This window comes from Gossypium arboreum, chromosome 4 (assembly GCF_025698485.1).
Source record: "Gossypium arboreum isolate Shixiya-1 chromosome 4, ASM2569848v2, whole genome shotgun sequence".
Taxonomy (NCBI): Eukaryota; Viridiplantae; Streptophyta; class Magnoliopsida; order Malvales; family Malvaceae; genus Gossypium; species Gossypium arboreum.
The window spans coordinates 109,050,865-109,122,953 of record NC_069073.1 but is presented as its reverse complement, the minus strand read 5'-3'; the positions used below and the strand labels follow the sequence as shown (position 1 = coordinate 109,122,953).

Sequence of the window (72,089 nt, the reverse complement as noted above, 5' to 3'; positions counted from 1 at the left end):
AATTTAAAATAAATTGATTGATTATATTATTGAAAATATTGAATGAAATAAGAAAGTTGATTTATTTATTGAATTTGAGTTTGAAAATGAAAGGCATGAACTTAATGTTCATGCGTTGATTGAAATTGTACATGTGATATGTGATGGAAATTGAAGAATAGCTAAAAATTGTATTGTTATTGTTAATTAATGAAAGTTTAAGAATAAATTGATATTTGAGAAATTGGATAGTTACATGCATGGTAATTATAATTCTTTATTGCTATTATAATTTGAATTATAGTAATACCACTCAGTAAGGAATACTCAGCGTACGGTTATTTCTGTGCGCAGGTTGATAGGAGTCCAGTGTCCCGGTCCAGCATCCGAATGATCTCGACTCCAGCATCAAGATTTTGGTGATGTTTTCTTCCTTTAAGTGAAAGTGGCATGTACATAGGTATTATAATGATTATTTTGGTATGTTATATAATTATATTATATAATCTGGTGTTTTGATGTTTTAAACTAGTGAAATGGTAGAAAATTGTTTATGGTATTAGTATGAATTAAAATGGTTTGAATAATTTTATGAATTAATTACAAATGGTAATTAAGTTATCAAATCAATATGTTAAGTATAATTTAGGTATATTTGAGTATGTAAATGCATTGGTTGAATTATTGGAATTGGTATTGGCTACTGTTTGAAAATTTACAGGGAAGGTTAAATATTTATAAAGGGGGTTATATTGAATTTAAAAAAAATTATTATGAACTTATGATTATATTATAATATGTTTGTTATTTATTTAAGAATTATTTGTAAATTATCTGATAGGTCCGGTAATGCCTCGTAACCCTGTTTCGATGACAGTTTAGGGTTAAGGGGTGTTACAGTCTGGGACATAGCATCGGCATGGATATGTGAGAGCTAGAGTAAGACCATGTTTGGGACATGGCGTCGGCCTCAATTTTGATAGTCAGTGTAAGACCATGTTTGGGACATGGCATCGACATTATACCCTATGTTTGAGGCTTAGTGAATATCCGATAGCATTCTAAATAGTTCAACAGTGAGAGTTACAGTTTAAGTTAAACGAGAAAAGTATAACCATGTTGTGAGTGGTACAGGTACCTATTTGAAATGCATGAGATGTGAGCTTAATATGTGCTATGTGAATTGTATTGGATAGTGATGACTAAGTTGTGCTTATGCCTACTTTTGTATTATGAGCATGATGATGAATGGTAAAGTTGTTGTTATATTTATTTGCATGCAACTTACTAAGCTTTATGCTTACTCCCTCTCCTTTCCATTTTCTCATAGTGCCGCCTAATTAGCTCGAGGATCATCGGACGTCGGAGGCATCGATCAAACTATCAACCGAAGCATTTGGTATAGTTGGTTTTATTATTTTGAATATGGCATGTAGAGGACTTGAGTTTTGTGTCAATGTTAATTTGGCCAAATGTGTTGGCTTCAGATGAATCCCTTAATTTTGTATAAAGCCTTGGATAATGGCTAATGTTCGTTATTGATATATGCAAATGATGATATTTTCATAGATGAGTAAATTGTATGAATGAAATAATGCCTTCTGTGGATTTGTCATGCTAGATGTTATGTAGGTTATTACAAATAAGGATGGCAAAAAGGCCTGGTAAATAGCCTTATTTTGTCCACACGAGTAGGCACACGAGCATGTGTCTAGGCCGTGTGTCAGCCCCATGGGCGTGTTGTCCGGACGTATGTCCCCTGCACGTTAAATTTTGCAAGTCAGTATGTGTGATAGTAAACACACGGGCCTAGACACGGCCGTGTGTGTCAGCCGTGTGAAGGGTACGACCTAGTACACAGGTGTGTGCCTTGGCCGTGTGACCCTTAAAGATTGCTAACGTCAGAAACAGAATGTCAAGGTTTTTGAACACGGGCTGAGACACGGGCGTGTCGAGGCCGTGTGAGGGACAAGGGCGTGTGCCAGGCCGTGTGAAAACCCCTGTAAGTTCGAATTGAAAAATAAATCCACATGAGTTTAAGATACGGGCGTGTCCCTAGGTTCTTAGGCCGTGTATGCCACACAGGCCATCAGCATGATCATGTTCAAGTTTCCACACGGGCGTGTTGCCCCTCCACATGGGCGTGTGCCCTGTTTCAAATGTCATTTTCCTAGTGTTGGTTAAAAGACCCGAGTTGGTCCAGAGTGGTTTCTGAGAGATGTTTTGGGCCTTGTAGGCCCATGATAAGAAGTTTTAGACAAAGTTCGAAAAGGTTTTAATTTTTAACGGGCCCGTATTATCTGACTTGTATGTGTGTAAGCGATTTGTGAACGGTAATGCCTCGTACCCGTATCGGCGTCGAACTCAGGTTAGAGGCGTTACAGGCCATGTGGTCACACACACCCATGTGGCTTGGGACACGCCCATATTCTCATCCCGTGTAACTCTCTGACTATGACATCAACATACAATTAGGTTCACATGGCCAAGTCACACGCCCGTGTGCTTAGGCCGTGTGGCGAATTAAATTCTCGAAATTCAGTGCAGACTTAACACGGCCTTGGCACACGCCCATATCCTGAGGCCGTGTCCTTCATACGGCTGAGACACACGGCCATGTCTCTGCCCTTGTGTTTACTACTAGGCATTTTGTGTTGCATTAATTAGGGTGCAAGGGACACATGGCCGGACCACACGCCCATGGGCAGACCGTGTGTCAGACACCGCCTAGACACATGCCGTGTGTCTAACTGTATGGACAATTTCTAGGCTATTTTCCAAGCCATTTGCTACCCTTAAGCACTCGTACACTTAAACCCACTTCATGGCATACAACATGGCATTTTTATCATATGAAGCATAGACATTTATGTTTTTAATAAGTCAACGTATAATATATTCAAGTTAGTAAGTTTACCCAAGGTACTCCACACCAATTTCATGAATAATCATCTTTGCTATCCTACTTCCAAGTTATACATTTGTACCACATTTATTGTCCTACACATTAATCATATTACATCCATTAAACATACATGCCATCCATCATACTCATTATAATAAACAATCACTAGCCACATCAAACATCCATCAAGCAGGCACAACAAGCATAAACACATTTGCATGCATGCATAATTGATTAAGATTACAACCCAAATAATCAATATGAGCCACCTCTCATGGCCATATACAAAATGAATCATAACATCATATTAGCCAACACATTTGGCTAATCAATATAACACATAACAAAAAGACCAAGTCCCTTATATGCCATATTCAAAATGTTGAGACTAACTATACCAAATTTTCAAATGGATAGTGTGATCGAAAACTCTGACATCCTCCGATCCCCGAGCTAGCTTGGCGACACTATAAGAAAAGGGAAAGGAAAGAGGGTAAGCTTTAAAGCTTAGTAAGTTCACATGCAAATAGAATGCAATTTAAACAAGCATTAATCATACATTTAACTTAATGAACATAAACTTGCATTTTATAATCAAATCGCTTAAACTTATTTGTCATATATATATATATATATATATTCTTACCACAAGTTCATCACATCCCATGATGTTCTCATGAGTTCGATATAAATACCTGTGCCCACTTGCACATAACAACTTAGTTTCTTGTCTTTGACGTGTTCATCAAGATTACGCATTCAACTTCTCTTTGGACTACCCGTTGAACACTTGGAATACCATTGGATACATCAGAATCTCGCACCTAAGTGCCCCATATGTAGCCAACGCTACCTCATATCACATATCACATGTTGCTCGCTTTCAAGCTACTCACGGGTCTGCTCATACAAGCTGTCAGTCAGGATGTAACTACATGGGCTACTCACACAAGCTGTCAAGTATACGCAACACATGCCAGACTACCCAGCCACAGGTAGAACACACAAGACCAATAACCGGAACCCCACAACATGTGTCACATATATCATGAACTCAGATCACATAGTTCCTAGTGACATGTCACTTATATCCTAAAGTATTCCTAAAGTTCAAACGAGATTTTCATACTTATCGCATCACTTTCGGACTCGCTTGAAATATCGACCTCAATGTACATAGTTAATTTTAGTTAATTTTTGTTCCATAAGGAAAAGGGGGTGAAATTATGAAATAGGACCTATGTGAAAATGTTTGAAAATGCTATAGGCTAAATTGAAGTGGCCAAATAAATAGGAGTGCAAAATAGGAGGATTTGCATGACAAACACCCCATTTTACATGAAGTGGCCGGCCATCATGTTGTTGTAGACAAAATGTGCACTTGATATCCATAATTTATGATACAAATTGATACAAATTGATAATGGGTTAGGTAAATGTTCCATGATAATGGGTTAGGTAAATGTTCCATAATGGGAATTTCATGTCTTTTGTATTAAAGAATTAAATGGATGAAATATGAAATTTTATTAAAAAAAAGGGGTGAAAAGAACAAAGTTTTGTCCATCTTTGTTCATCATAGCCTAAAGTTAGAGAAGAGAAAGGAGAGGAGAAAGCTCTTGAATGTTCGGTCACTTGGGGAAGAAAATTGAAGGTAAGTTCATGGTAGTTTGCTTCTATCTTGATGTTCATGAGTTCTTCTTAATTCTACCTTAACTCTTGAAGCATATTTTGGTTTTTGGTTGTGTTGTGAGCATTTGGTCATGAATTAAAATGAAGGAAATGGTTGTTGTTTCATGTTCTTTTGATGAAAAATGGAAGATATGTGAAGTTGAGCCAAACAAATGAGCATGCATGTGCTTAGATGCTAAGGGGAAAAATCGGCTAATATGTTGTGATTAAAATGATGAAATAGAGATTATACTTAAGTAAAACATAGATATGTGATGATTGATTGGTGATATACATGTTTAAAAAAAACATGCATGCAAGTTATGTGTGAAAGAGTGATTTGGTAATAAATCTGCTTGGGACAGCAGCAGTAATGTGAATTTGGAAAATCACCATAAATTGTGGGAGATGAGTTAGAAGCTGAATAAATTATGTAATTAAAGCTTAATGAGTCTATTTTCAAATGAAATAAATGAGAACATATTTTGAATTCTGTAAAATGAGAAATTTGATTCGTAATGAAGAGTGGTCAGATTAGTCAAACAGTAAAACATGGGAAACTTTAAGAAAAATATGGTATTGATTGGCTAAACCAAAAATTCTGAAAATTTTATGGATATAAGATATATGAGTCTATTTTCAGGTAAAATTAATGGCACTTGATTTGGAGTTTCGTAGCTCCAGTTATAAATGATTTAGTGACTATTATTTAGGTAGACAGCTTGCAGTGAGATTATGATTATGTGGTAAACATTAACAAAACTTTGTTAATGAGTTGCTTATTGATTTCTTATAAGCTTACTATGATCTGTAGGTGTGGTTGGCCAAATATTGTAAGGGGTTAATACGTAGTTCGTATTTGAATAGTTAGATTAATGTGTTAGTAATCCAATAGTAGGCAGTTCGTGTGTGGATCTCGTCAGCATATCGTCGCTAACAGGTGTGTAACTAACACCCTATTTCTTAGTCTGGATCGCAAAAGTCGAAAAGCCGAAATGTCGAAAACCGGTATTTTATAGATTTGCGAGTGTACGAATGCTCCGAGGTAAATCGATTAATGTTTTGGTAAGCTGCAAAATTTGGACGCAAAGTGCATGATTTACGTGCCCTCGATATTTTTGGGCTTAATGGGCCAAAATTGGAATGATGGGCCAACGGGCCCAATTCGTAAGAATCCTCGATGCGTGATTACATTAGTACGTGAAAAGTAGGAATATGCATGAAAAACCCTAAAATAGATAAATTCTTGAAATACCTTTAAAAGTGGAAAATTTACGCTTTTACCCTAGTAGATAAATTACCAAATATCCCTAGGGTTAAATTGACCTAAATGCATGTTTGATTGTTGTTATTTACTGCATGTCATGTTGTTATTATCGATGTATGGGATTGGGATATTGACGGAAGAAATCTGAAAGTGGCTTGTCCACGTCTTGGAGGCTTTGCCTTAATTCTATCGTTAATCGAAGCGGAAGGTGCAAGCGTGGAGTGTTAAATTTGGGTGGGTTGAGCTATTCCCACATGGAGTGTAGGGCTGGTACGGGTGGAGTGTAGTGGTTGGTGGGTTGAGTAGTCTCCCAAATGGGCTTGCATATGTTATTGATGTTGCATGTATTTCCAAATGGGCCTATGGGCCATATTGTTATCTGAATAAGGGCTAAGGCCCGGTTTATTATGTCTGAAAAGGGCTCGGTCCAAGACCACTTTATTACTGAATGGGCTTAGGCCCAATAGGCTTGAGTGACTTGGGCTTTAAATGGGTTTTCCTTACACTTGAGTTTCCCAAACTCACCCTTTTATTTTCATCTACGCAGAAATCCCCAACCATAGTGGGCTTGGAGTCGTGAGGGAATTGAGTCGCCACCGTTCGAAAGTTTGGTTTGGGTTTTTAAATGTAATAAGGCCACTTAATTATTTTTTATGGTTTTAATATGTATTACTAAAATAGGTATTACTTATTTTAACTGTTGAAATTGGATAGCTTTAGGGCGCGTTTTCAAAAAAAAAAACAATTGATTTCAAAATAACACGACAATAAGCAAAGCTTCCGCAATGAAAGTATTTTCCAAAATTAATCACTTTTCCTAAAAATGACTTAATCAAATCGGTTTCCTAGAAATATACATGATGTTAAGGTGTGGCAATGGCGGTGTGAATGTCTAGGATTGGATCCGAAGGGAGCTTGGTACTTAAGTAGTCCGATAGACTCACCTCCTCTTTTAGGTTTCCTACGGTGCACGACTTCCATTCACTTTAACCTATAATGAAATTATCTTTTAAAACACTAAGTAGGTTTTCTGGATCAACAATATAAAATGTTTTGAACGCTTCGATGTGGCATGTCGGATCCAGCCATAACGTTTAGGCCGGGTTTGGGGTGCTACATTTAGTGGTATCAGAGCCTAAGTTGCAACAACTCGGCTGTGGATCGGGTCCAAAAAGGGTTTTCAAAACTTTATGCCAAAAAAAATAGCGTATTTTTGTGAAAAAAAAACCTGACTTTTGAAAATAAATTTCCTGTTTAAAGGAGATAATCTCCGAACTTGTTTTTTTAACACAAATGTTTGGAAAATGGATTTCAAAAGCCTAAATCTTTTGAGTTTATCTGAAATCGATGAGGTGGCACATGAATCCCGGCACCAAGGTAAAGTACTATTACATTTTATATCTTGAATCTTCAGTAGTTAGTACTAAACCTTAGAGATAGTACTATAGATAATGTAGCGTAAAGGCTACAAACTGAGACTGTAGGGTAAACTAAGCCCTAGGAAACTGAGACAGTAACTAAACCGTGGTTACGCGAGAACAACTCAAACCTTATCTGTTCATAAGATATTCGTAATAAGCAATGGAAACGATAAACTAAGCGCATAAAATTCGTGTCGATAAATCGATATGAGTACGAGAGCTACTCGGGGAAGAGGCCGTGGTCGAGGCCGAGGTAGTACTCAAGCTAGATCTTCGTCTTCTGAACACATACTTCCTGGAGTAGCACGACCACCACCGATGGATGAGAATGGGTCGTATGATCGGGCCGCGGGGGATGACGCTCTGTCCTAGGCCATGTTAAGAGTTTTAGAAAGGGTGGTCGGAGCTAATATCAGGCCTATAAATAGGGGGTCCATTTCTGAGGGACTCCGGGCCAACGGAGCGGAAGTTTTTAGGGGTGTATCTGGAGTAGCCCCAAATGTGGCTGAGTACTGGCTGGAAGCCACGGAGCGGATTATGGATGACTTGGACTACTCAGTGGAGCAAAAGTTAAAAGGAGCAGTATCCTTACTACGGGATGAGGCGTATCAGTGGTGGATCACTGTGAGAGAGAGTACCCTAGTTGAGAGGGTAACTTGGGAGCTGTTTAAGTAGTTTTTCAAGGTGAAGTATGTCGGAGCTAGCTATGTGGATGCGCGAAGGAAGGAATTCTTGAACCTGACCCAGGGTGGTAAGACCGTTGCTGAATATGAGGTAGAGTTTCTGCGATTGAGCCGGTATGCTAATGGTATTGTCTCTACTGAATACGAGCACAGTGTTCGCTTTGAGGATGGCCTCAGGGATGAGCTAAGGGTGCTCATAGCTCCGCAGAGAGAGCGCAATTTTGCTGCACTGGTAGAAAAGGATAAGATAGCCGAAGAGGTGAAGCAAGCTAAACGAAGGAACCGTGACAGGGATCGAAACCGGTTCAGGAGAGATGCTAGACCAACTGGTGCTATAAATCGGAATATTAAGAGAGCTAGGATGGAGGAACCAGTTCGAGCGGTTTCGGTAAACACTGTTAGACCACAAGCTTGTGGAGATTGTGGTAGAATACAACTGGGGGAATGTTGGAAACGTTTTGGAGCTTGTCTTCGTTGTGGATCAAAGGAACATAAGATCAGGGATTGTCCTAAGAGGCCAGCTCAGACTCAAGGGGTTGAACAAAGGGCTGTGCAACCCGTGCAACCAGCACGAGGTAGACTATCGCCATCGAGAGGTCGTGGCCAAGGTCACGGTGGCAATGGCCATGGACGTAGGGCACCTAGCAGGGGTACTGTTAACACTGAGGCTCGTCAGCCAGCTTTAATATATGCTGCTCATCGCCACGAGGAGGGTGACGTACCTGATGTAATAACTGGTACATTTTTTTATCTCTGACGTACCCTATATTGCTCTAATAGATGTGGGGTTAACTCATTCATATGTTGCATGTGATATTTCTGGGGCATCGGGCGTTCACTTTGAGGAAACTGTGTGCGGGGTAACTGTGATAAGTCCGTTAGGTCACTCAATTAAAGTAGAGAAACTCTTTAGGGAGGTGTCTTTAGAAACTCAAGGTAGGATTTTCTGTAGAGACTTAATGGAGTTACCATTCAGAGAATTCGATTTGATCTTAGGGATGGATTGGCTGACCAAGCATAGGGCAATGCTGGATTGTGCAACTAAGAGGATGGTGTTAAGGACTATTGAGGATGAGGAGGTAATGATTATTGGGGAACGAAGAGATTACTTGTCCAATGTGGTATCGACTTCTACGGTGAGAAACGATCGTAAGAGATGCGAGGCGTGCTTGGCTTTTGTAAATCAAGTTGAAATCGGGATCTGATGTGGATACCGTCGGATCGTTAGGGAATTCGGGATGTTTTCCGGATGAGCTTCTGGATTGCCTCCGAATCGGGAAGTAGAGTTTGGAATCGATTTATTGCTCGAGCGACTCCGATATCCATTGCACCCTATAGAATGGCACCAAAGGAGTTAGTGGAACTGAAAGCTCAAATCCAAGATTTGTTAGATAGAGGCTTCATTAGACCTAGTGTGTCTCCATGGGGAGCACCAGTTCTATTTGTGAAGAAAAAAGACGGGACAATGCGCATGTGCATCGATTACTGCCAGTTGAACAAACTGACGATAAAGAACAAATACCCACTGCCAAGGATTGATGATTTATTTGACCAACTTAGAGGAGCTTGTATTTTCCAAGATTGACCTTCGATCTGGATACCATCAATTAAGGGTAAAGGAAGTGGATATTCATAAGACAACATTCAGGACTCGATATGGTCATTACGAGTTCCTAGTTATGCCGTTTGGGTTGACGAACGCACCTGCCGCTTTCATGGATCTGATGAATCGAGTGTTCCAACCTTACTTGGACCGATTCGTGGTAGTTTTCATCGATGATATTCTGGTATACTCGAAAACCGATGAGAAACATGAGGAGCATCTACGTATTGTGCTACAAGTGCTGAGAGAGAAGGAACTGTATGCAAAGTTTAGTAAGTGTGAATTTTGGTTGCGAGAAGTGGCTTTTCTAGGTCATGTGGTTTCTGCTGAAGGAATTAGAGTGGATCCTCGAAAAGTTGAGGAAGTTCTGGGATGAAAGCCACCAAAATCAGTATCGAAAATTCAGAGTTTTCTGGGTTTTCCAGGCTATTACCGAAGGTTCGTAGAAGGATTTTCTCGATTCTTTGCACCATTGACGGCTGTTAAGGAAAGGAGTAGCATTTATGCGGGTGAGAGTCGACAAAAAGCTTTTGACCATTTGAAAAAGGTATTGACCAAGCACCAGTGTTGATTCAACCGGAGTCTGGGAAGGACTTCACTGTGTACAGCAATGCGTCGCATGTAGGGTTAGGATGTGTACTGATGCAAGAGGGTAAGGTGGTCGCTTATGCTTCGCGGTAGCTTAAGCCTCATGAAGCGAACAACCCTACGTACGACTTAGAGCTAGCAGCAGTGATCTTCGCGTTGAAAATCTGGAGACATTACTTATATGGAGAAAAGTGTATCATATACATGGACCATAAGAGCCTAAAGTATCTGTTAACTCAGAAGGAGTTAAACCTTAGGCAACGAAGATGGGTAGAGTTGCTTAAGGATTACGACTGTTCGATTGAGTACCACCTAGGTAAGGCTAACGTGGTGGGCGATACGTTGAGTCGAAGGGTTGTTTCGATTTGAGAGCCTTGTTTGCACGTTTGAGTCTATTTGATGATGGAAGTCATTAGCGAAATTGCAAGTGAGACCTATTTGGGTGGCAGATTAAAGAAAAAGCAGTTGAAGGATAACTCATTGGTTCTTCGGTTTGACAAGTTGAGAACAGTGAGAATGAGGATTTTAGATCAATCTTGAAGGAGTTTTATGCTTCCGAGGAAGAATTTGTGTTCAAGGACTCGACTTGAGCAGTCAATATTGAAGGAAGCTCATGGGGACTTTGTCCCATGCATCTGGAGGGAATAAGTTGTATCACGACTTGCGAGAAGCTGTCTTGGTGGCGTGGGCTTAAACGAGAAGTAATGGAGTTCATGGGAAATGTCGACATGCCGATGAAGTGAAAGTGAACATCAATTTCATACGGATTATCGCAACCGTGAAAATTCCATTGTGGAAGTGGGAGAGAGTCACTATGGACTTTGTGAGTGGGCTACCTTTGACACCCACCAAGAAAGATTACGTGTGGGTAGTGGTGGATAGGTTAACAAAATCTTCCCATTTCATACCAGTTCTTACTGATTACTCCCTGCAAAAGTTGGCTAGGTTGTATGTGGCAGAGATAGTGCGACTACATAGAGTGCCAGTGTCGATTATTTCCAACCGAGACCCTAGGTTTACATCTCAATTCTGGAAGAAGTTGCAGGAGGCATTGGGTACACGTTTGGATTTCAGTACTGCCTTTCACCCACAGACAGATGGACAGTCGGAGAGGGTTATTCAGATTTTGAAGGATATGTTAAGGGGTTGTATCATCAATTTTAGTGGGAGTTGGGAGGATTACTTGCCATTGGCAGAGTTTGCATACAATAACAACTACCAAGCAAGTATTCAGATGGCTCCATATGAGGCACTTTATGGGCGGAGATGTCGTACGCCTACGTGTTGGACAGAGTTGGGTGAATGACAAGTGCTTGGACCGGAGTTGGTGGCAGATACTAAAAGTAAGGTTAAGTTGATAAGAGATCGATTAAAGGAGGCATCTGATAAAAAAAAGTCATATGCGGATCTAAAGTGCAAAGAGATAGAGTTCGCGGTTGGGGATATGGTTTTCTTAAAGGTTTCACCTTGGAAGAAGATCTTGAGATTCGGCAAGAAAGGCAAATTGAGTCCGCGATTTATAGGGCTTTATTGGGTTCTTAAGTGGGTAGGACCAGTAGCGTATCAGTTAGAGTTACCACCAGAGTTAGACAGAATCCATGACGTCTTTCATGTGTCTATGTTAAGATGATATCGATCGGATCCCTCACATGTTGTGCTAGTGGAGGAGATTAAAGTAAGGACTGATTTGACCTTTGAGGAAGAACCCATACAAATTTTAGATCGAGAGGTTAAAGTTCTAATAAGGAAGTTGGTTCCGTTGGTAAAAGTACTGTGGAGTAATCATGGAAGGGAAGAAGCTGCTTGGGAATCAGAAGAGACTATGCGTCAACAATACCCTCAACTATTTGGATCGGTAAATTTCGAGGCGAAATTTTTTAAGGGGTAGAGTTATAACGCCTAATTTTCGAGAATTACGTGAATGTTGGCATAGGTTTAATTATGTTAGTGGGCCTCTAGAAGGCCCAAGCTTAAGATAGAACCCGACAATTTTAGTTAATTTTTTGTTCCATAAGAAAAATGGGGTGAAATTATGAAATAGGACCTATGTGAAAATGTTTGAAAATGCTATAGGCTAAATTGAAGTGGCCAAATAAATAGGAGTGCAAAATAGGAGGATTTGCATGACAAACCCCCCATTTTACATGAAGTGGCCGCCATCATGTTGTTGTAGACAAAATGTGCACTTGATATCCATAATTTATGGTACAAATTGATACAAATTGATAATGGGTTAGGTAAATGTTCCATGATAATGGGTTAGGTAAATGTTCCATGATGGGAATTTCATGTCTTTTGTATTAAAGAATTAAATGGATGAAATATGAAATTTTATTAAAAAAAAGGGGTGAAAAGAACAAAGTTTTGTCCATCTTTGTTCATCATAGCCTAAAGTTAGAGAAGAGAAAAGAGAGGAGAAAGCTCTTGAATGTTCAGTCACTTGGGGAAGAAAATTGAAGGTAAGTTCATGGTAGTTTGCTTCTATCTTGATGTTCATGAGTTCTTCTTGATTCTACCTTAACTCTTGAAGCATATTTTGGTTTTTGGTTGTGTTGTGAGCATTTGGTCATGAATTAAAATGAAGGAAATTGTTGTTGTTTCATGTTCTTTTGATGAAAAATGGAAGATATGTAAAGTTGAGCCAAACAAATGAGCATGCATGTGCTTAGATGCTAAGGGGAAAAATCGGCTAATATGTTGTGCTTTAAAATGATGAAATGGAGATTATACTTAAGTAAAATCATAGATATGTGATGATTGATTGGTGATATATATGTTTAAAAAAAACATGCATGCAAGTTATGTGTGAAAGAGTGATTTGGTAATAAATCTGCTTGGGACAACAACAGTAACGTGAATTTGGAAAATCACCATAAATTGTGGGAGATGAGTTAGAAGCTGAATAAATTATTTAATTAAAGCTTAATGAGACTATTTTCAAATGAAATAAATGAGAACATATTTTGAATTCTGTAAAATGAGAAATTTGATTCGTAATGAAGAGTGGTCAGATTAGTCAAACAGTGAAACATGGGAAACTTTAAGAAAAATCTGGTATTGATTGGCTAAACCAAAAATTCTGAAAATTTTATGGATATAAGATATATGAGTCTACTTTCAGGTAAAATTAACGGCACTTGATTTGGAGTTTCGTAGCTCCAGTTATAAATGATTTTGGTAAGCTGCAAAATTTGGACTGCAAAGTGCATGATTTCTGTGCCCTCGATATTTTTGGGCTTAATGGGCCAAAATTGGAATGATGGGCCAACGGCCCAATTCGGTAAGAACCCTCGACGTGATTACGTTAGTACGTGAAAAGTAGGAATATGCATGAAAAACCCTAAAATAGATAAATTCTTGAAATACCTTTAAAAGTGGAAAATTTACGCTTTACCCTAGTAGATAAATTACCAAATACCCCTAGGGTTAAATTGACCTAAATGCATGTTTGATTGTTGTTATTTATTGCATGCCATATTGTTATTATCGATGCATGGGATTGGGATATTGACGGAGGAAGTCTTGAAAGTGGCTTGTCCACGTCTTGGAGGCTTTGCCTCAATTCTTGATAACTGAGCAGAAAAGGTGCAAGTGGGAGTGTTAAATTTGGGTGGGTTGAGCTATTCCCCACATGCGATGTAGGGCTGGTACGGTGGAGTGTAGTGGTTGGTGGGTTGAGTAGTCTCCCCAAATGGGCTTGCATATGTTATTGATGTTGCATGTATTTTGAAATGGGCCTATGGGCCATACTGTTATCTGAATAAGTGGCTAAGGCCCAGTTTATTGTAATCTGAAAATTTCTCTGGTCCATACCCATTATTACCTGAATGGGCTTAGGCCCAATAGGCTTGAGTTGACTTGGGCTTTGAATGGGTTTTCCTTACACTGAGTTTCCCCAAACTCACCCTTTATTTTCATCCATGCAGAAATCCCCAACCATAGTGGGCTTGGAGTCGTGAGGGAATTCGAGTGGCCACCGTTCGAAAGTTTGGTTTTCTTCGGTGAACTGGACATCCTATTATTTACGTTGAGGTTTGGTTTTTTAAATGTAATAAGGCCGCTTAATTATTTTTTATGGTTTTAATATGTATTACTAAGATAGGTATTACTTATTTTAACTGTTGAAATTGGATAGCTTTAGGGCGCGTTTTCAAAAAAAAAACAACAATTGATTTCAAAATAACACGACAACAAGCAAAGCTTCCGCAATGAAAGTATTTTCCAAAATTAATCACTTTTCCTAAAAATGACTTAATCAAATTAGTTTTCTAGAAATATACATGACGTTAAGGTGTGGCAATGGCGGTGTGCATGTCTAGGATTGGATCCGAAGGGAGCTTGGTACTTAAGTAGTCCGATAGACTCACCTCCTCTTTTCCAGTTTCCTACCTGGTGCACAACTTCCATTCACTTTAACCTATAATGAAATTATCTTTTAAAACACTAAGTAGGTTTTTCTAGATCAATAATATAAAATGTTTTAAAAGCTTCGATGTGGCATGTCAGATCCGACCATAATGTTTGGGCCGGGTTTGGGGTGCTACATATTACCAGTCAATACAGTTCAATCACGGACATTAATTAAAATAATTTTTTACACTTATCCTAAATTTAACATATCGTCTCTTTAATGGGCCCTCGAAGTCCAATATGAATAGTAAAATCAATTCGGGACTAATTTAGAATCACTACGATTTTTTCTCAAAATTTTAACATTTTCCTATCGAACAATACCCACAAACCCGTGTGGTCTATGGGACACGCCCGTGTGGATTTATTTTTAATTTGAACCTAGTGCAGATTCCACACAGCCAGGACACATACCCGTGTGCCTCACACAGCTAAGACACGCACCCGTGTCTCTGCGACATTTTGTTTTACAACACTTAAGGTGCAAAGAGCACACAGCCTAACAACATGCCTGTGTGCAAGCTGTGTGTCTCACACGACCCGATCACATGCCCGTGTGCCAGGCCGTGTAGACTCAAAATAAGCCTTATACCTCAAGGTTACCAACCCTGCAATTTTAAACCACAAGCAACATAATTTCTAATCTTTTAACTTACTAAAATTACGATCTAACACATCTAAAGCATATTAATTTGACCAAAATAAACATCCAACCAATGTAGCCTCATTGGTACCACAATTTATATCAACCATCATTGCAATTAAAACACTAATTAAGCTCGTTTATGCATATACCCGAATTTGCATCTTTCATACCAAACTTAATTAAGTTATAGACTCAACCATTATCATTTATAACAACATTTACAATAACTTTCCAAAATGACCACTTTTGACATCCTAGGTACATGCCATTACCAATAATAAACATACTTCTCCACTTACAGTTTGGGATCGGCCTGGGATGCTGATTCAATGATCTGACTTTAACTTATCTTGCGCATGGAAACAAACCGTGCGCTGAGTATGAACTCAGTGGTATTTCTATAATCTGAACACTTAATAACATAACATACACTTAAAATCATATAATGACCATAAATATTCAATTATTCATTTCATGGATAAATTCTTTATAACTCATTCAATCTTTATCATATATTAACCCGATTAGCTTTTCAAAATAAATTCACAAATTATTTAAAACAATAATATTTTCAATTCATATGTCTCACTAATACTTCTATTCACTATTCAATTTCAGTAAATAATATTCAACTATTACATTTCATTCAGTAACCCGTATAATCCAAGCTCAATATCAATCAATATTTTTCAGTGTCATTCAATTTATCAGTTTCATTTAGTAACATTCAATCATTCAGTAGCAATTAGTTATTCAGTAACAATCATTTGCTCAGAGCAATCAGTTATTCAGTAACGATCAATTATTCAATAATAGTTAGTCATTCAGTACTTTTATTTACCCCTATTAACATGACTCGGACACTGACGGATACACGGATCCAACCATCACACCAGTACAGTATAGCACAGCACATAGTGTCTCATCGACCAAGTCGATGTAAGCGATGTGATGCAGTGCAGTATCTCATCGAAATTAATTGAGCGATAATAGTAACGATCGACACTTATAGTGCCTTATCGACTCAAGGTCGAATTATCCCTGAACACTTCCAATCCTATGACATGCCAACTATATCCGACTAACCCGATACAATTAATAGGGTATTCAATTCACTTTCAATTTTTCCAATCAATATACATTTTAATTAATCACATAAATTCATAATTCAATACAATTCAATTCACTTTTCAGTAACAAATATTCCAAATTCCACATTAATCACATATTCATATTTATTTCATCACATTCTCAATCAATTTAATTTTCAATATAACATACATTCAATATTCAATTTCCACATCAATCTCATATATCCATATAAATTCAATAATTTTATCACATACCAAATCAATCCATTTCAATTGTAAAACACAATACAAATAATTCTCTTTTCAATTTCAACCAATATTCACTCCAATTCAATTAATCATCTCGATGCACTTACCATACATGTTAGATAATAATTTCAACAGTTAAATATTAAGTTCGGATTATAGAAATACAAACTGTAATTTCCGAGCTAACCCTCGTTGTCTTTGCCTTGTCCTTTCTTGGCCGAGGTTTCCAACACAATGTTAGCTACGGAAATTAAAACAATTAAAAATTATTAATACACTACCATTCAATTTCACATTGAATATTTCAATTTTTATTCAACTTTTGTCTAAATTTCAATTTAGTCCTTAAACCGAGACTAACTTTTATTCTTCACATTTAGCTTAATATTTTCATTCTATTTCCACTTTAGACTACTTTCAAATCTCTAATTTCACCATAAATCCCTAATTTAGAAATTATTTCAATTTAATCCCTACTATTCAAAACTTATGATTTATTTTACAATTCAATCCTTTATTAACTTCTAACTTGAGATTCAATGAATTTAATCCCTAATTGATCAATTAATTCAACATAACTTATGTCTAAAAATCTATCAACTAACAAAATTTCAATATAAACCATGACATATTTTGTTCTAGGTTTCTAAAAACTCAAAAACTATAAGAAAATGACTTAAATTAGCTTACCAATTAAACTTCAAGCCTTGAAATCCCTAATTTCCCTTTCTTTCCTTCTTTCCTTTCTTTCCTTCTTTTCTTCTCTGTTTTCGTTTCATATTCTGTTACTTTGTTTCTTTTCTATTTCTTTATTTCTTTTTATTTCATTTGTTTCATTTGTTTTATAATAATATTATAATAATATAATTTAATAATATACTTATGTAATAAGTAAACATATATGTATTTTACAAATGTATGTATACTAGTGTTGTACATGTCACAAATTTTACCATACATTTGTTAAGATTTAGTTAAATATTACATGATATAATAATATAATATAATATAATATATTTTATAATTAAATAATATATTTAAAACATAAAAAAATCTAAGATTTTATCATACTTATCTTGCCTCATTTATGAGACTTGGTAGATTTACCTATTTAGTCCCTTTAACTTTTCTTTAATTTATAATTAAGCTTTCACACTTTATTCAATTTAATCCTTATACCTAATTAACCTTAATTTAAGCTAAATTCACTTAATTAAAACCTAATTAACCACTCGATTAACTTCATAAATATTTTTAATAAATATTTACGAATTCATTTTTCAGAAACGAAGACTGAAAAATATATTTTTTGATAATCATAAAATCCAGGTCGTTACAATGCACATATGAACCTACCTCGGTACAAAATGATAGAATTGAGCCTAATCCTCGTAAACCTTGTTTTTCCCCTGATCAATACCCGAATTACATTTTTCTTGATCTATAATGTCAAATTTAACTTATTTAATACATACATTATTCAAATCGACCCATAACACATACTTTGATAAAATTACCTTTTTACCCCTAACTTTTTACTTATTTACACTTTAGTCTCTAAGCTCGTAAAATGAAATGTATGCATTTTCTTGGTTACCCAAGCCTAGCCGATTTGTATTCTAACTCATATCAGCCCACATTTCTAATTTAATCACATTTCTACTACCTATTTCTACATTTTTTACAAATAAGTCCATTTTAGGTATTTTCACTAAAAATCACTTAGTAAAAGATGTTTATCACACATCAAACTTTCATATTCTTCCATTAAACATCAAAATACAAACATGTCACACATGGTTCAAGTTTTATAAATGAACCCTACTTCAAAATATGGCTAGAAATGGATATATCATGCTTTAAGGATCTCAAAAATGTAAAGAACATCAAAAACAGGGCTTGGGAGCACTTACAATCAAGCTTGAAATGTTGAACAAAACCTAGCTATGGCTCTTGGAAACTTCAGCTAGCACTTAGAGAAGATGAGCAAATTTTTTACTTATTTTCCCTTTTTATTCTTTTATTTACCAAATGACAAAAATGCCTTTCAAGCCTTTCTTTCAAAATTTTCCTATTCATGCCCATTTTTGACCAAAATTTTAGAACTTGGTCAATTTTCTCTTTAAGGACCTCTAATTAATAATCCAATGCAATTTCATGCTTGAAGCTTCTAGAACACAAGTTTTGCATCTTATTCAAATTAGTCCCTAACTTTAAATTGGACACTTTAGGTATAGAATTTCTTAATGAAAATTTCACACAAACATGCAATCATGTCATGGACATCAAATAATCATAAAATAATTATTTATATTTCGAATTTGTGGTCTCAAAACCACCATTTTGACTAAACCTTAATTCGGGATTTTACAATGAATGTGTCAATTTGATGTGTTATTCTAGAACTAGCTTCGATTATGCATATCAAGACCGCACCTTTTGATTTGATATACTAAGATGATAAAGGCACTTAGGTCTTAACCCACTTATTTCATAAAAAAGTCTACCTATATAATTAATCCTTAGTGAACCCCGTTGAGCCAAACACACTGTTTTTTGATTTGCCCATTAATGTTAACTTGTAACTCATTTTTTTTTTGTTAAAACTTTTTTCCTGTTTTATTGACTCCATTTTTGTTGAGATTTGATTTGGTTAGTTGCCTAATTATGCTCTTTTGTTTGATTTTTTGAATTATTTCTTATTTTTCAAAAAGAGAAAGAGAGAAAAAATAAAAAAAAATATAATAAAAAATATTGATTATTATTTAGTTCTATGTTGATTGAGCTTGAACAGTTAAATTTATATTTTGAGAAGAAGCTCGTTTTTATTCTTGAATACTTTTCGATTGATGTAATTGTTTTTAATTCAACACTTGTTTATTTTTTCTAGTTTGGTAATTTATCAATTCAATCTCGATTATAATCAAATTTTCTGGCCTTTCTCCATACCCTTAACCTAAGCCCCATTACAACCTAATAGAGACCTTTTGATTTGTGTATCATATCATTTATAATGGAAAAGATTTGATTTTCATGCAAGCCTATAGTAATTACTTTTCATGTTTGACTATTGAGTACTTATTCTTGAACCTTAAACACTTTGAGTGATTTGAGTGAATCTCTAGTGAGGATGTCGATTCTTGTCGATTTTGAATTAAAGGTAATTACTTAAGTAAGGAAAAACACATATGTTTTCGTGTTTAAAAATTTTAGCTTGGATTGTTTGAGCCTTTAGTGCTCTTTTAGTTGAATTTCCAATGCATGATTATTTATGGATTATTTTGAGACATTATTGACGGGAATTACAAGTTGAGAAATATTATTTTTAATGTGAGTTGAGGATTTTGCTTGAGGATAAGCAAACGCTTAAGTGTGGGGATATTTGATAAGCTATAAATATAACATATTTTAATCCCATTCTTAATATGTTTTTGGATGATTAATTATGTAAATTAGTGAATTTGATGCTCCTAATCCTTTAAATTCATGTTTCTCTACTTAGGATAGCATTTAGGAGCAAGAAGAGCAAAAAAAAAAGCCAAAATTGGACAAATAGAGCTATTTCTAGGATCCACACGGCCTGGGCATTTCCACACGGGCTGGCCACACGCCCATGTGCCAGCCCGTGTCGAGATCGCACCCTGCTTCCCAAATACGCAGAAAAACCCAATTTTTCTGAGCATTCTAAAGTCTATAAATACCAATTAGAAGAAGACTTAAGGGGGCACTCAAAGAAGATCAAAGAAAAGACTCGAAGAATGCCATCGGAATCAACTCGGAAGCAGATCTCCTTCAAGATTGAAGATCTCCATTTAGTTTCCTTCGAAGTTTTATTGAGTTTCTTTATGTCTTGTTGTTATCCTAACTTTGAGATGTTTCTATTCAGGATTATGAACTAAATTCCCTAGATACCTAAGGAGGATGAAACCAATTACGAATCTTATTATTTAATTTATGTTCTTACGCGATAAATACTTGATTCTTTTTCTCAATTATGTATACTTATTTCGTGCTTTAATATTTTTAGGATATTAATTCATGTTTAATGTGCTTATTTCAGTGGAGCAAAAGTCCCTGTTTAAGAGTAGATCTAGAAAAATTGAGTGGAGTTGTATGCAATCCTAGAAATAGGACGACATAAATCTACCAGATTAGAGTCAAATCTAATAGGGGAATCCATAGATCAAGTTAATGCGACAATAGGGGTTTTAATTAGAAAGAGATTTTAATTAATCAATTTAGAGTCAGCTGTTCTTACTCTCGAAAGAGATATTAACATAATTTAGGGATTTTTATGGATCAAGACATAAGTGAATAAATCGTTTAATTCAAATTCATAATAATAGGTGAAGTTTAGGTGGATTCTTTCCTAGGTATTATCTATCTCATTAGTTATCTTCGATTATTTTCCTATTTCATTCTCTTTTGCGTTCTTAGTTAGATTAGTTTAGTAATTTTAGATTAAAAACAATCACTCCAATTTGTTGGCTAAATAATAGAAAATTTTTAATTACTAGTACTTTTAATCCTCATGGATACGATATTCTCTACTCATCATAACTATACTATTGTTCAAAAGATGCGTTTGCCTTAGTCGTATTTATAGTTATTTTAGTGACCATCACACACATCTGTCCGTGTATCACTGGCCCTAGTTGCATTATACAACCTTGATTTGAAGACTAGGAGTCGTCCGATTTCTAACTTCGAGAACAGTTTGGGCTTGTTTGATATTCTACAAAAATCGAGTTCGGTCCATGATGGGACCTGGAGAAGAAGTTATGGTAAATACGAGTCAAGGTGGAGATTTGTGGGGTGCGCCTCATATTTTCAGCTAAACAAACAGCAATGTCACAACGAGAAGTTTCTCAACATTGCAACAATGGAAAATGTCGTGATGACACGAATGGGGATGTTGCGACATGGTGACGTGCTTCCCACATGAATTAGGTTTTTTCTCCCAGTTAAACTCTACTATCTTTTTCCAATTAAACTCTAATTACTCCAGGGATATTTTAGTATGATTAGACCTCTAATCTTAGCCTATTTAAAGGGGCCTTGTATCCTTGTTTTGAGAGACCAATAAGAGGCAATTGAAGAAGTAGTACTACAGGGCTTTTCTTTTAGGGGCAACAAGATGTAGTCACAGATGAGTGTTGGTGAATTTTTTTGTGGTAACTATGGAGAGAATTTTCTTCCCAGTTAGGGTTTTTTATTCGTCGTTTGGTTTTGTACATTTAGTACATTTAGGTTTATGTTCTTCATATTGTATCCTCGTTTGTTTACTATTTTAGTGAAAAGTCAAAGCCTCCTTTGCCCATGGTTTTTTATCCTCTTTGGAGGATTTTTCCACGTAAAATTTTTGTTCGTTCTTCTCTATATTTTCTATTTTTTTATACAGGTCGATTCCCAACAAGCCTCATGTCTAGCTAATTATATTTATTGCATTTTGCATCATGCCTTCTCTAGAACTTGAAATGAGGATGACTTTTTCCACCACAATGTTGACATAGAAGAAATTTTCCCTTCTTGCTTCCACTTTCACTAGTGTTGTTGTTGATAGTAGCTTTACAATTTTCAATTGAAACTATATTCTTCACAATTTGCATCCACTCCCACACTTACAAAGGGGTGCAATAGTTGTTTAGTTTAATTTGAGGGCTTTGTGATGGGTTGCCCTTGTAAGTTACCGATATAGGAATGCTAATAAAGTAGACCACTAATTGTATGTAGGAACACAGGTGAGGTCCTTAATCAAAGGCAAGTACATGCAATGGTAAAGACTATCTAACTATTTAATTTGAAGGCTTTTGATGGGTTACCCATGGTTAGTGCTACACTTTCTAAGGTGATTATGGTTTCATTACCTGAAAAGTGGAAGGGAAAAGTCTTTTGTGTCCAGCTTTTCGCCAGGGCTAGAAGCAACAACATTCATATTGGAAAGTGAGGTATTTTTACTACCTTCAAAAAATAACTACATCTAACCATGCTTTTAGTCAATGTTTCTCCTTATTTGATATAAAAAATTTACATTCCGTCGATTTCAAAGAGGTTCTTCCTCATGCTAGTAAACCATGACTTTGGAAAAAAAACCAATATTTTATGTTGAAATATATATAATTAACACTGAAATTAAAAAAATGAAGACAAATAAATATTAGCTTAGATTATAAGTTAAAAAATTACCATATTTACAGCACCTAACGAAATATGATTATTGTTCCTCAATAGAGCCATAGGAGTGTTTAAAAAAATCAAGTTTAAGGTAAAAAAAAGTAAGAATTTAGAGAGGTTGGCTTAAAAAGTTGACAACATTGAGAGACAATTTTTGGTTGAGATGAAAAAAAAAAGGAAATGGGGTAGTTATAGGCACGATTAAAAAAGTATACATGAGAATCAAGGTCCATTTAATACATTTATAAGGATTAAGCTAGCCCCAAATGATGAAATTAATGAAAACCTTAACATCCATGACGTGGAGTTTAATTAAATGCGCTTATTAGAGTTTAGGTTTCCAAATGGTTGAAATTTATTTTAAGAACTCGACACCAAAATTAAATGAAAGTAAATTATCTGTAACTCAATACTCATAACTGATAATGTTATAATCAATGTCAATAAGTAAATTTATTTTACATGGAAAACCCTTATCGGGAAAATTCAGGGGCAGAGGAGGAGAAATTCACTATGTTGAAAAACACACAATACAGGAGGAGTTTGACTACATCTATTTAAGGTTTAAACAACCCTATTATAATCAATGTCAAATAGAAGAAATATAGTCCTATATGGATTCAACTTGTGTGCCATGGTCCGTACCACAGGGGCTCTACCCCAACACCCCCAATCACAATCGCAGTCCAATTTGGTACTTAATGGGGATCTGTGGTAGGCTACAGCCTCAGTCCTTCACTCCCAAAAATCCCCTTATTTTGCATCGCTGTTTTATTTCTTTAACAAGTTGTAACCTTCCTAACTTAGCCTAGACATTATGGCTAGATTGAGAAGGCTACATTAGCCACCAAAATGGTTAAGCTAACTTACAACACTTTTGAAAACCTTAAGTAAACTCATTTAAGAAAAACACTACTTTGAGGTAGTTTAAAGACATTCATTTATTAGGTCATTTTCCCTTAAGATCCATTTTATTGTTGACAATGTTGCTTTAGAAAAATTACTTGTTTATCGCTTTACTTTGTAAAAACTTGATGTTAACTAATGCAGTGAAAAAAACAGTTATTCAAGTCATTTTGGAAATCTAGTTGCCTTAACGATTTTTTTTTCATAAATGATTTCTTTGCAATATAGTGGAAGTTAGGGACCAATGTTAAATTTTACTTAAGCCACATATCATGCATTTTTTTATTATTATGCTTGAGTAATCCATGAATTCAAAAGCCCCCAAATGAAAAGTTACCAAGCCACAGACCAGAAATAATTGAAAATTGCAAAACAAAACCAATAGAGGCTTATTAATAATATTAAAAATAGTCTGTGGTCCAAGGTGATTCTTCGAATGCAAAGTCTAGTCCTTATTTCGAGGTTTACCTAAAAAGTTAAACACTATGGGGGTGAGTTTATGAAAGCTCAGTGTGAGTCGAACAATTATTTAAATGGACATAAATATCAAATACAGTGAAACATATTAGCATTAACAGAAGAACACAAAACCATCATAGGAATTTCATATCATTACATAGTTATTATCAAAATCCATGTCAAATGGTGTATGAGTATGGGTCATCAACCATTCGAGTAACAATCATTACTTTTGATACCATTCAATACAATACTAGCATAAATCAATAACATTCGAGTATGTAGTGAGCATGATGCAATGCAAAAAGGTTCCTACCCCAACCATTCACTACATACCACGAGTTCCCCCGAACCTGTCTGCCAAACACCAATGAATGCGAGCAAAGCTCACTGTGGTAAAACCAAAAAATAATTATAAATGCAGAAAATCTATCGAATAACGAATAATGTGAGAAAATAGCCAATCTCCTTAATACTTTAGGTGCAGTGCACTAACTACAAATAAATGCGGACTTATTATGTCGCTAGTACTCCGCAAAACTCCTCCATCAACCATAATAATGACCCACCCCAATGTACATGCAATATGTCATACAATCTCACACATAGTCATAATTCAATACTTTCACAATTTATTACCATGTTAACATGCCTCAAGTTATCAAATACATTCAGTGAATAGGATTATTGATCCAATTTTCAATTTACCATCAAGGTGGTATCATTTAACAAATCACAAATTTGTATACATTTACAACTTTTCTGTGTGCATGTATAGTAGTCTTTCAAACATTTCATAGCAAATTAATTGTACGAATATATCACGCATAAGCCTTATTTTCATTCAAAAACATGCTATACATACAACCAATCATACATTAAATTAACCAAACATTCATGACAATGTCAATCATTCAGTCAAACTAGCAACATTGCTACCATGTCAAATAGTTAGGGCTCGAAACATACCTGATTCGGCCACTCATAAATTTAATTACTTAGCTAATTAGCCAAGCCCAAATAGCAATCTAAATAATCTTTTATATCATTAAAATCACTATTAACATTCAAGTTTTTTAGTTAGGACCCACACCTTATTTTATGCTCTTTCATAGCATACTTGTAAATCTTGCGGTTTCTCTAATAAGCTTTAAAATTAACCTAAATTTAAAATTAGTATTAAACTTATTTCATATGCCTCTTAAATAGCCTCCAAAAACCCATATATGGGTTCAATCCAACCTTTACAATTATAACAATTTTTTGAATCCAAAATAGTTAAGTTTCTTACACTAATTTGATGCGAATCGAACACGCGAATGTCTTTCAACCTCACTGTTGATTTGGGGTGTTTAAGTTGGCACCTAACACATTTAAATACTGTAAAATCAGTATCTAACCTATTATTAAAATCTTGTATTTTGATCAATTAACAATCTATCCCCAATATCTAAATCGAAACTATAAATTAGTTTACAATCAACCATACTTACGCTTCCCGAATTGTCAAATCTGAGTTTTCAATTGATCAAGATTGATTTTTACTAATTTACCATGATTAAATTCTAATTAGGAAGGGTTCAAGAACCCAAGATATTGTTGGAAAAATATGGGAAAAATTAAAGAAACAATAGCCCTCTTTTTCCTGCCCATAGGCGCACCACAACCGACAGAAACCAAATTGGGGCTAATTTGACATAACTTCTAAGATTAGAAGGATGGAAAAATAACCATTAAATATTTAAAAATCCCTCAAATTCCAGATCTAGAAATGTAACAACCCGTTTTTAGACAAATCAGAATAGTGGTTTCGGGACCACAAATATAAAGTCAAAATAATTATTTTTTTATTATTTTAATGTTTACAGTATGATAAAATAATTGTGTGAAAGTTTCGTTAAGAAATTTTTTCTTTTGATTAGTTAATTTGATAAAAAGGACTAAATTGCGTAAAGTGCAAAGTGATGTTCTAATAGATAAAGGTATTAAATGGCTATGAAATTAAATATAGGAGGTCCTTATGTGGTAAATATACCATTTTTAATATGAGTAGACATTTATGGACATGAATTAGTTTATTTTAATGTTTAATAAGTAAGGTTAAATTAATAATTAAGTTATTAAGTAAAATAAAACAAAATGGAAAATAAAGGTGTCATCTTCCTTAATATGAAACACCACCAAAAATAGAAGAAACAAATGTCCATGAAAGCTTGCTAGGGTTCAGTCACTTGGATGCTTAATTGGTAAGTGGTTTTTGACCCGTTTTTCATGTTTTCTATGTTTTTGAGATCGTTGCAGCTTAGTCTAGCTAGCCCAGGGACTATTCTGCAAAAATTTTAAAGGTTTAGGGTTTTTTCATTGATGAATCTATGTGTGTTTTGATGTTTGATGATAGAAAATGCATGCTTGTTAATAGATAAACAACAATTGTTAAGTGATTTTTAATAAAATGTCCAATTAGGGATTAAATTATGAAATGTGTAAATTTTGTGGTTAAATTGTGAAATAAATGAAAAATATAGACTGTTAGGGGCCTAATTGAAATTCGGATAGCATGAGTTTAGGTTGAATTGCATGAATTTGTGTTTTTATGATATCATGACTAAATTGTAAAAATGTGAATTATTAGGGGAAAAAGTTAATTTTGATAATTAAATAAGTTAATTTTGATTATATTTAGATCAAGAAAAGCAAAATATGGATTTAGATCATGGAAAGAACAAGGTTTCAAACTAATCAACTCGTTTAGTTGTTTTTGCATTCGAGGTAAGTTCGTATGTAATAAGCATTGTTATAATTATGTTTTAAATGCTTTAATATTGCATAAATTGTGAATATGACACTACAGACATATTCGATGATGATTCGACAAATGAGAAATCCTGGTTGAACCTTATGTAACACCCCAAACCCGGCCCAGAAGTTATGGCCAGATCCGGCATGCCACATCAAAAACGTTAAAAAAAAATTTCCATTCTAAGTCTAGAAAATCGTACTTGATGTTCAAAAGATTAATTCATTAAGGGTTAAAGTGAATGGAAGCTGTGCACCAGGTAGGAAACCGGAAAAGAGGTGGTGAGTCCATCGGACTGCTTAAGTACCAAGCTCCCTTCGGATCCAATCCTAGACATGCATACTGCCATTGCCACACCTTAACGTCATGGATATTTCTAGGAAACCGATTTGATTAAGTCATTTTTAGGAAAAGTGATTAATTTTGGAAAATACTTTCATTGCGGAAGCTTTGCTTGTTGTCGTGTTATTTTGAAATCAACTATTGTTTTTGAAAACGCCTAAAAGCTATCCAATTTCAACAGTTAAAATAAGTATTACCTATCTTAGTAATACATATTAAAAACCATCAAAAATAAATAAGCGGCCTTATTACATTTAAAAGCCCAAAACCTCAAACGTAATTAAAAGGATGTCCAGTTCACGGAAGAAAATCAAACTTTCGAGCGGGTGGCCACTCAAATTCCCTCACAACTCCAAGCCCACTATGGTTGGGGATTTCTGCGTGGATGAAAATAAAAGGGTGAGTTTGGGGAAACTCGGTGTGTAAGGAAAACCCATTCAAAGCCCAAGTCACTCAAGCCCATTGGGCCTAAGCCCATTCAGTAACATGGTCTTGGGCGAGCCCTTTTCAGATTACAATAAACTAGGCCTTAGCCCTTATTCAGATAACAAGATGGCCCATAGGCCCATTTGGAAATACATGCAACATCAATAACATATGCAACCCCATTTGGGAGACTACTCAACCCACCAACCACTACACTCCACCGTACCAGCCATACACTCCATGTGGGGAATAGCTCAACCCACCGAGCCCAACACTCCACGATTCTGACCTTCTTTGCTCGATTAACGATAAATTGAGGCAAAGCCTCCAAGTATGTGGACAAGCCACTTTCAGTACTTCCTCCGTCAATATCCCAATCCCATGCATCGATAATAACAACATGGCATGCGATAAATAACAACGATCAAACATGCATTTAGGTCAATTTAACCCTAGGGGTATTTGGTAATTTATCTATTAGGGTAAAGCGTAAATTTTCTACATTTAAAGGTATTTCAGTAATTTATCTATTTTAGGGTTTTTCATGCATATTCCTACCTTTCATGTACTAATGAATCACTACTGAGGGTTCTTACGAATTGGGCCGTTGGCCCATCATTCCAATTTTGGCCCATTAAGCCCAAAAATATCGAGGGCACAAAAATCATGCACTTTGCAGTTCAAACATTGCAGCTTACTAAAAACATTAATCGATTTACCTCACGAGCATTCACACACTCGCAAATCTACAAAATACCGGTTTTCAGCATTTTGGCTTTTCGACTTTTGCCGATCTAGACTAAGAAAGAGGGTGTTAGTTACACACCTGTTTGTGACGATATGCTGACGAGATCCACACACGAACCACCTACAATTGGATTACTAACACGTTAATCTAACTATTCAAATACAAACTACGTATTAACCCCTTACAATATTCGGCCAACCACACCTACAGATCATAGTAAGCTTATAAGAAAACAATAAGCAACTCATTAACAAATTTTTGTCAATGTTTACCACATAGTCATAATTTCACTGCAAGTTGTTTTCCTGAGCAACAGTCACTAAATCATTTATAACTGGAGCTACGAAACTCCAAATCAAGTTCTGTTAATTTTCCTTGAAAATAGACTCATATATCTTCTATCCATAAAATTTTCAGAATTTTTGGTTTAGCCAATCAATACCAGATTTTTCTCAAAGTTTCCCATGTTTCACTGTTTGACTAATCTGACCATTCTTCATTTCGAATCAAACTTCTCATTGTACAGAATTCAAAATATGTTCTTGTTTATTTCATTAGAAACTAGACTCAATAAGCTTTAATTACATAATTTATTCAGCTTCTAATTCTTCTCCCACAATTTATGGTGATTTTCCAAAGTCATGTTACTGCTGCTACCCCAAGCAGATTTATTACCAAATCACTCTTTCACACATACCTTGCATGCATGTTATTTAAACATGTATATCACCAATCAATCATCACATATCTATGATTTTACTTAAGTATAATCTCCATTTCATCATTTTAAAGCACAACATGTTAGCTGATTTTTCCCTTTAACATCTAAGGCACATGTATGCTCATTTGTTTGGCTCAACTTCACCTATCTTCTATTTTTCATCAAAAGAACATGAAACAACAACCATTTCCTTCATTTTAATTCATGACTAAATGCTCACAACACAACTAAAAATCAAAATATACTTCAAGAGTTAAGGTAGAATCAAGAAGAACTCATGAACCTCAAAATAGAAGCAAGGTACCAAGAACTTACCTTCAATTTTCCTCCTCCTAATGACCGAATACTCAAGAGCTTTCTCCTCTCCTTTCTCTTCTCTAACTTCAGCTATGATGAACAAAGATGGACAAAACTTTGTTCTTTTCACCCCTTTTTCTTTTAATAAAACTTCATATTTCATCTATTTAATTCTTTAATACAAAAGATATGAAATTCTTATCATGAAACATTTACCTAACCCATTATCATGAAACATTTACCTAACCCATTATCATGGAACATTTACCTAACCTATTATCATGAAACATTTACCTAACCTATTATCATGGAACATTTACCTAACCTATTATCATGAAACATTTACCTAACCTATTATCAATTTGTATCAATTTGTACCATAAATTATGGATATCAAGTGTACATTTTGTCTACAACAACATGATGGCTGGCCACTTCATGTAAAATGGGAGGTTTGTCATGCAAATCCTCCTATTTTGCACTCCTATTTATTTGGCCACTTCAATTTAGCCTATAGCATTTTCAAACATTTTCACATAGGTCCTATTTCATAATTTCACCCCCTTTTTCTTATGGAACAAAAATTAACTAAAATTGTCAGGTTCTATCTTAAGTTTGGGCTTTCTAGAGGCCCACTAACATAATTAAACCTATGCCAACATTCAAAGAATTCCCAAAAATCGGGGCGTTACACCTTAAGAATAGATTAGGATACAAATGACATGTCATTAGGGGTTATGTGATTGGGTGCTAGTCCGTACGTCTTACCGGTGGCTGAGTTATCCGGCATGTGTTGTGGATTCTCGTCAGCTTGTGTGAGCAACACCGTGTGGATTCATCATGACCGTCAGCTTGTGTGAGCAGACCCGTTGATAGCTCAAGAGGGAGCATTATATGTGATATGAGATTGAGATAGTTTCGGTTATATATGTGGCACTTAGGGTGCGAGTTTCCCAGGCATCCGATAGTATTCTGAATGGTTCAACGGGTATATCAGAGATGTGGTTGTGTTAATGTTGATAGGAGGTGGTACAGGTATGTACATAAACCGTACAAGCATTGAATTTAATAAACTTATGAAATTTATGTCTAATTTTGGGAATGGAATTTGTGATAGGTTGATGATTCAAAATGAAATATGTTATGATATGTTTTAATTGCTTAATTTGTGTATATTTGTTAAGTTAATTTTATTGCTATACAAACTTACTAAGCTTTATAGCTTTCTTTGTTTATCTTTTGTGTATTATAGCAAAATCAAAACTAGCTCGGATTTAGGAATTGTCGGAGACTTCATCACACTATCCAACTATCACTTTCGTACTTTTGAATTTAAGTATTTTGAGTATATGGCATGTATAGGGACTTTGGTCATATTGGTATATGTGTTGTTAATGAATTTAGTCATTTGAAATGGCTTGTAAATATTAGGAGTTTGGTTTTGTATATAGCCATGAGAGTTGCCTCAATTTGGTTGGTATGGTTGTATATATATATATATATATATGCATATGGCTTGTCTTGTCTTGTGATTTTCTAGATGGATGTATAATGCTTGTTGATTATAGGTATTGTGGATGTCAAATGGTTGATATTTGAGAATTAGTATGCTTATTTATTTAAGCAAAATGATGCATAATTATAAGATGTCATTTAGGTGATTTGTGAATACTTGTGTATATTATGGTTAATGGTATGAGATTATCATGAATTGAGCTTGATTAGAGTGATTTGGAATGCCTATTATATGCCATGTTTTGGCGTCAATTGGGTTGATGTAGGTGTAAGCAAATTTGGGTGGCAAAATGGCTTGGTAAATAGCCTATTTTTGTCCACATGGGAAGAGACACAGATGTGTGTCTCAACTATGTGTGACACACGATCAGGTTACACGGCCGTGTGTCCCCTAGTGTTGAATTAAAACTCAAGTCAGTATGCTCCACACGGCTTAGCACACAGGCGTGTGACTTGGCTGTGTGGCATAAGTCAGTATACCCTATAGATTTGGCACGGCCTAGCACACGGCTTGGTACACGGGTTAGCCACACGGGTATGTGTCTTAGCCGTGTGACCCAAGTCAAAGAGTTACAAGGGGTAGAACACGGGCTGGGACACAGCCATGTGATACCATTTCGAATGTCCACACAGCCTGTGACATGGGCGTGTCTTTGGCTGTTTGAGACACACGGTCGGGCCACACGGGTGTGTGTCCCCTGTAGTTTGAAAAATTTTCTAAGTTTTGTAAAAATTTCTTAAGCTACCGGTTTAGTCCCGAACCACTCCTAAAGCATGTTTTGGGCCTCATAGGCTCGTATTATGGACAATATGAATGTTGTTGAATGATGATTACATGAAATTGAAAAATGTATGTGAAATATATGTTTAATTATGTTATAAGTCCAGTAATACTTCGTAACCCTATTCCGGCATTGAATATGGGTGAGGGGTGTTACAAGAAATTTAGGTTTTGAACTCACAAGATTCATAAAGAAATTGAGAAAAAAGGAGAATTTATACAAACTAGGTGATAGGGGAGGCAATGGCACTTCTTGGCAACAATAGGGATCGAACTTGAAGGTCAAAATTTTAGATTTGAGGCTGGAAAATTAAGGGGAAGATGGCAGTAAGATGGAGGGGAGATGATGCAAGATCTTGTGGAAAAAAAAAAGAAAAGAAAAATATGGTAGATCAAGAAGCTATGGGTAGCAGTAACAATGAAGAAAGGAAAAAAATTAAAAGAGAAGAGGAGAGGAGAAGGAGAGGGACGACTAGGGTGGCAAGAATGAGACTAAAGGCTGATTATTTTGTCTAAAAATAATATTTATACCTAGGTCTAAAAGGGTATGGACGGCACGCACATAAAAAAAAACAAGGGATTTTGCAAATTTTAATTATTTTGCAAGGGAAAATATTCAAACTTGGGACCTTAATTTAATTTTCATACTTTCTCATATTTTTTTAACCACTAGGCTACTTATTCATTCTTGAAATAGTTTTACAATATTTATTTTAAAAACAAGATATGTCACATACTAGGGTTTGATGCAAAATAATAAAAATGGTGCAACAGAAGAGATTTGAACTTGGGTTTCAAGGAACGTTTCACTAACACTTATCTAACAAATCAATACCTCATATATTTCTTAAAAACGCACAAGTATTCTAAAAAATTGGGCATGACCACACTCTCTCTTGATACACAAACCCAATTCTACTAACACCGATTTTTGGGATATTACACAAGTGATGGAATTCAAGTCACACAACTCTAACAGACAAGATCCTTCATTTTGTACTAGATGCACTTTTTTGTACTTATAAAAAATATTGATCTTGGAAATCACAATGGCTAAACAACCCATAAGGGAACTCGATACTTCTAAGTGTCAAGGTTCCTTAAAAAAACATTTTATAAAATATAACTTTTAAACATACCTATTTTAATACTTAATTATTATTTTTTTGACAAAAAAACAATGCTAAACAACCAAATTTAACCTTAAAAATAGCTTTTCAAATTGGTTCTCGATCCAAACAAAAAAATCTAGATTTAAAAACTTTTAACTTCAAGAGCACCTAGGTTTAATGTGAAATTATAAAAATAAAAATAAAAAACTCTTTCTTTTCCAGTTGTAATTAGGGTATCCACCGTCAACAACAAAGACTAATTTTTTCATCGTGAGTGCTCTCCAAAGAGGTAAGCGACTAACCATAAGTTGTGCTCCATTCTCACAAGTGGGATCAAATCCTAGACCACATGAATAAGGGATGAGGTGAGCAATCACCACAATCTCATGGTTAAAAGTCTCATACTCGTTTATATTGGATGCATAATGGCTTTTTTACTTAAATAATATAAAAATAATAATGATATACTAAAATGGGATGGGGTATAGATTATTTCCAAAAATAGGCAAACCAAATAGTAGACCACTAATGCCATCTGAGCAATCGATGGCACCACCCTCACCAGCCACCAATGATTAACGAAGGATTGTTTTTCAAAAAAAATTAATTTTTTTTGGTGCCGCTTGAGCAATCAGCGGCACCGATATGTACTGGCCACAAGATACACGTATTTTTGTATGATTACCCGAAAAAAATAATTTTTTAATTGTGTCGCCGACGTGTCAAGCGACATCGGTGTAATTTATTATTTAATTAATTTTTAATTAATTGAAACAGATGAAATAAAAGGTTGAAAAGCCATATTTAAAGCAGAATTTGTGACTGATCGGTAACATCGGTGGAAGGCCGTTAGGCCAGTGCCACCTGACAGCATTGTAACAACCCGTTTTCTGTGAAATCGGAACCATTGTTTCGGGACCATAGTTTCGGGACCACAAATTCAAGTTAAAAAGTAAAATTATTTTAATATTATTTCATGGTTTTCATTATGATGGGAATGATGTATGAAAATTTTATCAATTACATGCTTAATTATAAAAGGACCAAATTGCATAAAATGCAAAAGTTGAATTCTAATAGCTAGAGGGATTAAATAGCTATGAAATTCAAAACTTGAGGTCCTTATATGAAAATTAGACCATTAAATGGAGTTAGTAGGTAATTATAATGACTCATCCATGGAAATTCAAGAAAAGAAAAGGATGAAATTGGAAAGTTAAAAAATTAAAAGATGATAAGTTAATTAAATGAATAAAATAATTTTATTTTCATCATATTCCCCAAATTTTCTATGGAAACCCTAGCTAAGAGAAATAAATTCAAGCAAGCTTAATTGGGTAAGTAATCTTGTCTCGTTTTTAGTAATTTTTATAATTCCAATATCGTAATAACTTAATCTAGCTATTTTAGGGATTAATTTGCAAAGTTATCAAAGTATTAAAACTTTTCCATGGATGAATATGCATGAATTATGAAATTTATGATAGAAAATGAAAGGTTGTTAATAGATAAACAACTTTTGTAAAGGAAATTTTCATGAAATTGTGATTTAGGGACTAAATTGAAAAGATGTAAAATTCATGGAAAATTTCTAATTTTTGTGAAAAATATGGGCTGTAAATGTTATATGAAAAATTGGGTTAGGCTTGGAATAAGGATTAAATTTCATAAATTTCATTTTCCGAGCCTAGCGACGAAATTGAAATTAATCAAAAGTATAGAGGCAAAATGGTACTTTTTCCTAAAATGTGAATTAGATTGATTTGAATATGAAATTTTTTAAATTGATGTTAAATTCATTTATATAGATCCGGAAAAATCAAATAAGGAGTTAGATCGAGGAAAAGAAAAAGTTTCAAATTATTAGATTTTTGTATACAAGCAAGTGTCAAGGTAAGTTCATGTAACTAAATTATGTATATTTATATATTTGAATTGAATGTTGTCTATGTGAATTGTATAATTGCTATATGTATGAAATTTATTACATATTCGGCAAAGCCCGATAAATGACAAGTCCTGTTTGAATAAATGGAATTCGATGGATACAGGATTTTTCTGAAATGGTTATGGTCCTGCATATGTTGCGGACACACCATATCTCTTATGAGCGTCCCGTTATAAGCCCTCTCGAGCTTCTTGTTACATGGCTCGCATGAGCTTCCTGTTATATGGCTCAAAAGAGTGCTTTCTGATTATGTGCTCTAATGAGTACCCCAGATATGAATTGATGGATTATAGTTTTCTACACTTCGAGTGTACTACATGTATATCTATCAATATTTCAAATAAATTCAATGGGTAAAGTTCCGACATGGACTAAACTGAACTTGAGATGATTTGTTATGAAAATGTACATGTTTTATGGGAATATGATATGGAAAGTATATATATATGAAAGTTATTACATGATGAGCTCATTCATGTTTCTTGACAATTGTGTGAATTATAATGACTAACATGTTGATGAAATTGGGTGTTTAGGCTAATTGCCAAATTTCTTTGGGCGAAATTTTGTATGCTTACCTTTAATGCAAATAAATGGTAAGTTAATTTCCCATTATACAAACTTACTAAGCATTAAATGCTTACTTGTTTTATTTTCTCTATTTTATAGTACTCGAAAGCTCGTAAAGGTTGAAAGTGGATCAGAGTAAGATCACACTATCCTTCAACTCATTTTGGTATAAATAGTGAAATTACTTTTGGTATAATGACATGTATAAGCTAAGTTAGGTCAAATGTTGGTATATACATGTTTTGGTTGAAAATAGCCATTATAATGGCTTGTAATGGTCATGTTTCGATATATAGATATATAAGGTATTATCATGTTTGAGGTATGAATTTGATTATGCATATATGCATTTGGTATCTAGTTAAGTATAAGTTTGGAATGACTTAATAATAAATTGTCAATTGGGAAGTCCTAGGACATATTGATTGTATGTGTAAAATGTCAAGTTTAAGACTTGGTTTTAGCTTGGTTTAAATGTCTTGAATTGGTTGGTGAATGTGTTAAAATGTTGATGTAGGTGGAAGACAAGTTTGGGTGAGAAATAAGTCTCGGAAATGGCCTTATTTTATCCACGCAGGTCGAGACACAGGCGTGTGTCTCAGCTATGTGTCCCCTGCATCTTAAAATTTGTAAAACATAATACTTAGGTAGTTTCACACGGGTAGAGACACGGGCGTGTGTCTCAACCGTGTGTGTAACACGGCCTGGTAGACGGGCATGTGACTTGGTCATGTGAATCTTACACCTCAATTATGCAAGTTAGTATGCTCACACGGCCTAGCACACGGGCGCATGGTTCGGCCGTGTGACTAAGTCAGTATACAACTTAAATTGTGCACGGGCTGGGACACGGCCATGTGCCTTACATCGAATGCCCACACGACCTAAGACACGGGCGTGTTACTTGGCCGTGTGAGCCACACGGGCTGACTACATTGGTGTGTGTCCCCTGCACCTAAAGAAAATTTTAAAATTTCACAAAAAATTCTTTGCGTTCCCGGCTTAGTCCTGACTTGTTTTTGATACATAAATTGGGCCTCAAAGGTCCATTTAAGAGACAATATGGTTGAATATGTTTAGTTTCAAATATGCATAGTAAATGATATGAATTAACTATATTTGATCTGTAAACTCTGGTAATGCTCCATAACCCTATTCCGATGACAGATGCGGGTTAGAGGTTTTACAAGCGTGGTGGCACCGGCCTGACGGCTTGCCACTGATATGACTAGTCAGTCACAGGTTCTGCTTTAAATTCGGCTTTTTAGCCTCTTTTTTTTTTTCAACTGTTGTTGTTTAAAAGTTTTATATTTATTATATATATAATTTTTAGTATAAAAGGGAGTGGATTTGATCCCCCAACCCCCACACAGATGGTGGACAAAAAAAAAAGGTCTCCCCACAGTCAGAGCCAGAAAAAAATAAAAGTTAGGATAAAAAGTTGAGTGTTCGATTGGAGGTTCGAGGAGGAAAAATAAACATTATTAAGATATATTAATTATTTTTGTAATATTAAATTTGAAAAAGAAGTATTATTTATATTTTGGATTAGATTAGGTTTGTGTTAAAGGTTTATTGATATATTATTAAATTAGATTAGTATTAAGGTATGTTAATTTTGAACATTATATTTTTGTTATTTTGTAGTGTATGTTTATTAAGATAGTTTTGGTAGTGTATGTTTATTTTATTAGAATTGTTAGAATTGTGTATTATGATAATTTTGGTAGTGTATGTTTATTTTATTTTGTAATAATAATTTGTATATTTTAAAATGTAACATTGAACATTATATTTTTGTTTAAATGGTTAGATTTGTGTTGAAAGTAATATTAAGATTGGTTTGACTAGTGTATGTTTTTTTTGTAATAATAATTTGTATATTTTAAGATATAACATTAAGCATTATAATTTTGTTTGAATGATTAGATTTGTGTAATATTAAGATATAATTTAAAATTTTTTAAAATGTATATAAAAAGTTAATTACGAAAAGGGTAGAAAAAAATGTTGTTGTTATTTGTATATTGTTTATTTATTAATTTGATGATTAAAATTTTAATTATTTGTGCAGATATCAAAATAGATTCTTTGATTAGAGCAAGTGATCACACAGCAAGGATAATTAATGTATCGGTAAACAAATATTTTATTTTATATTCACAAGTATATATGACAGTTGCACGTAATTTTTTATTTAATTGGAAGATTTTAACTAATGTTGTAATTTAATATGGTTAGGGTGAGTACTGCATGTTGAGGCTGCGTGGTCATGATTGTTGGAAGATTTTGGTTGTTTCAAGAGATATTCTTCAATGTTTGTTGGAGTATTTTTAGCTAGTTTGAATTAGTCTTGGTAGTTAGCTAAATAAGTGCTTAGTAAGTTGAATTTTCGATTAGTTTGTTACTTGTGTGGCTTTATAAAAGCCTATTTTGTTCTTCAATAAATCATGCTTAAGATTGTTATGTGTTATTTTTTGTAATAATTTTTAATATCTAACAATTTTGGTATTAGTGCCCCCACTGGGTCTGTAGAAGTTAGAAAAAGTAGCATTCTTCCAGAGAGCATATACTGAGAGTATGAACGACGACAAGACTCTAACGAAGATCCCTCACTTCGACAGTCACTACGACCATTGGAGTGAATTGATAGATAACCTATTTAGAGAAAAAGGTTTGTGGAGTTTGGTGAAAATAGTTTCAAAAGGTCGGTAGATGGGACAATACTAACAAAGGCACAGAAAGTTTGCTCGATGATGCCAAAACCAAGGATTATCAGGTCAAACATTATCATTTCCAAGCACTTGATCGTACTATCTTCGAACAAATCTTGGATCGTATTACAGCCAAGAGTGTTTAGGATTCGATGAAACGGAATTCTGGGAGGAATGACAGCGTAAAGAAATCTCTTCTTAATTCACTAAGAAGGGAATTCAAGGTTGTCAATAAGGAAAGATGAAACCATCACTGAGTATTTTGCAAGAGTGATGACAGTTTCGAACAAGATTTGGAGCATTAGATAAAATATGTCTGATTCAAAGATTGTTGAGAAAATTCCACGAACTTTAGTAGAGAAGTTCACATATGTTGTGGTGTCCATCAAGGAATAAAAGAATACTGATAACATGTTCGTTGATGAATTACAGAGTTCATTTGTGTTACATGAATAGAAGTTTCGAAAGGTGTGTAGTGAGGATGAGGATCAAATTTTGAAGGTAGATTCAGGATTTGGAATAAGGGGTAGAGGAATATCGTCTAGAGGCAGAGATCAAGGAAGAGCAAGAGCAACCTTCAACAAGGAAACAGTTGAAAGTTATAAATGTCACAATTTAGGAGATTTTCAGTATGAATGTCCAAGATGGAATAAGGAAGCAAAATATGCTGAGGTAGAAAAGGAAGATGAATATGTTTTGCTGTTAATAGCATATGAGGAGCCCCATGAAGACGAGAGAAGTGATGTGTGGTTTTTACATTCAGGATGCTCAAATCACATGTGTGAGAATCAAGGTATGTTTTCAAACTTGGATACTACTTTATCTCATGTTGTAAAGCTTGGAAACAATATAAAAATGAAGGTGATTGGAAAGGAAGATGTGAAGTTGTTTTTGCAAGGTATCAGATTTGTTATTGGTAATGTGTATTATGTGCTTGAACTTAAAAACAATTTTTTGAACGTGGGTCAGTTGCAAGAAAATGGTTTGGAACTACTGTTTAAAGATGGTATGTGTAGCATTTATCATCCACAAAAAGGAAAAATGGCAGAATCCAACATGACTGTAAACAGGATGTTTAAGTTGATTGTCGATTCACCTATCACTATAAAAGAAGAAAAGTGTTTGCTAATAAGTACCATAGACCAGTCCAAGCTCTGGCATCATCGTTATGTTCATCTTAGCTATAAAGGTGATGCGAGTCTCAAAGCCCAATTTCAAACCCATAAATGTGATGGGCTCACACTACCTCAAGGCCCAACAACAATGTTAAAGGCTAAACAAATCAAATCAGTGTTTAATCAAAGACAAGATTGAAAGATGAATCTTTTTTAGGAAAGGGGAAATGATACATGCACGGATGGGGTGAAATTTATTAAATTCCATTAACCGGAACTGACAATTTTCAAGCTTTAGAAATTAGTAGACTTGTGATGACTTTTTGGATGGGATTCTGGAATTTCTAGGTTGAGATGTCTCATGGTGTTTGAAGATCTATCTCTTAACTTTGAAACGCATATTTTGAATCACTCTATTTTGAGTTCGGTAGCTCAAGTTATGACCGTTTTAGTGAAGACTGTGCGAGCAGAACTTAAGAACGGGACTATGACAAGAATTACGAATTTTGGGCTTTTAATTCGAGTTTAAATCATATTGTGTTTAGGTTTTAAGCTTAATTTTTATTATATATGAGCTCAATATTGTATTTATCAGCTCTTATTATTTTATTATTATTTTATTCTAATTTTTTATAATTATTAAGTATTTTAAGTTATTTAGGAGTTTTGTGTTAACAAGAAAGTTTAGTTTAAAACTACTTTTTGTTTAGGTTAAATTAGAATTCTAGTATATTTAAGAGATTTATTTAGCTAGCCTATATATAGGCCTTTGCATTGTACACAATTCATTCAATTCATTATTATTCAACTTCTCTTTTGAGTTTATAAATTCTCTTTGAGTTTTCTTTTTTTTAAGAATTTCTCTTGAGTTTCTTTTAGAAGAGTTTTAACAATCTTTTCAGATTGTGGGGATCATCTTCAAACTTTTTCTTACCAAGTTTTCTTTCTTGAAGGGAAAATTAGAGCCGTTTGAAGGGGGTTGTGGATTCTTCGTGTTTCCAATGTTTCTTAGCACTTCTACATACTACGTTCTATCTTTCCATCTATCTTCTTTATTTTCTTCCTTATTGTTCTAATCGTAGATTTATTATGCTATTTTAATTATCTTAGTTATTTATTTTAATTGTTTTATTTAACTTGGATTTGATTGCATTTCAGGTTGTATTAAAAATTCAAGTTTTTTCCGAACGTTTAGAGCCCTAAGTCAAATTCGCGACTTTGACAAACTTTACAATTCGCTTGCGCATTCATTCATCTCATTCTTTATCAAAAAGTTTGCATACTTTATAAAGTAAAGAAATGACAATTGGATTGCCGCTAATTGGCGATACAAATGTCATATGTGATGCATGCATGAAAGGCAAGCAACACTAGATTTCCATTCCCAAGAGGAGCCACTGGAGAGCAAGAGAGAGATTACAACTAGCTCATGCAGATCTTGGCGGCCCAATTATACCTGCCTCTAGCAGCCATAAAATGTACTTATTGTGTTTTGTTGATGATTTTTCTTGAAAAACATGGATTTATTTTCTTTCGGAGAAGTTGGAAACATTTATCACTTTAAGCATTTCAAGGCTCTTGTAGAAACAGAGATTGGAAAGTTTATTAAGTGCTTGAGAACAGATAGAGGAGGGGAGTTCAATTCTACAGAATTCAATGTCTTTTGTAAGCAACAAGGCGTGAAGAGACAATTGACAACAGCCTACACTCCATTGGTATGATTTGGTTAATTAATAATTTTGATTTCTTTAAAATTTATTGTTGACAAAAAGTAAACGAAAGTATTTAGTTCTGTTTCGGAAACATATTTTCTTTTCTTTTATTTAGAACTTGCGAATTCATTTATTTAATTATCACTTTTTTATTTATTTCATTTAATATTTGGTATACATTTATAAATATAGAATATATTTATGTTGTTTTTTATTATAGTTAATAATTTGACAAATAATTCTAAGATGTTTCTTTAAAATATATTTGAATTATTCTTATTCAATTCTTTATTTGTTTATATATATTTGAAAATATTGTTACTAATCATCTAAGTTTAGATTATATTTATTTTATATACATTAAATATAATTTTAAAAGAATGTTAAAAAATCTAAATTTTATAAAAGCATTTTAAAATAAAACTTAAGTATATTTTTATAAGTTTTCTTTTATATATTTCAAATATTTTCTCATCAATAATTTTAAATAATATGTCATTGTTTAAATAATAATATTTTTAATATATATGAGCAGTGCATCCTATTATAGAAAATTAGTATTTACATAATTTAAGCGCCTAAATTACAGTTGCAGCCACTCAATAATTAGTAATTTTTTTTGTCACTCAACTACAAAAAGTTATAAAATAATTTTTTAATTATTCAATTTTTTCTTTTTGGTTATCGATCGTTAAATGATTGATGGGGAGATGATGTGTTAGCTTTTAAAATTAATATAATAGCAATTTTAACCCTCAACATTTATACATTATATCAATTTAATTCTGATTCTAAAAGTTAACCCTTAACGTTTACATATTGTATAATTTGGTCTTTCTCTTTTCTTTTCTTTTTTCTATTTTCCTTTTCTTTGTGTCTCTTCCACCTAAAAGTCTAAAAAAAATTATCAACTAAAATCTTAAAAATCAACTAAATTTAATTGGAAATATAATAAAATGGACACACGAAAATCTCAAGATAATAAATTTTCATCCTTTCTCATTTATTTAAAACTAATTTTCAATGTCATTAATAAAAGTAAAACTGTAAAAAAAAAAATTATACAATGCGTAAATGTTGAGAGTTAATTTTTTGAAACTAAGACTAAATTAGCACAATATATAAATGTTGAGAGTTAAAATTGCTATTATACCAATTTTAGAAGTTGTCAAGTATTCTTTAGGTTAATAATTTAACAACGGGTGATTAAAAAAGGTAAATTTTGAATAGTTGGGTGATCAAAAAAAAATCAAATAGTTGAATGACCATTTTATAATTTTTCATAGTTGAATAACAAAAAAAATAGTTGGGTGATATTTTCACTTAAAACTAAAAAACTATATTTTTTTTGGGTAAATTGCATCAATGTTACTAAACTATTAGTACTTTTACATTTTGTCACTCAACTTCAACAGTTACGAAATGGTCATTCAACTATTTAAAAGTATTCGTTTAAGTCACTGGGCTGTTAAAATCGTTGTTATATGGCCTTCTCTATTCGCACCGTTTGTATTTTTCTAAAGTTCAATTTTTCTCAAGAAATAGCTTTAAATGCCACCAATATGCGAATCAAAATCTAAACAGTTTTTTTCTTTAATCTTTGACATTGACTGTCAAATCGACTTGAACTTAAGGAATGTTCTTCTACTTATCGATGAATACTGATCTATCTTACTGATTATCAAATTTTTGCTTTGAGTTCGCTACTTGAAGTTTTTTAAAAAAAAATTAATAATCTAATAATTTAAATAATTTTTTAAAAATATTTTAATGACTTAAATAATTTTTTAAATAATTTAGTGATTTAAATAAAAATTTTAAATAATTTAATAATAATTTTGTAAAGTTGAATATCCTAAAATGTAAATTTAGTAATGGTTTAGTAATTTTTGGTAAGGTTTACCCATATTTTTTTTTTCACAATATTTTGAAAAACCAGTTTTTGCAAACCAAGCAGAAGATTCGGTGTTTATTTGGTTTCCTTTGCGGCAAGAAATACAGAGTAGAGATTAGAGAAGAAGGCAGGCAAGGCAAAGCAAGAAGAAAAGGCAGAGAGAGAAAAGGACTAAAATAGAAATGGACGTGATCAAAACACAGCAAATATCGTCTCGGCCGATTGAGAAGGTGATAGTCCACCCTTTGGTTCTCCTCAGTATCGTGGACAACTACAATCGCGTCGCCAAAGACACCCGTAAGCGCGTCATCGGAGTCCTTCTTGGCACCTCCTTCAAAGGCACCGTTGACGTCACCAACAGCTATGCAGGTTCCCCCTTGGTTTCTTGGAAATTCCTTCTAGATCTGCTTTGTTTTGATTTCTGATTTCGTAATGCTGTCTTCTGAAATCTTATCTTCTTATCCATGCAAGATTACTCCTTTTGAGATTAAATTTTGGGTTTTAGGGTTTTACTTTAAGGACTGTTGAGTTTGGGTTTAAGGCAATTTGTTAGGTTCCATGACCTAAATTTCCGTATTATTATTATTATTATTATTCAATTTTCAGTGCCTTTTGAGGAAGATGAGAAGGACCCGAGTATATGGTTCCTTGACCACAACTACCATGAATCAATGTTTTCAATGTTCAAAAGGATTAATGGTAACTCTTTTCTCAACTTGGCCAATTTTAATTTCTTATTTATTTCTCCTTTCTTGTTTTGGATGAGGGGAAGTTATATTCTTTCTCTGGATTTCTGAACCTATGAGATCTGTTGCAGCCAAGGAGCATGTTGTTGGTTGGTATAGCACTGGCCCAAAATTACGGGAAAATGATCTAGACATTCACAGATTATTCCACAAGTATGATTCTTTTGGGTTTCATTTCTTATTTAGCTTTTCATGTCATTTTGAAGTTCATTCCATTGATTGACTGCTTTTGGTGTTTCGGCTATGTCCCAAATCCTGTCTTGGTGATTATTGATGTCCAACCTAAGGAGTTGGGGATACCCACTAAGGCCTACTATGATGTTGAAGAGGTCAAGGAGGTATGGACAATTAGGATGCGCCTTCTGTGTGTGTGTGTGTAGCCAGAAGGGCTTAAACTGTTGAGGCAGATAGGCACCCCTTTGGATGTTAAATGAGACTGCAACTATAATAACCTTTCTCTAAAGAGTGCCACCTTTTGTTCATATTTGGTGAGCATTTGAACTAATACAGCAGTAATGTTGCAGAATGCTACTCAAAAGAGTCAAAAGGTTTTTGTTCATGTTCCATCTGAAATTGCTGCTCACGAAGTTGAGGAGATTGGTATGCCATTTGATGAAATTTGGTGTCATCTTTTCAGGATATTACCCTTGTGGTTAAGATAACCCCTTTTTCACCTGCAAACAGGAGTGGAACACTTGCTTAGGGATGTAAAGGATACAACAATTAGTACACTTGCAACTGAGGTTTCTTTTTTACTTCCGTCTCAACTTATTTTATTGTCAAATCTAAATACCTTCGTAATTAAAGCTTTTAGTTTTGTGGAAAATTGAAGCTCTATTTGAACAATGAGAAAAAGTGTGTACATATACCTTAGTCTTTTCTACAGGTCACAGGGAAACTCACAGCTTTGAAGGGTTTGGATGCGAGGTTACGGGAGATACGCGGTTACCTTGATCTTGTTATTGATGAGAAGCTTCCTTTGAATCATGAAATACTTTACCATTTACAGTTAAACTAAGTTGAGTGAAAGCTGAAAATGAAGCTAAAGATATTTTACAATTATGAACTTTAGGTTTTAATATTCTGGATTAGCTTAATGTATCTAGAATATGAAGTGGAGTATATATACTTGTGAATGTTTTCTAGTTAGTGTCCATCTTGCTCCTGGTCTGCTATGTTAAAACTACAGGATGTGTTCAACTTACTGCCAAACCTAAACGTAAATGATTTAATCAAGGCTTTTGCAGGTAATACAAAATTAACGAGTGTCAAAAATTGCTGAAAGTGCTCATTTTTCAGATTAGATGGCGATATTTGTTAAGTTTTGAAGTTCTGATCCAGATTTTCCGTTTATTGCATTACAAACAAATGATATGATGTTGGTTATGTATCTGTCGTCTCTCATTCGAAGTGTAATTGCACTCCATAACTTGATCAACAACAAGGTGAGAAACCAACTCGTAATATCACCATTATATTAGAACCATGCTGGAGCATGTGGATGGTGTTTTGACTGGCAACATTTGGTTTTCAGATGCTAAACAAAGAACATGAGAAAGCTGAGGATGCAAAGCCGGCAACTATCCAAGCTGCCAGTTGAAGCTGAATATCATCTTGGGTTTCATAGATTTGACATTCTTGAGATTTTGTATCCTTAGATCAGTCGGATATCCCCAGGCTCCAAACATGATATTTTATCCTCTTTGTTTTTCATACAACTGCAGACTGGTAATGAAGTGTCCCTCCATTAACGTTATACAGTATGTGGAAGCCAATCATTTGAGTTTTAGATACTGTGTTCTCCCCCACCCAACCCCCCCCCCCGGGGCCCAGAAAAAAAATTGTATTTAATTCGTAGCAGTTTGGGTTCTATCTGTTTTGATCATATAATTCACTTTAGGATACCTGAAGGTAATCTCAAAATTTTCTAAGGTTGCGTTTGGGAACTAGTATTTCAGAATTTGGATTAGATTTCAAAAATTATGTAAATTATTTAGAAATATATGTGATATTTATAAATTCATGGATTTGTTAGAAGCTTGTTTAATAATTTATTTTAAATCTTTAAAGTATTTTTAGATTCGATAAATTCATGTTTTTATGTCTTTTTTCTATATTGAATCTAATTTAGTTTGTCTACATTTTTATCATTTCCCTAAGTATAAAAAAAGAATGTTAACGTTGATAAAAAATGGTTGGCGGGGCCTGAAGCTGGAGGTCGACTTACAGCTGGGAATCGAAGTGAAGCAAAGAAAATGAAAATCTAAAAACATTGGCCCAATCGCTTATTCCTTTCTCTGGTTTTAAGGTTGGCACAAATTTAGTTATTTGTTGTCCGGCAACCTCGGGCAGGTTACCAACTCAAACCAAAAAAAGAAAACAATGAAATGCAGATAAAAGTCCAGGTTGGTTAGATTTAAAGGTAGAAAAAATGTAGTTTTATTGGATTTCATTTTTGACTTGTTCCAGTTTGGCTAGTTTTATTGGATTTCTTTTTTGACTTGTTCCAGTTTGGCTTTGGATAAATTGTGATTTTGTAGTCTGAAAGTATATTGATGCTGTTGATTCGGATATGTATTAATAACTCCTTTTCAACCTGGAAGAACCCCATCACCCGCAAATCAACTGCTCCCATAAAAGTTGGTTAGAAACAGAAGAGGAAAGTGCACGGAGGAGGGGGAGGGTGATCTTATTTTAATTGTACCAATGGCTCCAATTGAAGGTGTAATATAACTAATGCCACAACTGATGAAGTGGTGAGGACACTTCAATTCTTTGTCATTTGTCATTCAGTTAATGAGAAATAGGATTTGCTGTTCTATTTTTTTTTTTTTTTGGAGGGGCGGGGGAGGGAGATGGTAGCACGTGGTGGCGAAATCAGAACAATTTTTTAGGGGATCGAATAAAATTTTAATTTTTTATAGTCTATATCTTTATAAATTTTTAAAGAATTAAATCGAATTTTTATAATTTTAAGGGGGCTAAAGTACAATTTTACCTTTAATAATTTACAATTTTTAAAAAAATTTAAAAGCTTAAATAATAATTTTACATTTTATGGAAGGCCAGAGCAATGCTATCCCGCTCTAGATTCGCCACTGGTAGCACATTAGGGAGCTGCCTGAATGACAAGAAACTTGGGACAGGGAACTGATATTTTAGGCAAGGCATTATTTATTTTAGCTAAAAGCTACATATCATTGTTGATTTTAAGTTGAATCTGAATCATTAGGTTAATCTTGTAAGTCACAATTGCATGATGAATCCGCTTCTACTTATCACCCACTATGGAGTTAAAAAATATAGATGGTGCTTATATTTGCTCTACTTGTTTGGAGCTAGGTGTAATTTGTTTTACCATAAGGTGTCTATTAAATGTGTATGCATGCTGTCATTTGTTATTCATTGGCCCATTTTGCAGGTAATTAGACGTTTTGTTGGTTGTCAGGCTGACCTCTTTGTGTGTATAAGTTTGTCTACTTGTCCCCGGCAGTTCACTTTGTTTATATTACTCCCCTTTTTTACTTCTCGGCTCATAATTTCTTTGGATTTATTCCTTACAGAAGCTTCTTAACAAATTTGCAATAAGTAGACAGCTGTTTCGCAAGCTAATACTTTTGTCTTATTTCTTGTTTCTTCTAAAGAGGCATTCGCAGTATGTGAGAATTATTCACCTCCTTCAACATTCCTTCAGGTTCAAGTGCTCAACCCTCTATTGAGTCCCTGCCATAGAAGGGTTCATAAGATTTTTCTCTTGGACATCACTAAATTGTAGGAAACTTGTGTTGCAAGTCATAAAATGAAGAGGATTTGGAATAAAAACTTGAGGTGTGGAAAACACTTAAAAGATTTTAAGTTTACATCTAGGATATTACAAGTTATAAATAAAATAATGAAAATAGTATTATTGAGTATTATATATACATTATATGTTTTTCATCAAAGTAAGTATAACTTAATATATAATTTATAACATAAGTTATCTATTTATCATAACATAATAACTTTTCATGAAATCATATTTTTTCATTTCTAAACTTTTCAGTAAAGCTATGTAATTACATAAAATTTATTGCACCACCAAAATCCATATTAAGTGCAAATATTTTGACCACATATATAAAGCCCAATAGGTAATCCATCTATTCCCACCCAACTCAATTACATAAGTTATAAAAATTAGTTATTTAAATTTTTTATACTATATAACAATATCAGATTACTAACCTTGCAAACTATTAACACAAATTGTGCAGCTAATAATCAGGCAATTGCGAGGAGTTACTTAAATTATTCCATGAAGTTCATGTAAATAAACCTACGGACACTGAATGTACTTTTTTCATCTGGTATTTTTACACATACATACACACATATATATATATTTCTCTCCCAGAAGGACTGCAATTCTAGCTAGAACATGTAGAAACCGAGTTTGATCTTGAAAAAGATGAAGAAGTATTCAAGAACTGGATGCAATCTTCAATAGCTTCGGCATGATGAGACTCAGTAGATTCCGTCAATGAATGTGGCCTCGGCAGATTCGAAGAAGAAACCTTATGCCGACAGCTCCTTCGAATGGATTCAAAACGCAAAGCAGTTGCAACTTTAGCTCCGACACGCCCCAACAATGCTTTTGCTGGTATAAATCTTGGTCTTTTGACGAGCCTAAACATAAACATCCCAACGACGAGCATCCTGTTTCTGTTACCTGATCTTCTTCTGCAATTGCCACTGCCCCTTTTTTTCAGAAACATTATTGTTGGCCTTTGGTTGATGTCTGGATTGAAACTCACCTGCTTGTTTCTTCTTCTTCTTCTTCTTCTTCACATACAGAAATTTTGGGAAGATAGTAGAAAAAGGTTTTTCTAGGTATTTATGTTAGTAGTTTGCAATGTTATAAGTATTCTAAATTGCAAAGAGATACATAATTTAGAGAATTTAAATAAAAAATTCTTTATTATTTGTGTAATTAAATTAAGTGTTCAGCCCACTATGTAAGTGAGCTCTCCTTGTTGGTTCTATATATATCGGTCAAAAGATAAAGCGATATGGAAAGTGATTTACGCCTCAAATAAAAAGAAAAAAAGATAAAGCGATAAGGAAAATGATTCACGCCTCAAGATAAAAAAATCATGCAACAAAAGATAAGTTATTCATTGGAATGAGTAATTGGGTTTGTGAGGTGACCATAGATGTTGACAGAACATTTTGGCTAACTCTTTAACTCCACTTTTTCAACAGAGGTTTCAAAATTTTTCACATACAAAACGTGCATGAGCCATGCAGCAGCCGTGTTTGAATGTATAAATATTGCTATTTATCTTCAAAATTGTCGCATTAATGAAGCCAAACTCACCATCAGATAAAAAGATATGATACGCCATTGTTCGTCGGAATTAGGGTTCATCATTCATAGATTCTGATTTCAGGGTTCCATAATAGGGTTTAGTTCAACGTAGTAAGTTCGTAAGAAGAAGACTGGTAGGCGCAAAGAGGAAAAAGGGGACAGGCACTCACTGCTCTTTGTAGTAGTAACAAACAAGGAAAAGACAAGGGGACAAGCACTCAAATACTCCTTGTAGCAGCAGCGTTGCATTTGAGGTACAATGTCATAGCTTACCTTTTTTAGCTTTTATTGGCCATTCTAATCTTTGATCTGTTCTGGAAATAGAAGTGGTCCATTTTCTCGAATACATGTTTATTAGAGGGCTTCCCATTAAGCTCCCTTGTTAAAAAAAAAAAAAAAAAAAAAGAAAAATCCTTTATATTCTTTTGGAATTTTCTTATAATTTTCTTTTATTCTTTCTAAAATTTCTGGTATCCAATACTTCCTGAGAAAATTTTGATATTTCCACGTAATTTTTATACTCCATAATTATAAGTAATTTTTCATAATTTTTGTATCTCCTTAGAAATTTTACTGAGTTTTAGCACGGAATTAATTTTGGGTATAATTTTTTTGTATATATATATTAATAAATTTTAAAAATGAAAAATTTGTTATATATATTAATAAATTTAAAAATGAAAAATTAAATAAATAAAACAAAATTTATAAGACGAATAAATATTTGGTAGTCCCTCATATTTTTTGGTAATCTCACATAATTTTTGCACAACCTCAATATTTTGGAAATCCTCATATTTTAAGTAATCCCAATGTTTTTTTTCATATATATATATATATATATATATATATATATATATATTCTCTCATAATTTTGATAAAATTTTGATGGAATTCAGAAAAAATATTATGAAATATCAAAAAATATGAGGGAGAGGAATACCCATAAAATATTAATCCAAACAATTCTAAGAGTATATCAAAAATATATGAGGAAGTATATAAAATTATAAGAGATTATCAACTATTGATTCATTTTATAAAATTTATTTTATTTATTTAATTTTCGCTATTTTTAAATTTATCCTTATATATAATATTTTTAGTACCAGTATGTAAAATTAATAATTTAAAAATTATCATTCCGTTAGCAAAATTTTCTTAAAATTTATTAATATGTTAAATAATATTTTTCACTAAAAATATATTTTTTATCCCAAATCCTTACTTCGAAAGCATACAAAACAAATTATGAAAGAATACAAAAATTATGAGAGCATACCAAAAATATATGAGGGAGTGTAAAAATTATGAGGAAATATAAAAAAAATGAGGAAGTATAAAAAATTATGAGACTAGTACCAAAAATTTAAGAGGAATACCAAAATAATCCGAGGAAGAGCAAACAAAAATGGGGAATATAAAAAACTATAAGTTGTGTATCAAAATTTATGAGGGTATATAAAAAAACAATGAGGATACTAAAAATTAGGAAAGAATATCAAAATTTTTGAGGAAATACCAAAAAAATATAGAGAAAGTCCTAGAAATTATGAGGGAATATAAAAAAGACTGATGAAATACCAAAAATTAAGAGAATGTACCAAAAATAGAAGTGTTTATGGGTTGAGTTGAGTTCGGATCGGGTCTAAGCATGATATTAATATAATTTATGTTTATCCAAACCCGGCTTGACTTAAAATATGGGCCTAAAATTTTGCTCATGTCCGTCAATATTTACAAAAGACTAACCCAAACTCATTTTAGACACAACCATATTATTTTTAATTTTTTTTAAAAGTAATATATTATTTTAATTTAGTATTTAATAATTTTTATTTTATTTAAATTTTATATAATCATCTTAACATTATTTTAATGTTTACATTATAGTAGTATTATATATTTAGTATATATTTATTTTTTTAATATGTTGTAAATTATATAATATATAAAAATTCATAATATAAAGTATTATAAACTTTAAAATAAGTCGGGCTAGGGCCTTGAATGTTCAAGCCCGAGCCCGAGCTCGATCCTTATTTTAACAGGCTTAATTTTGTTGCCTAAGCCTATTTTTGGGGCCTAATATTTTTACCAAACCCTCCCATAATTGGCGACCTTGAAGCTTGGACGGATAGTCCAATTCATGAATAGATCTAACCGAAATTTATGAGAAATTACCAAATATTGGTTCATCTTATAAAATTCTATTTATTTAGTTTTCAATATTATTAATTTTATATACTCGAGATATAAATTTGAAAAATTAATACTTTAAAGATTACCAAATATTAGCATGAGAAAACAATAACTTAAAAGTTGCTAATTTTTCCATTACAAAATTCCATTGAAATTTTTAATATTAACAATAGTATATTTTTTACTCTAAAACTATAATTCGTTCTAAATCTTCATTTCGAAACCATAGTAAAATTTACCAAAATTATGAGAAATACAAAACATTATAATAGTGTGCCAAAATTCTGAAGAAACACTAAAACTTATAAGAAAGTACTAAAAACATGAGTGAGTACCAAAATTATGAGAGTCTACCGAAAGTTAGTTGGTACTGTTAAATTTATTTAATCTTTCAAAATTTTAAAAATTAGCATTATATATAATTTATTCAGTACTAAATATTAGCATGAAAAAGGTAATTTATAGGTTAACCAATATTTTTCATTACGAAATCTTATTGAAATTCCTTAATATTCAAAATTTATATTTTTTACTTCAAAATTATATCTCGTTTTAAAACCTCATTTCGAAACCTACAAAAAATTATAATGCAATACCAAAATGTAAAAAAATTATGAGAATATACAAAATATTATGAGAGAATACAAAAAATATGAGAAAGTACAAAATTTCTAAGACTATACCAAAATTCTAAGGAACACAAAAATATAATGAAATATTAAAATTATGAGAAAATACCAAAATATTTGAAGGATACTAAAATTTAGGAGGAAATACCAAAAAATAAAGGAGTGAAAAAGAAGAAGGACAAAAAATTGGTTGGTCTTATTAAAATTCTTTCATTTATTTAATTTATCATATTTTTAAACCTTATCATTACATAGAAAAATTCCGTACCAAACAATAGCATGAAAAAATAATAATTTAAATGTTACAATTTTTATCCATCTACAAAATACCAATGAAATTTATTAATATTCAAAAATAAATTTTTTTACTTCAAGATTATATTTCTTGTTCCAACTTCCATATTCTCATTTGGAATCTGTACCAAAATTCAAAGACCATAACAAAAATTATGAGAGAGTATCAAAAATTATAAAGGTGTATTAAAAATAATGAAGGAATACCAAAAATGAGGAAATATCAAAATTATAAGAGAAATACAAATGGTTATCGTCACTAAAACTCCATTCGTCATCAATAATTTCATTCGAAAAATGAATAGCTCTTCATTAGTGCCTTCATCTATTTCTATTTTGAGTATATTTTAGAGTAACAAATGATTTCATGAGTCGGTTTGGACTTGTGTTGTCTTAAATTATATATATATATATATATATATATATATATATATATATTATTTTTCATTGTTTAATAAATATTCAGTTTTAAAAGTTTTTGTCTACTTCCGTTGCACATTTTTTAGTCTTACTCATGCATTTAGTCTAGCTTTTGCAAATAATTTTAAGAATGGTTTTATCGTTGTCATATTCAATTTGGTGGATACTAGATTCTTTTGTTGATTTTTTTTTTGTCGCGTTGGACCTTCCTGGACTTACCGTATTAAGAGCTTACAATCACTCTAAAATTGTTTATTTGAATTGTGACAAAGTTAATTGTTAATGTAGTATAACGTTCATTTAATTATCAGATTAAAACCTTTATTGTTTCTTTCTCAAAATATATAGTCTCAGAATAAATTAACGAATTTCCTTTTAAAAAGTAAATGTAATTTATAAATCCGAAATGAGTTCCACGTGAGATAAGCAATGGAACATCACTGTTTTCGATCATAAATCCAAGTCTTCTTGGTTTTAGGCCAAAAAGTGGGCTGAGCTAAGGCTTAAGCCTTAAAGTTTATCAATCCATGCATGGATTTGACCTTAATATATGATTTGGCATAAACCTCACAGGATTAATATAATTTTTTATAAAAAAAAAATGAGACATGATTATCCACTTGAAATCAAATTGCATGTGTTATCCAACAAGGCAATTCAAGGTTTGATTCTATTCCGAGCATATCCACTTGAAAACCAAGCTTGATTTGTCTCTATACGCAACTCCAGATTTTATTTCCAAAAAAAACCAACACAATTGGAATGTAAAGGAGAAACAATGCCAGATCCAATGGTCAATTTATTTCCTTTATAAATTGAAGCTAACAGATGTCTTACTCAATTAATAAGTTAATTTCTTAAAGAAAAAGAACACACAAAGATTATTTCAAACTGTACCAAAACAAGCAAAGGAAAGCATATTCATGGAATATCCCAATATTTCCACAGTTTTATATTTTCTTCACATAAAAACATATATAATTATAGAAATAAATCCATTTGACAGAAATCTCCTTTGTGTCAGATGTTTGTTTGTAATTAAAGGATGATCGAACTGGTTCATTGCAAATATGACAATGTACTCGATCGAGATCAGTATTATATATATTTACTAATTTTAAGCCATTTATTAATGTATAAATTAATTATAATATTAAGAGCCATCAAAATCTGTCAATTTTGAATTTAATAATTAGTTATATAATATTTAACATATAAAATAATTCATATACTTTTAATTAATAATATAGTGTAAATTAGTACTTATATAGTACGGATTTATTGTATTTAAATTAAAAATATATTTAATTAATTAATATTTTTTTAAATATAAAATATTTGCACATAATCATTTATCGACTTTTGGTGACTAAGTGCACTATATTGGAATCAACCCCATTTATTTGCAAAATTCAGTATTAGTACAACATAGTAGTATTAATATTGTATTAGAAGGCAAAATTAAGTGATGTGGCAAAAACACTTCTTGCATAAAGAGTTTTTAGGTGACGTGGTAGGAGAGGGGTGAAAATGCACATTGTTTATTATGATGGTCAAATTTGTGATATCGGAAATTGTGTCTGTCGAAAACATTTTTTTGAAAAACGGGGGTCGACTTTTTATTTTGAAAATGAAAACGAACAGAGGAGTCGCCACCAATCCTTTTTGATGAGGTGTGATCGGGTCACCTCGTAAAAGTGGTTGTTTTTAAGAAATGTTTTGATTTATTTAAACAACGATTTTGGTCCACGAAATTCAAAAAAATGGGTTCGGGAGTCGGTTACACACGAGGAAGGATTAGCACCCTCGTCACGCCCAAAAATTGGTACCTAGTTGATTAATTAGTGTCTAAGTGTCGAAAATTGAAAACTTGAATGACTTTGAAATACAATCCCTCTTTTGTAAAAAAAAAAAACACTCAAACGTTAAAGACCTTCTCGTCTCAAAGTGATAAAATGTCACATCCAGTAAATTAGGACACGACATCTCGAACTTTTGAGAATGAGCTTGCCTTTTATTTAAAATTCGTGTATTTTAACTTTTTAAAAGGGTATTCAATTATTTAGAGTAAACGAGAAAAATCGAAACCCAGTAAGTTAGGGCACGATATCTCGAACTGCCAAATACCGAATATTGCCTTTGTTTGCAAAAATCTCATCTCGAGGTAACAAGATGTCATATCCAGTAAGTTAGGACACAACATCTCGTATCTCCGAGAATAAGCACTTTTATTTGAAAACCCGTATTACGATTTAAAAGAATATGTTGTTATTTAGGTTAAACAAGAAAAATTGAAACTCAGTAAGTTAGGGCACAATTTCTCGAATTTCTAAATACGAAATATTGCCTTTATTAGAAACCTTTTTTATGCCTCAAGTAAAATTAATGTAACACCAATTCGTTGTAAATATAAAAAGAAATCACGATGATAATATGCATAACAAAACGATGAATGCACTAACACGAATGACAATAAGGAATACGAGAATATAATAAATGGATAAATAAGATAAGCAAACTGATTATCAATAGTAAGGAAAACTACAAAATTAAAACAAAAGTAAATAAACATGTAAACATATAGTACATAAAATGGTTTAAAAATAATGTCAACAATATTAATAATAATAGTAATAAATAATCTAAGGCTTGGAGCTAAAAAAAGGTAAGAATAAATAAATAATAATGAAATAATAAATAAAAATAATGATGGTGATAAAAATGATAATAGTGATATTAGTAATAATAATAATAATAATAGAAAATAATAGTACATTAATAATAATAATATATGTTAATAACAATAATAATATATATAAAAATAGGAAATAATAATATGTTAATAAAAATAATAGTAGTAGTAATAATAATAATAGTAAGAATAATAATGATAATATAACTAAAAATAATAGTAATGAAAAAAAATAATAATAAGTAAAATGATAAAATCACTTAGTTTTAATAATAAAATATCAAAATAACGAAAAAGGATTAAATTGAATTTAAAACCGAAAGTTTGAAGGGAAATTCAAAATAAAAAGAAAAAGGAGGACCTATCTGAACACGCGCATAACATAGGGGGACCAAAAGGGAAATAACCCCCTTCCCCCCAAAACAAACAGTTTCAGTAGGGACCGAACTAGAATCCAGGCAAAATTCGGGGCCAAAATTGAAAAAATCAAAAAACTTGATTACAAAGTAATAAAAAGGAGGAAGGACCACGCACGCAAATTCTCCATTTTCCAAAAACACGCGGATCTTAGGGGCCAATTTTGCCCGGTCTTGCCGAGTCTCGACTTTTCTAGCGCTTCTCTTCTTTAGGTAGCCTCGTTCAGCCCACTGCATCTTGTTGCTTTAATCTGCTCCACCGCTCCGCTGCAACTTTGGAGAGATAAAGTTTGTTTTGATCTGCTCTACTGCAACTTCAGAGAGATAAGACTTGTTTATTCATAGCTTCAATCTGGTCCACTGTAACTTCAGGGGAATAAGATTTGCTATCTTCAATCTGCTCCACTGTAACTTCAGGGAGATAAAATCTATGAATTTCCAGCCTGTTACCCTATTGCTTAGGGGGTTAAGGCTCATCGTCTTTGATATGTTCCCCTACTGCTTAGGGTGATAAGATCTGTGATTCCCAACCTGTTACCCTATTGCTTAGGGGGTTAAGGTTTTCCTGTATTTGATCTACTCCACTATTGCTTAAGGAGGTAAGATCTGTAATTTTCTGCCTGTTACCCTACTATTTAAGGGGTCAAGACTTACTGTCTTCGATCTGCTCTGCTACTGCTTAGGGAGATGAGATCTATAATTTTCAGCCTGTTACCCTACTACTTAGGGGGTCAAGGCTTACTATCTTCGATTTGCTCCGCTACTGCTTAGGGAGATGAGATCTGTAATTTTCAGCCTGTTACCCTACTGCTTAGGGGGTCAAGGCTTACTGTCTTCAATCTGCTCTGCTACTGCTTAGGGAGATGAGATCTGTAATTTTTTACCTGTTACCCTTACTGCTTAGGGGGTCAAGGCTTACTGTCTTCGATCTACTTCGCTACTGCTTAGGGAGATGAGATCTGTAATTTTTTGCCTGTTACCCTACTGCTTAGGGGGTCAAGGCTAGTGAATTCGATCTGTTTCCCTACTGCTTAGGGTGATAAGATCTGTAATTTTTAGCCTATTACCCTACTACTTAGGGGGTTAACGCTCACTGTTTTTGATCTGCTCCGCTACTGCTTAGGGAGATGAGATCTGTAATTTTCAGCCTGTTACCCAACTGCTTAGGGGGTCAAGGCTTACTGTCTTCGATCTGCTCCGCTACTACTTAGGGAGATGAGATCTGTAATTTTTAGCCTGTTACCTTACTGCTTAAGGGGTCAAGGCTTACTGTCTTCGATCTACTCTGCTACTACTTAGGGAGATGAGATCTGTAATTTTCTTCCTGTTACCCTTACTGCTTAAGGGGTCAAGGCTTACTGTCTTCGATCTACTCCGCTACTGTTTAGGGAGATAAGATCTATAATTTTTTGCCTGTTACCCTTACTGCTTAAGGGGTCAAGGCTAGTGAATTCAATCTGTTTCCCTACTGCTTAGGGTGATAAGATCTGTAATTTTTAGCCTGTTACCCTACTACTTAGGGGGTTAAGGCTCACCTTCTTCGATTTGCTCCGCTACTGCTTAGGGAGATAAGATCTATAATTCAACCTGTTACCCTAATACTTAGGGGGTTAAGGCTTACAAATTCACCGATCTAGGGACATGACCTGTAAAGTCGGTTTCATGTATCTATGCTTATGCCAAATAATTAGGATACTATGATCGAAATGAATCGAATGCACCTAACTAGATGTTTTATGAATGATCTATAAATGCATGAGTGCAACATGTTATGAGAATGACCCCTTTTTAATATTTGGGTTGCCATTACTCTTTGTTCATCAAGGTTCTATCATTGAAACAATATCCTATTTTCTTGTTCAGCTTAGTTCTTAGACAGAAAACTTGAAGGGGTAGACCCAATTTAAACTCTTCTTTCTCAAGTATCTCCAATCCTTAGGTTTGATTAGTTCTAAATAATAGCCCTGTTTCAAGTTCCTGTACTATTTAGAGACTTTCAGAGTAATATGCAGAACTCCTTTTGTGAAAGTGTCATTAGTCCATTAATCATCATTTCGATGCAAAATGCTTGAAAAAGATCATAACAATGACAAAACTTGAAATTTGTCAAAAACAAAATTTGAAGGGAATAGATTAATCACAGACAACAAACATTGCTGGAATACAAAATGAGTAAAAGGAAAATAGGTGTCCCAGATATCGCAGCATGAGCTTCTTTGTACGAACTTCTTGAGGACCCTTTTTTGAGCTCAATATGTGTTTAGGGGATCTAGCGTACTCTTATTGATGCCCTAAGACGTAACATCTCTCTGACTTGTTAATTCAGGCATCGCAAGACTACCGCATGCCCCGTCTTTGATCAAAACTTGAATCGCCCTTTACGAGTTTTCAATTCAAATCCCTTTGGTCTTAATGTGCTTTTTGCGAGTTTTCACCCTAGCCTCTCCCTTTTTTTTAGGCGAAGTATTTTTTAACCGAATCTGAATTCACAGGATTGGGTAAAGTCTTGCCATCCATTTCGGTCAATATCAACGCTCTTCCAGAAAAAGCCTTCTTCACCACATAAGGTCCTTCCCAATTCAGCATCCATTTTCCTTTGAAATCCTTTTGTATAGGCAGGATCTTTTTTAATACTAGGTCTCCCTTGTGGAATGCTCTAAGATGAACCTTTTTGTTGTAAGCTTGCATCATCCGTTTTGGTACATCTGACCATGACGGATAGCTCTTAGCCTTTTTTCTTCAATCAAATTCAACTGATCGTATCGAGACTGGATCCATTCTGTTTCATCCAACTTCACTTTTGCCAAAACTCTGAGGGAAGGAATCTCGACTTCGATGGGTAAGACTGCCTCCATTCCATAAACCAATGAGAAAGGCGTTGCTCCGATAGAGGTCCTGATAGATGTTCGATAAGCATAAAGGGCGAATGGTAACTTCTCATGCCAATCTTTATAAGTTCCAATCATCTTTCCCATAATCTTCTTGATGTTCTTATTGGCTGCCTCGACTGCACTGCTCATCTTCGGGCGATACGGTGACGAGTTGTGGTGCCTGATCTTGAACTGACTGCAGACCTCTGCTATCGTGCTGTTGTTCAAATTCAATGCATTGTCAGATATGATCTTTTCTGGCATTCCATATCGACAGATAATTTCCTTTTTCAGGAACTTGCTAACTGCCGATTTTGTAACATTGGCATATTAAGTGGCCTCTACCCACTTGGTGAAGTAATCGATGACCACAAAGATGAATCGATACCCATTTGAAGCTTTTAACGAAATTGGCCCAATCACATCCATGCCCCACATCGAGAAAGGCCATGGAGAAGTCATAACATACAGAAGTGAAGAAGGCACATGAATCTTGTCTCCAGAGATTTGGCACTTATGACATCTTTTGGCGTAGTTAATACAGTCTCTTTCCATGGTGGACCAATAATAACCAAACCTCATAATTTTCCTGGCCATTGTAAAACCATTAGCGTGTGTTCCACAGATGCCCTCATAGACTTCTTCCAAGATTTTCTTAGCTTCTATAGCGTCCACACATCTTAATAGCACCTGATCCTTCCTTCTTTTGTAGAGGATCTCTCCGTCTAAGATGTAATCGCTGGCCGGTCTTCTCAACGTCCTTTTGTCGTTCTCAGTAGCTTGATCAGGGTACTTATGATTCTTCACATATCACAGTATATCGTGGTACCAAGGATGATTATCCTTTTTTTCTTCTTTTTCGATGTTGTAAAAATGAGCTGGAGCCTCGTAAATACTCATTTAAATTGGTTTCACATCCTTTTGTTTGTTCACCTTGATCATAGAAGCTAAAGTTGCTAGGGCGTCAGCCATCTGATTTTCTTCTCGCGGGAGGTAGCAGAAGACAATATCATCAATTTCTTTAATTAATTCAAGGATCAGACTTCAGTAATTGATCAACTTGGGGTCTCTCGTCTCCCATTTTCCTTTGAGTTGATAAATCACTAGTACGGAATCTCCATATACCTCTAACACCTTGATTTTACGTTCTATAGCTGCGCGAATTCCCATGATGCATGCTTCGTATTCGGCCATATTATTTGTACAGTCAAAATCCAATTTACAAGTGAAGGGATAATGGTCTCCGTTTGGGGATACCAAGACTGCCCCAATTCTGTTACCCATAGCATTTAATGTAACGCCCCAATTTTCGAGAATCCTGTGACTGTTGGCATAGGTTTAATTATGTTAGTGGGCCTCTAGAAAGCCCAAGCTTAAGATAGAACCCGGCAATTTTAGTTAATTTTTGTTCCATAAGAAAAAGGGGGTGAAATTATGAAATAGGACCTATGTGAAAATGTTTGAAAATGCTATAGGCTAAATTGAAGTGGCCAAATAAATAGGAGTGCAAAATAGGAGGATTTACATGACAAACCTCCCATTTTACATGAAGTGGCCAGCCATCATGTTGTTGTAGACAAAATGTACACTTGATATCCATAATTTATGGTACAAATTGATATAAATTGATAATAGGTTAGGTAAATATTCCATGATAATGGGTTAGGTAAATGTTTCATGATAATAGGTTAGGTAAATGTTCCATGATAATGGGTTAGGTAAATGTTTCATGATAAGAATATCATGTCTTTTGTATTAAAGAATTAAATGGATGAAATATGAAGTTTTATTAAAAGAAAAAGGGGTGAAAAGAACAAAGTTTTGTCCATCTTTGTTCATCATAGCTGAAAGTTAGAGAAGAGAAAGGAGAGGAGAAAACTCTTGAGTATTCGGTCATTAGGAGGAGGAAAATTGAAGGTAAGTTCTTGGTACCTTGCTTTTATTTTGAGGTTCATGAGTTCTTCTTGATTCTACCTTAACTCTTGAAGTATATTTTGATTTTTGGTTGTGTTGTGAGCATTTGGTCATGAATTAAAATGAAGGAAATGGTTGTTGTTTCATGTTCTTTTGATGAAAAATGGAAGATATGTGAAGTTGAGCCAAACAAATGAGCATGCATGTGCCTTAGATGCTAAAGGGAAAAATCGGCTAACATGTTGTGCTTTGAAATGATGAAATAGAGATTATGCTTAAGTAAAAATCATAGATATGTGATGATTGATTGGTGATATACATGTTTAAATAACATGCATGCAAGATAGGTGTATGAAAGAGTGATTTGGTAATAAATCTGCTTGGGACAGCAGCAGTAACGTGACTTTGGAAAATCACCATAAATTGTGGGAGATGAGTTAGAAGGTGAATAAATTATGTAATTAAAGCTTATTGAGTCTAGTTTCTAATGAAATAAACAAGAACATATTTTAAATTCTGTACAATGAGAAATTTGATTCGTAATGAAGAGTAGTCAGATTAGTCAAACAGTGAAACATGGGAAACTTTGAGAAAAATCTGGTATTGATTGGCTAAACCAAAAATTCTAAAAATTTTATGGATAGAAGATATATGAGTCTATTTTCAAGGAAAATTAGCGGAACTTGATTTGGAGTTTTTTAGCTCCAGTTATAAATGATTTAGTAACTGTTGCTCAGGAAGATAGCTTGCAGTGAAATTATGATTATGTGGTAAACATTGACAAAAATTTGTTAATGAGTTGCTTATTGTTTTCTTATAAGCTTACAATGATCTGTAGGTGTGGTTGGCCGAATATTGTAAGGGGTTAATATGTAGTTTGTATTTGAATAGTTACATTAAGGTGTTAGTAATCCAATTGTAGGCGGTTTGTGTGCGGATCTCGTCAGCATATCGTCGCAAACATGTGTGTAACTAACACCCTCTTTCTTAGTCTAGATCGGCAAAAGCCGAAAAGCCGAAATGCCGAAAACCGGTATTTTGTAGATTTGCGAAAAAGTCGAATGCTCGTGAGGTAAATCGATTAATGTTTTTGGTAAGCTGCAATGTTTGACCGCAAAGTGCATGATTTACGTGCCTCGATATTTTTGGGCTTAATGGGCCAAAATCGGAATGATGGACCAACGGGCCCAATTGATAAGAACCCTCGATGCGTGATTACATTAGTACGTGAAAAGTAGGAATATGCATGAAAACCCTAAAAGCAGCTAAATTACTATAATACCCCTATATATGGAAAATTACTGTTATACCCCTAGGTGCAAAATTACCAAATACCCCTAGGTTAAATTGACCTAAATGCATGTTTGATTGTTGTTATTTATTGCATGCCATGTTGTTATTATCGATGCATGGGATTGGGATATTGACGGAAGAAGTAATTGAAAGTGGCTTGTCCACGTCTTGGAGGCTTTGCCTCAATTTATCGATAATCGAGCGACAAGGCAAGCAATCGTGGAGTGTTAAATGGGTGGGTTGAGCTATTCCCACATGGAGTGTATGGTGGTACGGGTGGAGTGTAGTGGTTGGTGGGTTGAGTAGTCTTCCCAAATGGGCTTGCATATGCTTACGATGTTGCATGTATTTTGAAATGGGCCTATGGGCCATCTTGTTATCTGAATAAGGGCTAAGGCCCGCTTTATTATAATCTGAAAAGGGCTCGCCCAAGACCACTATTACCCAAATGGGCTTGCATATGTTTACCGATGTTGCATGTATTTTGAAATGGGCCTATGGGCTATATTGTTATCTGAATAAGGGCTAAGGCCCGCTTTATTGTAATCAAAAGGGCTCGCCCAATACCATTTATTACTGAATGGGCTTAGGCCCAATGGGCTTGAGTGACTTGGACTTTGAATGGGGTTTCCTTACACACGAGTTTCCCCAAACTCACCCTTTTATTTTCATCCACGCAGAAATCCCCAACCATAGTGGGCTTGAAGTCGTGAGGGAATTCGGAGTGGCCACCGCTCGAAAGTTTGATTTTCTTCGGTGAACTGGACATCCTTTTAATTACGTTTGAGGTTTTGGGCTTTTAAATGTAATAAGGCCGCTTATTTATTTTTATGGTTTTAATATGTATTACTAAGATAGGTATTACTTATTTTAACTATTGAAACTGGATAGCTTTAGGCGCGTTTTCAAAAACAACAGTTGATTTCAAAATAACACGACAACAAGCAAAGCTTCCGCAATGAAAGTATTTTCCAAAATTAATCACTTTTCCTAAAATGACTTAATCAAATCAGTTTCTAGAAATATCCATGACGTTAAGGTGTGGCAATGGCGATATGCATGTCTAGGATTGGATCCGAAGGAGCTTGGTATTAGCGGTCAGATGGACTCACCACCTCTTTTCCGGTTTCCTACGGTGCACGACTTCCATTCATTTTAATCCTTAATGAATTAATCTTTTGAACATCAGGTACGATTTTCTGGACTTAGAATGGAAATTTTTTTTTTTTACGTTTTTAATGTGGCATGCCGGATCCGGCCATAACTTCTAGGCCGGGTTTGGGGTGTTACATTTAGTGGTATCAGAGCCCAGTTACAACAACTCAGCTGTGGAATGGGTTTACAAAATTTAGATCTTCGAAAACAAAAATTTTATAAAGATTGCGAAAAACGCGATTTTTAAAATTTAGATCTTTAGAAGGTTGCATTCCGAATCCCCGGCTCAAGTCTGTAAGTATTCTGAATTTTTCTGAATATTTTCCTGAATTATCTGTCTGTACTGAAACCCTACTAGGACACTCTAGATAGGATGATAATAAAACCATAGGAAAATCTGATAAGAGACTAAAACTGTAGCTAGACTTCAATTCTGTGAAAACAAACTCTGAACTACTGTCTGATTCATAAAACATCTGTAACAAACACTGGAATATTAATTGATGCATAAAAATTCGTAATCAAGATAATACGATATGAGTACAAGAGGCCGTGGACGGGGTCGAGGAAGTGCTCGAGCGAGATCTTCGTCTTTGAGACATATGTCGACGGTGGATGCACCGGTACCACTGGCAATAGAGGTAGAGTCTTATGGCCGCAGCGCCGAGGATGATGCCCCATCACGAGCAATGCTTCAGATTCGGAAAGGGTTGCGGGGCAAGTGCGGCAATGGAGTTCGGGATCTATTTCGAACGACTTGAGCTAACTAACAGAGATCTTTAAGGGCGTGTCTGGTATAGCCCCGAATGTGGCGGAATATTGGTTGGAGGCCACAGAACGGATTATGGGTGACTTGCACTGCTCTGAGGAGATTGTGAGTGGGGTATCTGTACTAAGTCCTTTGGGTCACTCGGTTGGGGTAGACAAACTGTATAGGGATGTACCCTTAGAAACTCAAGGTAGGATTTTCCCTAGAGATCTGATGGATTTACCGTTCGGAGAGTTTGATCTCATTTTAGGAATGGACTGGCTTGTTAAGCATAAGGCGACCCTGGATTGTGCTGCTAAACGCATGGTGTTAAGGACCACAAAGGATGAGGAGCTTATAGTGATAGGTGAGCGAAGGGAATTATTTGTTCAATGTGGTGTTGGCTTTAAGAGCCGAAAAGTAGATTCAGAAAGGTTGTGAGGTCTATTTGGCATTTGTAAGTCAGTGAGAAGTGGAGGGACTGACAGTGGATAAGGTTAGGACCGTAAAGGAGTTCCAAGATGTTTTTCCGGAGGAGCTTCTAGGATTGCCTCCGAACCGAGAAGTTGAGTTTGGAATAGATTTGTTGCCTGGAATGGCGCCCGTGTCCATCGCACCGTATAGGATGGCACCGAAGGAGTTAGTGGAGTTAAAGGTTCAAATTCAAGAGTTGTTGGATAGGGACTTTATTAGGCCAAGCGTGTCTCCATGGGGAGCACCGGTGTTATTCGTGAAAAAGAAGGATGGTAATGCAGATGTGCATTGATTATCGCTAGTTGAACAAACTGACGATTAAGAATAAGTATCCACTGCCAAGGATTGACGATCTGTTCGACTAGCTTAGAGGAGGTTCTGTATTTTCCAAGATTGACCTTCGATCTGGATATCATCAGTTAAGGGTCAAGGAGGCAGATATCCAAAAGACGACATTCAGGACTCGGTATGGTCATTACGAGTTTCTGGTTATGCCATTTGGACCGATTTAATGCTCTCTGGCGTTTATGGATCGATGAATCGTGTGTTCCAAACATGTTTGGATCGGTTCATAGTCGTCTTTATTGACGATATCCCGGTATATTCTCAAACCAAGTGAAACATGATGAGCATCTCCGTATAGTCTCATGAGTGTTAAGGAGAAGGAACTCTTTGTAAAGTTCAGCAAGTCGAACTTTGGTTGAGGAGGTAGCCTTCTTAGGACATGCGGTCTCTGCCGAGGGATTAAGGTGGACCTCGAAAAATTGAAGCGATTTTGGAGTAGAAGCCGCCTAGGTCGATGTCGAAATATGGAGTTTCCTAGGACCGCGGGGATACTATAAAAGGTTTGTGGAAGGTTTTTCGTGATGGCAGCACCTCGACAAAACACATAAGGAAAGGAGTACCGCTTTGTATGGACTAAGAAACAGCAGGAAGCTTTTGAGAAGTTGAAGAAAGTTACGATCAAGCACTTGTGTTAATTTAGCCGAGTCCAGGAATGATTTTATCAGGTGCAATGACGCATCACACGTGGGTTTGGATTGCGTGTTAATGCAAGAGGGTAAGGTGGTCGCATATGCACCACGATAGCTTAAGCCTCATGAGGGAAACTATTTGACTCATGATTTAGAGTTGGCAGCAGTGATATTTGCACTTAAGATTTGGAGACATTTCTTGTACGGAGAAAGGTGTATTATATACACTGACCATAAGAGTCTTAAGTATTTGTTGACTCAGAAGGAGCTGAACCTTAGGCAAAGGAGATGGATTGAGTTGCTTAGGGATTATGACTGTTCGATCGAGTATCACCCAAGCAAGGCTAATGTGGTAGCCGATGCTCTAAGTCGTAGATTTGTATCTGATCTGAGAGCAATGTCTGCTCGTTTGAGTCTGTATGATGATGGAAGTCTGTTGGCTGAGTTGCAAGTGAGGCCAACCTGGGTGGATCAGATTAAGGAAAAATAGTTGAACGATGAGTCTTTGGTCGCTCGTTTTCAACAAGTTAAGAAAGGGAAAATTCGAGTTTGAGAGCCGAAGAGACGATGCAACAAAGAATACCCTCATCTGTTTGATTAGGTAAATTTCGAGGACGAAATTTCTTTAAGGAGGGTAGAGTTGTAACGCCCAATTTTCGAGAATCTGTGGATGTTGGCATAGGTTTAATTATGTTAGTGGGCCTCTAGAAAGCCCAAGCTTAAGATAGAACCCGCAATTTTAGTTAATTTTGTTCCATAAGAAAAGGGGTGAAATTATGAAATAGGACCTATGTGAAAATGTTTGAAAATGCTATAGGCTAAATTGAAGTGGCCAAATAAATAGGAGTGCAAAATAGGAGGATTTACATGACAAACCTCCCATTTTACATGAAGTGGCCAGCCATCATGTTGTTGTAGACAAAATGTACACTTGATATCCATAATTTATGGTACAAATTGATATAAATTGATAATAGGTTAGGTAAATATTCCATGATAATGGGTTAGGTAAATGTTTCATGATAATAGGTTAGGTAAATGTTCCATGATAATGGGTTAGGTAAATGTTTCATGATAAGAATATCATGTCTTTTGTATTAAAGAATTAAATGGATGAAATATGAAGTTTTATTAAAAGAAAAAGGGGTGAAAAGAACAAAGTTTTGTCCATCTTTGTTCATCATAGCTGAAAGTTAGAGAAGAGAAAGGAGAGGAGAAAACTCTTGAGTATTCGGTCATTAGGAGGAGGAAAATTGAAGGTAAGTTCTTGGTACCTTGCTTTTATTTTGAGGTTCATGAGTTCTTCTTGATTCTACCTTAACTCTTGAAGTATATTTTGATTTTTGGTTGTGTTGTGAGCATTTGGTCATGAATTAAAATGAAGGAAATGGTTGTTGTTTCATGTTCTTTTGATGAAAATGGAAGATATGTGAAGTTGAGCCAAACAAATGAGCATGCATGTGCCTTAGATGCTAAAGGAAAAATCGGCTAACATGTTGTGCTTTGAAATGATGAAATAGAGATTATGCTTAAGTAAAATCATAGATATGTGATGATTGATTGGTGATATACATTTTAAATAACATGCATGCAAGATAGGTGTATGAAAGAGTGATTTGGTAATAAATCTGCTTGGGACAGCAGCAGTAACGTGACTTTGGAAAATCACCATAAATTGTGGGAGATGAGTTAGAAGGTGAATAAATTATGTAATTAAAGCTTATTGAGTCTAGTTTCTAATGAAATAAACAAGAACATATTTTAAATTCTGTACAATGAGAAATTTTATTCGTAATGAAGAGTAGTCAGATTAGTCAAACAGTGAAACATGGGAAACTTTGAGAAAAATCTGGTATTGATTGGCTAAACCAAAAATTCTAAAAATTTTATGAATAGAAGATATATGAGTCTATTTTCAAGGAAAATTAGCGGAACTTGATTTGGAGTTTTTTAGCTCCAGTTATAAATGATTTAGTAACTGTTGCTCAGGAAGACAGCTTGCAGTGAAATTATGATTATGTGGTAAACATTGACAAAAATTTGTTAATGAGTTGCTTATTGTTTTCTTATAAGCTTACAATGATCTGTAGGTGTGGTTGGCCGAATATTGTAAGGGGTTAATATGTAGTTTGTATTTGAATAGTTACATTAACGTGTTAGTAATCCAATTGTAGGCGGTTTGTGTGCGGATCTCGTCAGCATATCGTCGCAAACATGTGTGTAACTAACACCCTCTTTCTTAGTCTAGATCGGCAAAAGCTGAAAAGCCGAAATGCCGAAAACCGGTATTTTGTAGATTTGCGAGTGTGCGAATGCTCGTGAGGTAAATCGATTAATGTTTTTGGTAAGCTGCAATGTTTGGACCGCAAAGTGCATGATTTACGTGCCCTCGATATTTTTGGGCTTAATGGGCCAAAATTGGAATGATAGACCAACGGCCCAATTCGGTAAGAACCCTCGATGCGTGATTACATTAGTACGTGAAAAGTAGGAATATGCATGAAAAACCCTAAAAGCAGCTAAATTACTATAATACCCTATGTATGGAAAATTATTGTTATACCCCTAGGTGCAAATTTACCGAAATACCCCTAGGTTAAATTGACCTAAATGCATGTTTGATTGTTGTTATTTATTGCATGCCATGTTGTTATTATCGATGCATGGGATTGGGATATTGACGAGGAAGTCTTGAAAGTGGCTTGTCCACGTCTTGGAGGCTTTGCCTCAATTCTATGATAATCGAGCAAAGAAGGTCAAGCAATCGTGGAGTGTTAAATTTGGGTGGGTTGAGCTATTCCCCACATGGAGTGTATGGTGGGTACGGGTGGAGTGTAGTGGTTGGTGGGTTGAGTAGTCTCCCAAATGGGCTTGCATATGCTTCTTGATGTTGCATGTATTTTGAAATGGGCCTATGGGCCATCTTGTTATCTGAATAAGGGCTAAGGCCCAGTTTATTGTAATCTAAAAGGGCTCGCCCAAGTACCACTGCTACCCAAATGGGCTTGCATATGTTTCTTGATGTTGCATGTATTTTGAAATGGGCCTATGGGCCATCTTGTTATCTGAATAAGGGCTAAGGCCCGGTTTATTATAATCTGAAAAGGGCTCGCCCAGACCACTGTTACTGAATGGGCTTAGGCCCAATGGGCTTGAGTGACTTGGACTTTGAATGGGGTTTCCTTACACCTGAGTTTCCCAAACTCACCCTTTTATTTTCATCCACGCAGAAATCCCCAACCATAGTGGGCTTGGAGTCGTGAGGGAATTGAGTGGCCACCGCTCGAAAGTTTGATTTTCTTCGTGAACTGGACATCCTTTTAATTACGTTTGAGGTTTTGGGCTTTTAAATGTAATAAGGCCGCTTATTTATTTTTGATGGTTTTAATATGTATTACTAAGATAGGTATTACTTATTTTAACTGTTGAAACTGGATAGCTTTAGGGAGCGTTTTCAAAAACAACAGTTGATTTCAAAATAACACGACAACAAGCAAAGCTTCCGCAATGAAAGTATTTTCCAAAATTAATCACTTTTCCTAAAAATGACTTAATCAAATCGGTTTCCTAGAAATATCCATGACGTTAAGGTGTGGCAATGGCAGTATGCATGTCTAGGATTGGATCCGAAGGGAGCTTGGTACTTAAGCAGTCCGATGGACTCACCACCTCTTTTCCGGTTTCCTACCTGGTGCACAGCTTCCATTCATTTTAATCCTTAATGAATTAATCTTTTGAACATCAGGTACGATTTTCTGGACTTAGAATGGAAATTTTTTTTTTACGTTTTTAATGTGGCATGCCGGATCCAGCCATAACTTCTAGGCCGGGTTTGGGGTGTTACATTTAATGCTCCATCGAAGCTTAGCTTCCAAGGATGACCTTCTTGATTTTCTTCTTCAGTGGTTGCCACGTAAATTAGATCTTCATTTGGAAAGTCAAAGTTTAGAGGCTCGTAGTCTTCTAGAGCTCTACTGGCTAGAAAATCTGCTATTGCACTACCTTTTACAGCCTTCTGGTTCACATAGACTATATCGAATTCAGAAAGTAGAATTTGTCATCGGGCCATTCTCCCATTCAAAGCAGTCGACTCCATCAAGTACTTCAGAGGATCCATTTTAGAGATCAGCCAAGTTGTGTGGTATAACATGTATTGTCTCAGTCTTCGGGTTGTCCAGATTAAAACGTAACACAACTTTTCAATTGGTGAGTATCTCATCTCACACTCAGTGAACTTCTTACTGAGGTAATATATCGCTTTTTCTTTCCTTCCTGACTCATTGTGTTAGCCAGGTACACATCTCATAGAATTTTCAAATACCACTAAATACAGTATCAGTGGCTTATCTGGACTAGGTGGTGTCAACACTGGAGCATTAGACAAATATTACTTAACCTTGTCAAAAGTCTTCTGGCACTCCTCGTCCCAAACACTAAGGTTGTGTTTCTTAAGGAGACAAAATATGGGGTCACATTTCTCGGTTAGTTGTGAAATGAATCGAGCGATGTAATTTAGTCTCCCTAAGAATCCTTGAACTTCCTTTTGAGTACGCGGCGGAGGTAACTCTTGTTTGGCCTTGACTTTATCTGGGTCAATCTCAATCCCCTTTTTACTGACTACGAATCCTAGCAGTTTCCCTGACCTAGCCCCGAAGGTACATTTTGCTGGATTAAGTTTCAGTTGAAATTTCTTCAACCTCAAAAATAATTTCCTTAAGACTTGCACATGCTTTTCTTCTGTCCGGGATTTGGTGATCATGTCGTCGACATAGACTTCTATTTCTTTGTGCATCATATCATGGAACAGGGTTACCATGACTCTCTGATATGTTGCTCCCGCATTTTTCAGTCCAAACGGCATCACCTTATAGCAAAAGGTTCCCCACATGGTTACAAATGTGGTCTTATTCATGTCCTCAGAATGCATCTTTATCTGATTGTACCCTAAGAAACCATCCATGAAGGAGAACAGTGAATAACCTGCCATGTTGTCCACTAAGGTATCGATATGGGGCAACGGGAAATTATCTTTCAGGCTTGCTTTGTTCAAATCCCTATAGTCTACGCATATCCGTACTTTTCCATCTTTCTTAGGGACGGGGACGATATTGGCTACCCATTTTGAGTACTTAACTACTTGCAAGAAACCAGCATCGAATTGTTTCCTGACCTCCTATTTTATTTTTAACAAAACATCGGGCCTCATCCTTCGGAGCTTTTTTTGAACCGGTTTGTATTCTTCTTTTATGGGGAGTCGGTATACCACGATATCAGTACTTAGACCAGGCATATCTTGATATGACCATGCAAAGACATCTTTGAACTCTTGGAGTAACCCAATGAGGTCTCTCTTGGTGTCTGTGGTAATGCAAGCTCCGGTCTTTACTTCCTTCTTTTATTGTTTATCTCCCAAGTTCACAATATCTACTGATTCTTTGTAAGGTAGAATCTATTTCTCCTCTTGTTCTACCATCCTTAACAAGGCAGGGGATAAGCTACAGTCTCTGTCATCTTTAAAGTCCTGAGATCCCTCTGGACACATATCCCGCTCAAAAAGGAATTCTAAGTTGGTAGCATCATCGCTCATATCGTTGATATCTGGAGACCTGTTGTAGGTACGAAGGAAGTTACAAAAGAATCTAAGAATAATGACATGTATGGTATGCTTATGAATGAAAGAATGAAAGAATATTTGCACGGAATAAGACAAAAGGATGCATTTCATTGAAATAACAATTTTGAACATAAGCTTATTTCACAAAAGGACTCTTATTACTCCTAGGCCTAGAGTAATAAGTGTGTTTTAGACATTACTCTGTGTTAGTTCTACAGACTACATGAATCTCTTCAGCAGCCCAATTATTCAGAACGCTTCCCGGCTCATAAGGGCGAATGCCCGACCAATTCTCTACTCCAGCTCCCTCTTTGTATGTGGCGTTGATATTCAAATTTTCCAACATTTCTTCAGTAGCTTCTTTTCTTGACGTCCCCTGCTCAGGGAGAATGACTCCTCCAAACACAAAAGTCTTCGATATATGGGGAAAGATCATTAGTTCCCATTCGATCTCCTCCCCGCTCAACCGCGCTCTCCTTCTCTCTTGCTTCTTCTCCAGTTCATTCTTTCTCTGTTTCATGTCTGGCTTAAATCCTAAGCCAAAACGGTTTTGTTTGGCCTTCATTATTAGTGCATTAATCCTTCCTCGGAGGTATCTCTCGAGTCCTCTTCCCGGTAGGGCCCCTTTTCCAACAGTTAGCTGTAGGCCTATTCTTGTAGTCTTAGATAACCTAGGCATTGGAATTCTATTTCCTTCTGTAATGAATGTCGCATTCACAAACTCTAAAGACCGAAAGGAACATTCGATTGCTTCATCATTTGCCTCTAGATATAAGGCGTCACTGGTTACCACTGCGATGATGTCCTCTTCAGCATTAATCGTTACCAACCGACCTTTGGTTACCAATTTCACCTTTTGGTGTAGCAATGAAGGGACTGCCCCTGCTGAGTGTATCCATGGCCTCCCCAATAGGAAATTATACCAAGGCTTGATGTCCATGACTAGGAAATCTACCTCGTATGTGCTCGGCCCGATTAGAAGGGGTATTTCGATTCTGCCCATTACTTTCCTTTCTGTTCCATCAAATACCCTCACTATGTTTTGGAAGACTTTCATATGAGAACTATCTACAGGCAGTCTGTTTAGCGTAAATAATGGTAGAATATTTAAGGCTGATCCGTTGTCAATCAATACCCCCGGTAATGTATACCCCTTACAGCGAGTCGTGATGTGCAAAGCCTTAGTCGATCCCCTGCCTCCTGGCGGTACTTCATCATCATTGAAGAATATAAAGTTTTCGGCACTTATATTGTTGACTAAGTGGTCCAGCTTGTTTACCGAAATATCGTTAGTGACATAAGTTTCATTTAGCACCTTCATCAATGCGCTATGATGGGTTTCTGAGCTTAAGAGTAAGGCCAGTACCGATATACGAGTTGGCTGTTTGTGCAACTATTCCATGACACTATATTCGCTGTGCTTTAGAAATTTTAAGAATTCCTTTGCTTCTTTTTCCATCACTGATTCATTAACAGTCAGTTCAAGTCTCGCCAGCTTCTCTTTCTTTTGCTCACTCGCCAATGATTTTCCTTTAACATGCTTGACTTTTGTAT

The 72,089-nt window shown here is 34.7% G+C and overlaps 2 protein-coding genes across 2 annotated transcripts; one reads left to right on the top strand and one right to left on the bottom strand.

Moving 5' to 3' along the window:
• Positions 1–42,725: 42,725 nt before the first annotated feature.
• LOC108467519 (26S proteasome non-ATPase regulatory subunit 7 homolog B-like) lies at positions 42,726–45,527 on the top strand. Its single transcript, XM_017768161.2, has 8 exons — positions 42,726–43,113; positions 43,351–43,443; positions 43,562–43,652; positions 43,684–43,828; positions 44,015–44,090; positions 44,175–44,233; positions 44,377–44,935; positions 45,025–45,527. Exons 1-7 carry the CDS (start codon positions 42,927–42,929, stop codon positions 44,506–44,508), a joined length of 783 nt encoding a protein of 260 aa, XP_017623650.1. The 5' UTR covers positions 42,726–42,926; the 3' UTR covers positions 44,509–44,935; positions 45,025–45,527.
• A 2,372-nt stretch (positions 45,528–47,899) lies between these two features.
• On the bottom strand, positions 47,900–48,247 carry LOC108468207 (josephin-like protein). Its single transcript, XM_017769098.1, has one exon. The coding sequence runs from the start codon at positions 48,245–48,247 to the stop codon at positions 47,900–47,902; it is 348 nt and encodes a 115-aa protein (XP_017624587.1).
• Between the last annotated feature and the right edge of the window lie 23,842 nt (positions 48,248–72,089).

Coding starts and splice junctions, on each gene's coding strand:
- LOC108467519 (XM_017768161.2), top strand. CDS start 42,927: ATGGACGTGATCAAAACACAGCAAATATCGTCTCGGCCGATTGAGAAG. Junction 43,114..43,350: donor CGTCACCAACAGCTATGCAG/GTTCCCCCTTGG, acceptor TTCAATTTTCAG/TGCCTTTTGAGGAAGATGAG. Junction 43,829..44,014: donor ATGTTGAAGAGGTCAAGGAG/GTATGGACAATT, acceptor GTAATGTTGCAG/AATGCTACTCAAAAGAGTCA.
- LOC108468207 (XM_017769098.1), bottom strand. CDS start 48,247: ATGTTTCTGAAAAAAAGGGGCAGTGGCAATTGCAGAAGAAGATCAGGT.